The sequence below is a fragment of the Ruditapes philippinarum genome, unplaced genomic scaffold (genome assembly GCF_026571515.1).
Source record: "Ruditapes philippinarum isolate M1 unplaced genomic scaffold, ASM2657151v2 ctg9596_1_1_1_1, whole genome shotgun sequence".
Lineage (NCBI taxonomy): Eukaryota > Metazoa > Mollusca > Bivalvia > Venerida > Veneridae > Ruditapes > Ruditapes philippinarum.
This window is the reverse complement of record NW_026866198.1, coordinates 1-64334: the sequence shown is the minus strand read 5'-3', so window position 1 is coordinate 64334 and position 64334 is coordinate 1. Positions and strand designations below refer to the sequence as shown.

Here is a 64334-nt window from a genome sequence, read left to right as displayed (position 1 = left end):
TTCTAAGTCAAGATTGCAACATAGGTCTCTTGGATGAAAACTAGGTCACACGCGCCAAAATATGGAAAAGCCTTGTTAACATTCTAGTGGTCACATTTTCGACTCAATTATCATCAAACTTGGTCAGGATGCTTGTCTAGGTAATTGCTTGGATGAGTTCGAAATCGCATGTGAAACTAGGTCACCGGAGCTAAAAATAGAAAAATCTTGTTAACACTCTAGTTGCTACTGTTTTTATCCAAGTATCCTGGAAATTGGTCTGACAGTTTGTTTTGATGATTTCTAGGTCAAGTTTGAATATGTGTCACCTGGGTAAAAAACTAGGTCGCACTGCTCAAATATGGATAATCCTTGTTAACACTGTAGTGGTCACATTTTTGACTCACCTGTCATTAGACTTGGTCAGAATGCTTGTCTAGGTAATTGTTTGGATTATTGGAATAAATACAGTTAAAGTACACTGATTTTCTTGTTATACACTACAATCCATTGTAACATCTTGACATGTTTTCCATGATATATACATATATATTTATATATGGAATAACTATATGGTGTCATCCATGACTTGGTAGTTTTTAGCTCGACTATTTGAAAAATATGAGAGCTATTGTAGTAACCCAGCGTCCGCGTCTGCGTTGGTTTAAGTTTATTTTAAAGTCAAATATCTCAATTATTGCTTGAGATATTCAATTGAAACTTACAATAGTTATTTATCGTAACAATGTACATCAGATTGACAAGTTGGATAACTCTGCCTACAAAATTAAACCTTCACATGCATTTTAAGGTCATAATTGTACATGTAGGTTACTGACCAAAAGATCCATAAGTTTTATCGAGCATTTAGGCTGATTTTTCTCCCCTTTTTCAACTTAGAATTTAATGGTAAAGTTTTTTGCTTGGTAAGCATTTATCTCCATAGCTACTGAAGGGTTTGTGCCTTTTTTGGGACAATTTTATGCATTCATGATAATTAAAGCAGTGATTTACTTGATAAACATCTTAATCCAAGCCTTTGTACCTTTTCGGTCAGTTTTATGTATTCATTGGTAAGCATTTTTATACTCGATAAACACCCTTGTGACAACTTTTTCGAATAGTCGAGCCTTACTGTCCTCAGACAGTTCTTGTGTTTGTATAATAATAACTGAACAAAAGTTTGAAGGAGTTACATTTCACAAGGTATGCAAACAATAGCTGTTGGTAGGACAGCACACTCAACTATATGCTTAGTGCTTGACAATAGAAGAACCTTGGTTATTTAAAATATTTTAAGTTCACAAAAGGACCAAAAATTTCTTTAAACCCAATATTCTACAGATATAAGCATTGGAGAGAGTCCTAGCTAGTATGCTCGCAAAGAAATGTATAAAATTTCAATTTATTTCAAAGCCAGATGTCTATGGAATACGAAAATATCTTGAAGCCATAGGCAATCTTTAACAAATGGGTGCCTGATCGGGATCAAGTGTGCAAAGTTTCAATGCCATATGTCAATGGACTTCGGGAAAAATTGAGGTGATAGACGCCAATGTTCAGATGACTAGGATAATTCTACTTATTCTTATCGAATAATCGAGTAAAAATGTGACATCTGCTTTGAAAGTAGGAATGGCATCTGCTTGTAACAATAGACCACTATACAATCAACATAATGCGCCCCCCAGCAGTGCTTTCAGCGCTTTGATTTTTTCTCGCTAGCAATTGTTTATAGTTTTGATCACTTGAAATTAAAACTAGATTGCACTGTATTTTTAATATAGTTTCATTTTCATAACCTTCGTTTATTTGCATCCATTTAAATAGTTCATACCAACACATTTTCCTATATTTGTTTATTGCATATCATCTCTACTTACTCTTGTTGTATGAATTCGATCGATGATATATCGTTAATTACATCTGAAGACATGAAGATACAATTAAACCGCGTTATCAATTTTCCATGATTTATTTGTTTTCATTGCGAGCATATTGGCCCATATAAAGTAAAAGAAATTAGATTAAGAATTATTGTAGGAATGTCATCAAATTTCAGATCATAAACATTTTAACGAGAATCTCGTGCAGTATACACACAAATTTTCAAACTTCCCACAATCTGAACGTTTTTCTTAGACAAGATAAATCGTACTGACAATTTTTCTCTAAAACTTTATTTCATTATGTGCAAAATAGTAGTAAAAAATCCTGTATGTTGTATTTGAGGTTGCATCCCACACTCTATTGAATTTATATATATGTATATAATTACGCTTAATAAACAATTTTCAAAACACCGAAGAATATGTAAAATATGTACTGCAAATATTTGTACATATTATATGTAATCATTAAAATATATGCATTAATTTCTTATTGAAAAATTTGACTTAGACTTTATAGAATATTAATTTTTTATTACCTCCCTTTATTTACATAAAATGTAAAATGTAATATCTTTATAAATAATTCTTTTTTGGAATTTAAAAAATCGATAAATCTTAATTTGAGCATTATATTTATGATATAAAACCATAAAAAATTGTGTTACAGAATCTCTAAATGTATTTACTCTCGAAAATGCTTTACAATAAAAGCATTATGCCAATTTCAATTCAATTCAAAACTTTATTGTCAGAGTCACAGTTTACAATATGCAAAAACATGTGAACATATACATTCATTAAGTTAGCAGCAGTAGTACACGTAACAAAAATATAATCTTGTCAAAAACATTTTTACAAAAAACTAATGCTCTAAGTATGGAGGGGAAGTGATTGGACTACATTTTTTTTACTATTTAAAATGTAAAGCAAATTAACAGGTTTGTAACAGGTACAATAATACGAACAGCAGAGAAAGAAACAAAATTAATTACGGATTTCTTAAGCTGACACATATAATGAATATTAGTTTAATGCTTGTTTATATATGTAAAAAACAAAACAAAACAAAAAACAATAAAGAACGAGGGCACAATTTAAAAAAGATTTATAAGATGCGCTTATGACTACACGCCCCTATAGTAAAATAATCAGTAGACTGACGTTATTTTACCTGGCAGATCTATAATTAGACTGGTGTAGACCAGTCATCCAGGTATAGGTGTGACGCATTTCTTAACTCTATATTTGATTGGACATTGCTATACTCATGTGGAGACATTGTAATCTAACGGGACTTGCAGTCGAGCAGCACTTTTAAAACGTGCGAGACAGGCGAACCTGAAAACACGACGAAAAGGTAACCTACTTTATTATAAAGATGTAAACATAAATATTTTTATTTGGATAGTAACCTAGTTTCATATTGTGTAAACACGAATTTAAACATTTTACAATATGCGGTTACACCCGTATATTTTAAAGATTGAAATTTTTTAGCTAAACTTTTTCATGATATGCTGAATAAAATAACATAAATTATATAGACGTGTTAAATCGTTACATGTCATTAACTCTTTATATTCAGTATATTAGGGTGATGGAATAGATGACGTGGAATGTACTTATGTCTATCCTCATTTGAAATATGGACATTTTAAAGGTAGTGCAGTTCATCACCAATTTCCTGGAGCGAACACAGATGGCAAATGCGCTGCTCGTGGACAACATAAGACTGTCTCCAGCGTCCTACCTCTACTGGAAGCCTATGGTTCCCTGTTCTGAAGAGGAAGAGGCTAGTCCTTAAAGTACACGGTAATGACAACAAGATAATTTTCTATATTTTAGATTATCTTTAAATAAGTAATACCCCAAACCTTTAGATGAGTTTCTTAAAGAAGCTGACCATTGTTGGAAGAATTGGTCTATTAAAGTGCGCTTAATTATTTGACCTACATCGTTTTTTAGTTATTGTTGACTGATTTAACCAATAAAAGGAGTGTCCAGTACTATCTAAGATATTCTTTATATAATTTGACCATTTAGAAAAAAACGAGATGACTGCACAATGTTTTGATAACATATATAAACCAATTTAGAGTGCTTTGATGTTATAATTCTATTCCAGAATGTGACCATTCTTGATTTGACAGTAACCTCTATTGGATACCTCCCAAATTCGGCATACAACATGTATCTTGGTGTACTTTTCTTACACATTTACCAATTTTTCGCAGAAAAGAGCAATGGACATTTTCAATAAGGTCTAAATTACTGAAACCCACACCTCACACCCGTAGATTAGAATAGGTAGGATAGTGTTGTCAAACAACTTTAACTTAAGATCCACGGGAAGGTCAAGGTTATTAATTCTTGAAAAAAGAGCAAACATTGCCCGATTAGCTTGGGAAACTAAATATTTAATACATTGAACAAAACTGCCAGAAGATGAAAAAGTAACACCTAAATATTTGTATACTTTAACAATTTCGATATTATGATCATTTAGAGTAAAATGGTAATTTTGAGGTTTATTTGTTCCGAAAACAATAACTTTCGTCTTAGAATAATTAACTTTAAGTTTCCATTTTTTACAGTAAGCAGCAAAATTGTCGAGACATTCCTGGAAGTCCTGTTCATTATCACTAACAATTACAGTGTCATCAGCGTATAAAAGTGTAAGTATCTTAATAAACATAATGTCATCATCTATATCTGCACTTATATCGCAATTCCGTTATTACTCCTACACAAAAAATCTTCCAAATCATTAAGATAAAGAGAAAATAAAATTGGTGATAAATTTTCTCCCTGACGGACACCACATAGGCTTTGAAAAATTTCAGAGATGCGACCTTTAGATGAAACACAAGATTTAACATTTTTATACATATTATTAATAACATTAAATATTTTGCCACGAATTCCAGTTTTGAATAATTTACTCCATAATCCTGATCTCCAGACTAAGTCAAATGCTGAACTAAAATCAATAAAACAACAGAACAATTTCTTTTTACTTGATCTAAGCTTTTCAATCAAAAAATTAAGTGTAAAAATATGATCATTTGTGGAGTAACTAGATCTAAATCCTGCTTGATTTTCATTAAGCAAATTATTATTGTTTAAAAATTGCTTTGATTCTATTATCTAAAATTGATGTAAAAATCTTACCCAAGCAACTCAAAAATAGTAATTGGCCGATAATTATTAGGTTCAAGGGGGCTACCTTTATTTTTAAAAATTGGCTGGATAGTGCCTATTAACCAGGAGTCGGGTAAAATACCTGTATCCAAAATTTTATTAAAAAGTTTGACAATAGATAGGTGTCATAACATTTCTTGTACTTTTAATATATTCATTCGAAATTCTATCAAAATAAGACGTTGCTTTGTTATTTTTGCTATTTTGTATTACTTTATTTATTTCCTCTTCTGCGATAGGTCTGTTTAATGAGTCAATATCTAGTGTATTTATAAAAGATGTATCATCATAAGGCTCGCTGTAATCATCATGTCGAGTTTCATTTATTGATTTAAAATAGTCAAAAAAAGTTTCAATATCCGGAGACTGCTCTGTTTTATTATTATTGATACTATTTAATAAACGCCAGTAGTCTTTAGGCTTATGTGAATTCATGTACCGTAATTTTTTCTCATGACGTAGGTTGTGCGCGGATACATGTGTATTGATTATTTTTCTGTATTTTCGGCTCGCCACGAAAAGTTTGTGTTTGTTTAACCTTGACCTATTTAATTGATATACTTTTCTCGCGTTATTATAAATATTTCGTGCACGATTGCACTGTGGCCCGAACCAAGGTTTACATTCGGACTTCTTTTTATTAAAAGCTGGGCTTGAGGTTTTAAATGTTAATTTCGCTGTGTTTTGAAAAAGACGTTATTTTATAAGTAATTTTGGATCATCACAGATATTTTCTCTTGCAGTAACACCGTAATTTCAGCAATAGATGAAGTATTTAGATTTTTTATAAAATCATCTTTTTTATTTTCTTTCCATTTTGGTGGCCGATCTACACCATCGTTGAAAACAGTATTATTAGCACGTGCGGTATTTTCGTAATTAATATTCAAGCAGGTTTCAAGCAAATTGTGACCGTCCGAGAGTAACGGGTCTGTTTCTACTATTTTAAAGTCGGTAATATATTGCAACACCGGAAGTGACGACATTGAGTAGTCAATAACGGAAATATTACGGAACGTATAGGAGCCATCCTGGTCTGAACCTAGCCTACCGTTATGAATAAAAAGACCATTATTTTTGCAAATATCTAACAATTTCTGGCCGAGCCTATCGACCTTATTACATTTTGAAGACCTATTAATTTCAATATTTAAATATGATTTTGTTGAGCTATTTTACATTTTTGATGTACATAAGTATGAAGTATTTTCATTGGGCATATGAAAATCTTGATATCTTACATAGACAATTTTGTAACACACCCCTGGATCACTTTTAATGTCAGCGATTGGTACCCATTCGGATGTTGACACCACCCTTTGAGGTAGGGGTCTCTCTGAAAATTCTTGAAAAAATTGCTGTTGTACGGATACTTTACATTAAAGAACAAAAAAACAGCTTCTTTTTTACATGCTTTTCCTTACAAAGTACTGACGATACAATATGAAACATGGGACGCATATACCTAATACTAATTACTTATTATCAAGTTATAACAAAGATTTATTTCACTCTAGTGTTTATTGTCTGTAATAAATTCAAGGTAAGAATAATTAAGTGCTATAGTGTTGTTATATTATAGGTTATAAAGGTTCTGTAGAATGACATATATAATTTCCTGCAGCTTTATTATATTTCATAACAGATGTGTGACTTGTTGTTATTTGTAATGTAAAATATTAAAAGACGCTTAATTTAGATGAAAACAATAAATATGCAACTAAATGATAAACTATTCACATAAAATATTATGAATAACAAATGAGCACTTTTATTTAAAGCCCTGTCTGTATTGAGATAAAAATAAACGAATACTGTTTATGAGCATTCATATGTAGATGCACATACATTGTATTATACGAAAGACCGGTAGTGCCATTTCGACTTCATGAATTCCCGATTTCATCTTCATGAATTCACATATTTTACTTCGTGAATTCACGTTTCAACATACGGAATTCATGAATTCACGATTTCAGCTTCATGAATTCACGATTTCAACTTCACGAATTCACGATTTCAACTTCATGAATTCACGATTTCAACTTCACGAATTCACGATTTCAACTTCATGAATTCACGATTTCAACTTCACGAATTCAACTTCGTGAATTCACGATTTCAACTTCGTGAATTCACGATTTCAACTTCATGAATTCACGATTTCAACTTCGTGAACTCGTGAATTCACGATTTCAACTTCACGAATTCACGATTTCAACTTCACGAATTCACGATTTCAACTTCATGAATTCACAATTTCAACTTCAAGAATTCACGATTTCAGCTTCATGAATTCACGATCTTAACTTCAAGGTATATGCCACGTGATCGTGACGTCATTTGTTGCCATATTGGATAGCTAAGAAGTTGCGTGAAAAAAATGGTCAGTGATCTTTTACTTTTATAAGTTTTAAATATATCATTATTTTCCATTATAAATCGGTTAAAAGTATTAATAGGAAAATTATTCATATTAGTTGGTTTAAAAAGAAAATATATAGGGATTTAGAACACATAAATTTAGCTTTATCCTGAATAGGACACCGGGGTCTAAACCAAAAGTTTTTATATCAAAATACTCTTTAAACTATACATCAGGGTTCAATCTGCGCACCTGTTTGTCAGAATTGCATTTGCGTGTACAAGATATAATATAGTATGTAATTGTATTGTTTCATCTAATTGCAGATGCTGGTGTTATCTTTCATCATTATTTCATATCGTTTCGACATTTTCAACTGGGAAACATATATACAAGTAATATATACTGAATTAATATTGTTTAGTATAAATATATATATAAAAGCAGAAGGAGTTACAATTGGTTCTTGACCCGTGCAAAAGTAAATTGAATTTAACAAAAAGGAGTTTTTAATACCAACAACTGCATATGACAATCTATAATAGTACTATTTAAAACTAATATAATTTGCTCTGTGTTTGTATGTGTGTATATTTAAAAATAATATAATTTAGGATAGTTTATTGGAAGTATAGGTTAAGTATAGGCCAGTACAATGTAATAAACAAATATATATACCCTATAACATCCGGGTCCAAACTGCGTATGTCACATCGATGGATACAATTAAAACCTTTTGGGTTTGCAATTTATGGGGCCGTAGAAAAATACAGCCGTTCAACTCTATGTCTTGAAGTTGCAACCAGTAATAATGATCCACAGGTTAATACAAAAATGCTACTTGGACACCATAACCAGCTTATGCGGGATCGTTCAAACAATAACGAGTGATCGAGAAACTTATAATGTGACTGTCATGGATAAGGACATGACGTGGACCATGCAGCGGAGAAAATTTATGTCACCACTCTGCTGGTTCAACGTCAAGTTTACAATTTGAGATCAAACAAGTTTAATGCTCTTCAGTACTTCTTTTAAAATTCGAAAATTTTCTTCAACCATGAGCATAAATGCTCAAACTTATAAGATGTGATACAAAACTCATACCACTTTGTGCTGACTTTGGGTCGTGGTCATCCTTAACGGTCAAAGGTCAAATATCATCCAATTTTGTGTTTGCTCTGAAAGTATTTTGCCCAATCATGGGTTTCCATAAAATTTGGATCATACCAATGCATTGCAATGGGTAGAACCTATGTCACGGCCTTGCAGACTCAATGTTAACGCAAAGTTTAACTATCACACAATTACTGTAGAAATCCTTTTATACTGAAGATTTTTTTACTTGATTTTAATGTTTACGTTAATAAGGCAATGTGCAGATACCATTTAATTTCTGTGCAAAATTAAGGTCACCTTTGAGGTAAATGATTTCATTTAAAAATATTTATAAATCATTCTACCAAATAGGCTGTGTCAAAAAGATCATATGGGGGTGGGAATTCGTCACTCCTGTGCCAGCTCCAGTTTATAAATGGACTGTCTTCATATTTAGACTAAACATCTTTTAGGACAAAACATTTATGAAGATCAAACTAGCTTTCACTTGACATTCTCACTTTTGCGGTAATTGACAATAAAACTATGTAATTAGTATATGGAAATTATAAATACCTAGACAAAAATAGCATTTCAATATAAAATTGCAATGCATCTATGTGTGTGCGTGTGCGTGCGTATGCGTGTGTGCGTATACGTCTAAAGTCTTAACTCTGACAGTTTAAGTAAGTAAAATAGTCAATCATATGAATTTTATAGGTTAGAAAATATCACAAAAAATGTACCCAAGTGACTATAGCTAAGTTATCTATAAATGAATTTGTCTATATACATGGACATAACATTTTTTGAGGATAAACTTTCAAGTTGACTTACAATGACCCTGCTTCATAAATGACTTTTTGTATGTCAAGTCATCTTTTTTCTCGAAATATTGATGTGACTTTTGGGATCACTTTATTTCCAAATTGCTACAAGTTTATTATTGTATGTCCTATCAAATCTCATTCCGATTCAGGAACCGGTAGATAAAATTTTCATGAACTTGAAATATCAATGCAATGTAACGATGTACTTTTTAAAGTTCTGTAACTCTGATAGGTAGGTTAAGTCTCTTTGGTCTTTTTATTCAATTTAACGTCAGAATATTATTGTTTTCTTAGTTATCTGCCCTTTTGTTTTTACCAAATTCATGTTTGGCATATTATTATACTCTTCTATTTTCAAGGCAATTAATTGTAATTATTATTGGTTCAATGATAGAACACAATGAAATATAGGTTTAGATCAATTTTGACATTAGAAAACTCCATTTTCAAATAGTTGAAAGTGGTGTGTGAGAATATGAATCACCTTCAGTGGAAATTTTGAATATGACTTATATTAATTATGTCACATGAATGATTTGATACGTAAGAAATTATACTTTATTATAGACGCATGAACAAAAGTGCATCCTATTGTACAAGATACTTATCTTTTAACAATTATTGACTACTTACAAAATTAGAATTTAGAAAAGGACAAAGACTTTCGATTTAGACATGTATATTATACTCCTAATACAGATAGGGTGTACATACTGGTCACCTTGTCCATTCATCTTTCACTCATATTCCGAGACAAAGGGATATTTTGAGACAAAGGGGAAATAATTTAATTTAACTGACAAAAGATGTAAAGATCACTCAGAGGAATTGCAGTAACCGAGAACCATAATTCTGCTTTGTTTAATTTTTCAAATTGTTTCCCCCCTTGTAATGGATTTTTTTTCAATTTTGTTCAAAGATTTTATTTAATGTTGATGTAAATCAAACATTGAACATATACCTCGTTGATCGTCCTTAAATTATGCCTCTCTGAGTGGGGGCATTTATATTAGCACTTGTTCGTCCAGCTGTCTGTCCGTCCGTTCAAAAATATTGTGTCGCCTGTATCTGAAGTATTGAAGCTAAAGTCAAGAAACTTCACAGGAATGTTGATCAGCGTGTGGTGTTGTGCACCCGGGGTTTCAAATGTGGATTAGTTTGGAATTGGTCGAGTAATGGTCCCTCACTTACTCAAAATTTGCAATTTTCAACTTGTGTCGCCTTGATATTTAAAACTGCTGGAGCTAGAGTAAAAAAAACTTGAATGTTGACCAGCATGTTAAGCTAAATATCTGAGCTTTCACGTGTAGATTTATATAGACTTGTTAGAGTTATGGTCCTTGAATTGTGTCAATTTTTTCAATTTCATAATTGTATTGCATGTTACTCAAAAAACCCTGGAGCTAGTCAAAAAACTTCATAGGAATGTTGATGAGCATGTACACCTAGGTAATACATCAGATTTTTATCAACCATTCTGTATTTCTATTTTTACCTTCACTCTGGTATTACAAAGTATATTTTCTGAAATCATTATTTTATCTAATAATTTCTTTTTACACACTTGGCGTCTTTGATTAACTTTAATCCTTCTCCATTGGTTCATTTTGTTTTTATCCTCTCTTTTAGCTCATGCCTGTACAATTGAACTATTTAAGCGTTTATTTATTATTGGGTTTGTCATTTTTATAACAAAATAAAAGAGAGATACATGGAAACAATTCAGCACTTCAGAAATGAAGTGTCTAGACATATAATTGTATCTAGAAGCATTGGATGAATGGAGGCAACTGTGTCCTATAGACACATTTCTAGGTTTTGTCTTACATTTGATGGGTCAATTTGGTTGAACCTGTACTACTAATATCTAATATAGATTGTAACACTTTATCACACAATCTTAACTTATTCATCTCCATGCAATGAAATAAATGACAGATGTTGAACGATTATTTCATCAAGCCGTGTTTTTTCCTTAGTTCCTTAATTTGTTATGTTTGTTTTTATTTTCAGGATTTGTTCAAATTAAAGTAAATTTCACGAACATTGTTTATATTGTTTATCTACATCCAGCAAAGTGACATTTTGTTTATCAATAGATTAAAATACGACTATATCCTCAGCAGAACTATTAAAAATTGTCTTCTTACGTTTGTGAATAACTGTTACCTTCCATGTAGATTTAGTGCCGCTGCATTATACAGTGTCCTGTTTTGTGCCAGTTATATGACATCTATTGAAATGCAAAACATTTGTCTCCGGAAGCCTTGTATTGCCCTTCTGTATTTTTATAGATAAAAAGAGCGAGATTTTTGCATTATCGAATGAAAGTTTAAGCGCCATTCAACGTTAAATTTGTCGCATGCTTAACTAAATCCTTGTGATAATCAAAATGTAAAAAAACATTCGCGATGATAAACGTTTATTCTCGTGTTTCATGTTTACAGCACCAGTGACTACAATAAATGTTTTTTTTTAAAGAGAATGTATTATATGTAGCTACTTATTAGCTATTAACAAGAGCAGTGCACTCGACTTTTCTTAGTGCTTGGTAGGAAAATAAGAGTCTGGATAATGTGGAATTTTCTAAGGTCAAATAGGGCCATATTTCTTTCAAAATCCATATTAGAGTAACGGGTCTTAGATATAGCACATTATGCTTCCGATTACGTTTCAATCCTTCCTCTAAGTAGTTTTAGAGAAACCAGCTTGGACGCAAATACTTAACCAAAGTGTGACGTCTACACTGACATCTGAGTGAGTATTAAATCGCTACCTAGTCTTCCAGTCGACCAATTACAACAGATTTAGTCAATCGTAAAACTTAACAGGCGATATTATAAATGCCTCAAACAGGACACCATAGAAACGGATTGAAATTTGTAGCGAGCTTGATAGCGTAATTCGGGAGGTTTAGTTTATCGAAGATAGAATTAAATGAATAAATTTGATAGCCAATTCCAGGAACAAAGCTACTGTTGACTATCGATGAAACAGTTGTTCGTTGGATGAAGCTTGTTTACCGTCTGTTATTCTATTAGGATAAAACAACAATGATATGACATTTACTGTCAACGCCCGCCCTACCACTGAAAAAAAAGATATAAATCAACGGCCATTGTGTTAAGAATGTAAATTAGAAAACTTAACAACTTAGTGGTCCACAACATTTATCCCTATAAGATTGACGCAATACATGTTGATCGACATAATCAATTTTAGTAAATTGACTCTCTTTTGAATGCATCCATAAAACATTATAATGAATGAAAGTCCATTTTGTCTGATTGAAATATAGTTATCAGTTAAAGTATTTATTAATTTATCTGTTCTTTACACTTAATCGTCGTATAAATCGGTTCCTTTTCTTTTCTTCAAAAGTGTATTTACAAACATGAAAAAGGCGGTTTGCTTAGAAAAGCAATTTATCAACGGCTTCGCCTCGAACAATATGTTGTTTATCCTAGCAAACTGTCTTACGTGTGTAAGAAGACACTTTAGAAGAAAAACTCTTACTGTATCCATTACGTAATTGAGGAAATTGTGTAAAGTTCTGAAGGAATGAACTGACCGTTAAAGCAACCATCTCGCCCAAAACGGGTCTAAAACATCAACAGTTATAAAATATGCATAGGAGAAAAAATACAGTTTCCACGAGGTTCTATAATTGATATTTTTGTAAGCAGCGGCTCTAAAAGAAATAAAAAAGAAATTAAAAATATTTTGGCAATCGGCTGAAGATTCAAAAATCACAATTTGAAAAAAAGTAAATACAAATAAAGCTTTTATTTACCATTCAAATGACCTACTATATAATAAGTAACACTTTTACAGTTTCAGTTTGATTAAACACATGCACGTAGATCACGCGTAACAACGCGTTCTTATCAATCATTATTCGTACAATAACAGTAAAATCACAGTAAATATTAAATCATATGAAAAAAACATCAATTAGAAAATCATATTCTGAATACTTAACATACATGCTTTTTTTTCTTTAAAAACGTATGGCTTGCAAATTTATGAATTCCAGTTGAATTAAGAGGAAAATATATTTCACTGGTTCTTGTTCAAGTTGTTTTCATAATGACTAATTAAATTGAACCAATTGTATAATTAAGTGAAATATACAGTTTGGAAACTAATGTGTACCATCAACATCGTCTTATGAGCACAAGTAGCTTCAAATTATTAAAGTGACCTTGACCTTGGAGGTAGGAACATGTGTCTTACAAAAACACGTCATCTTGATGTGGTAGACTTTTGTGCCAAGTGCTTTTAAAACTCTTCAAAAATGCATGACAAACTTATTGTCCGGATACGAATGTGTGTACCTATAATCTCTAATTGTGATAGCGCGAACCTTCAAAATATAAGTGTGACATTGCCCTTTGAAGAAGGGACCTGGTTCTTGAACGCGTCACAACGTTGTAATATGAAAAACATTTGTGCCCAAATTATGTCAAAATCCCTCAGTACATGACAAAGTTACAGTCTGAACATGATTGTTGTGAAAGTGGGGACGGGACGCAAAAACGGACATGAGCCTTAGAAGTAACACATCGTCTTGATGTTGTTAACATTTGTGCCAAGTTATTTTAAAATTCTACCATGCAGGATAAAGTTACAGTCGGACATGAATGTTAATCTGCAAACTCTTCTCAAGAAAATGAGTACCTTCAAACGATTTGACTATAAGTGTGGCCTTGACCTTGAAGGTAGGGACATGAGTCTTAGACGCGACATGTCGTCTTGATGTGGTTAACATTTATGCCTAGTTACTTTAAAATCCTTAGATGCATCGCAAATGTACAGTCCAGACACTGATGTGTGTACCTTAAAACACTAATTGTGATAAATTGAAACTTCAAAATGTTTGTGTGACATTAACCTTACAGGTAGGGCCGTGATTCTTGGACGCGACCCATCGTCTGATGGATGCGGTAGACATTTGTGCCAAGTTATTTCAAAATCTCTCAATGTAAGACAAAGATACAGACCGGACATGATTGTGTGTACTTATTAACTCTAATGTGTGTACATGTACCAATTACCTCTAATTGTGATAATTCGAAATTTCAAAATGTAAGTGACATTGACTTTTAAGGTAGGGACGTGATTCTTAGACGCGACACATCATTTTAATGTGGAAGACATTTGTGCCGAGTTATTTCAAAATCCCACAATGGTAGACAAGGTTACAGATCGGACAGGAATGTAGGAGGGACGCACAGGCAGACAAAAGATGCTATTTTAATATGCACCCTTCGGGAGCATAAAAACTTGCATTTTCTTTTACCGTTCAAGAACAGGCTCTTGCATTTTTTTTTAAATTGTGCTGTCTATATCAACATTGATACAGTTACTGGAAAATTTACCAATTGTAGACCAATCAACTTTAAAGAAAATAAAAACCATTTAACCAGGTAATAATAAATTAATGTTCACCATTTTATGCTTCTTAATTAAAAGGACAAATTGGCAAGACGCAAAAGTCAAATTTCCTAAAATGTTAAAATTGATTATGAAATATGAACCGAAATAAATGAATAATAAAAGAAAATTTCCATACAAGCAACATAACGAACAATTATTCTATTACGATGAAATATACATATACGGATTAAAGGCATCCTCTGAACTCCAAACTTCTCTTTCGCTTGAAGTAATCAGATCAATCAACTTCATGAACTCTGGAAGGCAACCCCGTCTGTTCAAATTACTTAAATACAATCAAGCAAACACTGTCTTTGAAAAATATTTCCATCATTGTATAAGTCTGTTTGATTTGAACAAATTTATAAAGAAGACTACGCATTGACGTCGAAGCATACTCCACAATGATTCGATCCGTTGATTAGACGATAAAACTTCAGTCCGCTACATGGTCGTCCGTATATTCTAAGCTTTGGGTCATTATTACTGGTTCCAACTTCAAGCCACCCAATTTTACGACTGTATCCGGCCCCATGAATTGCAAACCCAAAATGTTTTAGTTTATCGTATCCATCGATGTGCCAAACGGAGTTTGGACAAGGACACGAATTCTTCCTCCGAAGAAGCCGCTTGTTTTTTTTCTTTCCATGCCATTTTAATCTGCTATCCATATGAATCTTATCACTGTTGACCGATGTGCATTCAGGCCATATTTAAGTTTAATTCTTTTCCACATTTCTTTATAACCAAAATATTTACCACTCCCAGATAGTTCACTAAGAATTGCACGAAAAATATCTTCATTATTCGATCTTACTGATCGCCTATATAAATTTATTCTCTTTATGATTTTCATGTGACGATAACTAACTTTCATTCCATGAATCAACAGAAGACTAGCTAATATCTCTTTGTATTTAGCATTTATATACCACCGAGAAATACTGAACTATCAAATCCATCATCGCTTCTTTATACACAATACATTCTCCTGTTGCCAATGCAAGAAATGCCATAGAAATAATGATGAAAGATAACACCAGCATCTGCATTTAGAAGAGAAAAATACAATTATTTAAAATATTATATCTTGAACACGACCAACTCCAATTCTGACAAACAGATGCACATAGATTGAACCCTGATATATATTTTATACAGTATTTTAAAATATAAAGCTTTGGTTTAGACTCGGGGTCTAATTCAGGATATAGACGAATTTATGTGTTCTACATCACCATATATGTTCTTTTTTAAACAAACTTATATGATTTATTTTCCTACAAATACTTTAAAGTATTTAAAATGAAAATAATGATATATTTAAAACTTATATAAGTAAAAGAGCACTTACCATTTTTTCACGCAATTTCATTATCCATTCAATATGGCGGCAAATGACGTCACGGCCACGTGGCATATACGTTGAAGTTGAAATCGTTAGTTCGTAAAGTTGAAATCATGAATTCGTGAAGTTGAAATCGCAAGTTCATGAAGTTGAAAACGTAAATTCGTGAAGTTGAAATCGTGAATTAATGAAGATGAAATCGTGAATTCGTGAAGTTGAAATCGTAAATTCACAAAGTTGAATTCATGATGTTGAAATCGTGAATTCGTGAAGTTGAAATCGTAAATTCGTGAAGTTGAAATCGTGAATTCATGAAGTTGAAATCGTGAATTCATGAAGTTGAAATCGTGAATTCGTGAAGTTGAAATCGTGAATTCGTGAAGGTGAAATCGTGAATTCATGAAGTTGAAATCGTGAATTCATGAAGTTGAATTCGTGAATTCGTGAAGTTGAACTCGCGAATTCATGAAGCTGAAATCGTGAATTCGCGAATTCGGTATGTTGAAAACGTGAATTCACGAAGTTAAAAATGTGAATTCTTGAAGATGAAGTCAGGAAATCATGAAGTTGAAATGGCACTACCGGTCTTTCGTAGTATTAACATTCTATTGACTGTAATAATTTATCATCTGGAATGAATTTTCGGAACAGCTGCAAAATATGCTTAACTTAGGGACTTACTGTACATAATCAGGTCCTACATTATCGTTTTGGTTAAATGTATTGTTGCATAAAACCTGCGCACCTAAGTATACATGTATATAAAAAGATGCATTAGCGGATAGCTTCTCGTGATCACGCGCCGTTGTTGCACTTCTGTTAATGCGTGACTCAGGCCAAAATACAGCTGAATTAAATGACGGCCGCGGGAGTTTAATAAACAACAAAATAAATGTCAAATTAAATCGCATAAACACTTGAAAAGCATGGCAAAAAGGTTCCTTTATACGAAACACAGATAGCGGAAGATAAAACCTTCTATTTCATGCATTTTTCTTTCTTCTGCAGATGTTATTGCACGAAAAAGGTAAATTTACCCTTTATTGTTTAAAGATAATGCTTTGTTGAAATATTATGTTGCGATTAATAAAATTATATATGACAGGCACATCATTAATCATCTCGGCAACTGATTAAAACGTTCACCCTCAATCAGTACTAGGGTTTTATTTCACTAGAGTTTCATCTGTCCTTTTTGCTCTTTTTTTGCTTGAATATACATGATTGTGTAAATAATATTGTTTTTGGTTACAAAATTATGTAAATTTGGCATTTCATCCCACAACCATTGTTCATGTGAGGAAGCTATCCAGCTAGCTTACGGAACGTCGGTGGTTCTACTCAGGTGCCCGTTCGTGCCTGAAATAATGCACGGAAGGGAACCTGAGGTCTTCCTCCACCAGTAAAGCTGGAATGTCGCGATATGACCTATACTGTGTCGATGTGACGTAAAACCCAAAACAAACAAACCCACAACCATTGTCCCAGTACATGTGTTTGTAACATACATATGTATCATGTCACACGTATAAACAAATACACAATACAGCCTTTCTTCTGATACAATAATTTACAATAATACTTTATTGCAAATCATATAATCATGTAAACTAAAAAGTGACATTCGGTAGACTCAGAAATCTTTTTTGTTCGCTTTTTAAGTGCATGTCAAACATTTAGTTGATTAAATTGACGTTTTTCGCAGAATTATTGACACTATTTTTTATACTTTTTTAATTTTATAAACATCATTTATTATAACGCTATCTTTCTGCGTTTACAATTTTCAATCACGTGCAAAATGTTCACCCAGTTTCGCAGTATTGGCTCTTCATTCACATAAACTAGTGTGTTTATCCAATAACATCATTTTCGTAAAATCATCTGTGTATGAACTGGGTCGGTGGTACTATATTCAATTAAACAATTTTCAATGATTAATTTATTTTCATTTCGATCTAGTTTTCCCTGAGTTTCCAAATTGTCTCATATAAAGTTAGAAATTAGATTAAGAAACATATTAGGAATGTCATTAAGATTCAAGTCATAAACATTTTAATGAGAATCTTCTGAAACATACACATTAATTTCAAACATATTTTTTCAAACCTTAACATATAAAAAAACATCATTTATTCATCCAACATATTTTTTGTACCATCCATTAAAAGACACAATCAAAACCAGTTGGAAACAATTCCTTTTTTGCTGGGTTAAGCGACCTTTAGTATTTTTTTTTTATTTTGGCTTTGTTAATGTTATGTTAAAGTCGTGATTAACCAAATGAACTTCCCATATCGTACGTTTCCTTGACATTTTGAATACCGAAATAATTTATTAGCCGAAATGTAACACTAATATCTTGAACGCTAATTGCGTAATAAACATTTAAAGACAGTCATTTTCAAAGTTAACGATAAAATAGGCAATGCAAATTGTTAAACAAGGAAGATTATTTTCTAACAAATGAGGAATTAGGCAAATTTTTATATCAACAAATAATTTAAATGCACCACTAAAGAAATATTGCCATTACATCAATATCTGTATGATATCATTGTACCGCACACGGTTAAATATATGAATAATTGTTATACATGGACCGTACAGATGTTGAAGCAACAGTTAACAAGAGGTTTCAACGAAGTCTGACTTTCAGAAATACTTTTAAACTTCCAAAATTGCTTACAGTGCAACAAGCTTGTCTTAAAAAAATTTCATTATTCATATAGACAGAAAGCAAAGCTAATTTTATACAAAGTAAAATGAACTACACTATATAATCATTCTGAAACTTTCTTTTCTCAGATAATGTTTCTGACGGTAATTTCATTTGTTTGTTTGTTTTGGTTTAACGTCACACCGACACAGTGTAGGTCATATTGGGACATTCCAGCTTAACTTATGAAGGAATACCTCGGGTGCTCTTCGTGCATTATTTCAGGCACAAACGGACACCTGAGTAGAGACACCGACGTTCCGTAAGCTAACTGGATAGCTTACTCGCATGAATGAATCCAAAGTCCCTGTCGGGACTCGAACCCATGGTAATTCCGTATGAAAGCAATGATAAACCGTATGATGCATACACGTAGATGTCACAATATTTAACAAATTACGTCATGTTATTAACCAGAAGTATTTTAATTTTACTATCTGATGCTCACTTACAAGTTACATTCAACAGCAATCAAATTTTGTGCGGTCCCGTTATGAATTATTAAATCGATAATTTATATATAAGACAGGCAAACCTTAATTTATTATTGCAATTTTTTATTTGTAGCTTTGGTAACAAAAATACAAAGTTTTATGGAATTCTACTCAGTATTTGTGTTCCCGTCTTTCCATTTAAGTATGTAGACTTATTTGTTTTTGTAATTAAGCTTATAACAGAATCATTCTTAAAAAAACCTTAACCCCTAAAGAACGCTGAAAGCGGCAATTGAAAATTTAGCAGGTTCGTTTCAATATGAAAATCAACATTTTTATTAATTAAAATAAATATGAAATAAGATTTTTACAGAAGATAACATTATGACAAAGTTAAATTATTATGCGAACGTGAAACATGAAACAACTTGTATATATACAATATTACATACTGGGTATAACAATACAAGGTATTAAAAATATGTTGAGATGAATTGGTCCATCTCTAATGAATGCAGCATTTACTATTTATGCTGAAAACAGTATTACGGAAGCTTAAATTTAACTTATTTCGCATACCACATTATAGATACATTTTATTCAAGAACAAATGACCTGACAAATTAATGATAGAACTCATGACAATAAACACTTATTGAGCAGACACAGCTACAAGTATGTAAATGTTATATTATATCAATTGTTGAATGAATGATACCACTTGCTGTCAAAGACAAGTAATATCAAAGTACTTTTAAAAACCTCAACCAATAAGTTTATTTTTCAATGCAATTGAGGACTTGTGATTATGACTAAACAATCTAAAGCTTTCACTCCTACATAATGACTCATCTTTTAACTCTGTTTGAATTCGTTGACAAGGTTAATACCACAAACAACAGCATGATGTCCCCACTAATCACATTGTGTTTAAACAAATGTATAAACTCAATTATTATTCAGGACACAGCGTGTTCTCCGATTGACTCACATTTATCAAGATTTATAACGCATGTTTGGGCAATGAAATGTTTGTTCATGTATGACTTACACATATTACATAGTGTTTATAAACATTGCCAATTATAACCAATATTTAAACCATTTAACGCTTACGTTCATATTTGATTCATTCTCAATCATGATTTTATTTTTATACATATGACGATTATAACTATTAAATGTTTGCATATGTATTAGCATTCCCTAACAATTACAATTTTCAAAGATTTTTTTTTTTTTTAAACAACATTTAAATATTTTTCAGTTCTTAAACAAAAGTAAAGAACTTCGATTGATTATATCGTTTTAAAACAGACAATATGTATATCAATATTCCAAAAAAGATTCACTGGTTGTTTTCGTTCATTTTTGTTTCCTTTTTATTTAGGATGATGTTTAATTTGTTTAAGAAATTTTATATTTAATTTGTAGAAAATCTATTTATTATTGGCGATGGTATTTTATTATAACACGAATTCACTTTCAGTGTGTTTATTTTTATGTGAAACATGTTCAATATTTAACGATATGATGTCATTATCCAAAGTGGTGTCATTTTCAAAATGTGAATAATAATTTTTTCTTTATTATCCTGTGATGAAAATAATCTTAAGAAGTTCTCTTTATTAATGTATGCCATGCCAACTAGAGAGAAGTCTAATATTAATCTGTATGTTTCAAGAATTTACAAATCTGCCTCTTCTTTATTTTAGTTCGACCATCAGAAAATAAAAACAACGGTTGTAGTCACCGCGGCGTCGCCGTCGGTGTCACAATTTGGTTAAGTTTTTCGTGCATGTTATTAATGTCTCCAAAACTACTTACGGGGATGGGTTGAAACTTCACACACTTGTTCTATTTGATTATATAAGATGTTCATAAAACTGAGAAACCTTTTACAGAGTAATGTCCTTTCTCTTACTGCCAAGCATTTAACGAACTGTCTTACAGTCAGCTCTATTATAAGCATTTGTATATTATAATTTTCATTTTCTGTTTTGCTTATTTGCTGTTTTTCTCAGTTCGAAAATTTGAAATTTGATTTCAGCATAATTTGAATCATTAAGTTATATTGTTTCATTTTAAAAGTATTAGAAATCAAGCTTTAATTAACCTCAAATATTTAAATGTTTTGTGACATATGTTTAATGGCACTGAAATAATCAAGTTCACTTTCAATCTCACATGTTTGTGTTGTTTTTTCTATTCAAGCAATAAAATACCAAAATTACAGAAATATTGAAGAATCAGTTGCCTGTTTCCTTCTTGTTCAAAAGTAATGTTGAGTTTTCTATGAGAAATTTGAATTTTATGTTTATATTGCACGAAATCCTTGTTGAAATGTTTATTACTTTAAGCTTTACGACATTTCCAATCTGCCTCCTAATTTGATTTTAAGGAATATATTAGGCATTATGAAATCCAGGGAACTTGCATGTTGCATGTTTTATATGTTTTCCTGTTGAATACAAATAGGATCTTGTGGTGCAAATTGAATTAGATGTTTTAATACAAAAATAACAACAGAACAATAATAATTTTAGAGTTATCAAATTTTCTTTGCATTTGCATTATTTACCAAAACATGTTGTGTGGGAAAGATGACACGACGCTACAAAATAAAAGATATTATATTAGAAACAAAGCTCGTATTTTATAATTAATAAATATTTCTTAAATAATGTATTTTAAGGTAGAGTGAGAAGTATTTACAAGTATTGGTAATATGAAATCTAACATTTCGAAGTAGGAATGAGATAGATGAATTAACATTATATTTGGGAATTTGATTCAACTTTTTTCAGACAATTTAATAGCTTCACCAAGAAAACAAGACGGTATTGCCATATAAATTGAATTGTGTACTATACTTATGGCTTATACTAAAACAAATATGATTGTATGGACAAAATAAAGTTCATCGCAATAAAGTGAACAATCCGTGTATATCTACATGAGTAAAGAATAATTAACAAGGAAGGGCGACATTTAATGAACGTGTCCCTCAACATTTTAACTGCTGTTTGTGACAGGCAATGGTAAAATTTCAAACTAGTTGACTTATATATTAATTTGAAGTGACAATGAAGTTTGCATGTCAAAGGAAATATATAAGTTCACTTCGTCAATGCCATGACAAAATGACAAATTGATTACAGTACGATTTTTGTTTAAAAACATTTCTGACAGTTCCTGTAAAGTTGCGTCGTTGAATATCAATTATTTGTCATTAATGCAAGGTGACATAATGTTCACTTTGAATGTGTTGACATAAACAACAGTTGCATTATATTCGTTTCATGGCTATCTAAATAATATTCACACTAACATTATGATAATTGCTGTAAGTTACTTGACTGCATTAGAATTCCCAATAAAATACTTACCTCGATATCAGATTTAGAGATAAAACATTTGAGCCGCGTCACGACAATACCAACTGAATGCGTTTGCTACCAGCATGGATCCAGACAAGCCTGCGTATCCGCGAAGTCTGATGAGGATCCATGCTGTTTGCTATCAGTTTCTCTACTTGTAATAGTGTTTGTAAGCGAACAGCATGGATCGTGATCAGACTGCGCGGTAGCGCAGGCTGGTCTCGATCCATGCTGGTCGCAAACGCATTACGTTGGTTTTGTCGTGTCGCGGCTTATATGTGTATATAAAAATGAAGTAAATAGATAGAGGTATGTTTAATTTTTAATTTTTTTTTCCACAGAAACAATTCAAATAAGTAATCATGTCATGCAAAATGCAAAAGTGGTGATCACGGCACTTTCAATGTAATGTTATACGTTCGTGCCATGCATGAAAAGCGATGTATGGTCTTCCAGAAAAGTGTTATAGTCATTACGGTCAAAGCTAATTGATGGAAAACTCATCGTTTCGTACAATACTTATTTTAAAAGCCCAGATTTTAAATGAATCTCCTTTAGAATAATACACTATTTTGAAACAATAAATAACATACATCACAATTCTGCCCAGTTTAATGATGTTTGGTTATTTTACCTGAAATCCAAGTGATAATGGACAAGAATCATATGCAGTTTTAAGACAACAGTTCCGCTCATCACTCGGCTTATTTCTGTTAAAATAAGGAAATCAGTAAAGATGTTTTATACATTCATCTTTGAATTTGCATGTTACATAATAAATTTATTACAGAAATGCTGACAGTTCTGTTGTTTGTTGACTTCATTTTAAAGCAAATCATTCAGATTGTAAGAAACTTTGAACATTTATGTTCTCGTAGCACGAGATAATGTTGAAATCTTTATTACTTAAAGTTTAACGACATTCAGTATGTTTCTCTTTTCTGTGAAAAGTTAAGCATTCATAGAAAAAAAAGAATATGCTTGTTTTTCCTCGTCTAGAGATAAAGGACAGGAACGATAGCTAACATTGCCATTTCCGAAAGGCTAAACCAAACCGAAGCTACATCACATTTCTTAGAGATTTAATTTTATCTCTATTTTAGCAGTATAATTCTGATGTTGTTTGTGTCGTGTCAAGAAAGCACATGTTTTTAATGGATTTCGCTGAAAAGTCACGCAATCATTATCGTAATATATGTAGGTAAAAGAAGTAATTTTCCTATCGTCATTTTGTTTATTAATGTCATATGAGACGTCATATGACTTGTAAGCAATCCTTTGTTATGATGTGCATATATCGTGTAATATAATGCACTTCATTGTTCATAGGGGAATAGTGTGAAGCGTAAGATAAAATGTTAATCTTGTTTAACTACTTCTGAATACAATAATTATGCTTAATTATCATTAGATTAATATTGTACAATTATTCAAAGCCAACTGTCAGCAATATCATAAAATTTAATGAAACGTAAATATCTATGAAGAAGTGCGTGAAACTGTTATGTTGATTTTAAAGTCATGTTGTTCTTTTGTTTGCATTTTAGCCTAACTTGTTTGAGAATGAATTAATTCAAATGTCCACGTGATATATAACTTAATCGGTTCATTAGACATGAAGAATTTGTTAAATAAAAAAATGATAGAATTACTTAGAGTTTAAATAAACTCTTTTCTATTGAGAACACGGATAAAACATAAATATTTGAATTGTTATAATAGCTAAAAAACATTTGGTTAAAATAGGAATGCCAACTTCTATGGACAACCATTATCATAAACAACATTTATTTATGATTGAATTATTATGAAATTTGTGTTGGTGAAACAAACAACAAATGAATTTAACAAAAAATTGACAAACCTTTAACTATTTAATGTTTATAAGGATTGTTTCTTAAATTGCAAAATTTCAAAATCTGAAATCATTTTGAAATCATGTCTGCATCAATTAAAAGTTAAATTTCTTTATATCTAAAATCTGTCTCTATACTTATTTCAACATAAACACTGACTACGTATACAAAGACGTATTTTAGAATTGAACCGTTTATCTTCATAGAACTTATTTAAAGAAAGAATTAACAAATCTATTACATTTACTTATTTGTGATAACTTATAAAAAAAACTGTCAATTAATGTATCCGTTCTTTGGTATTTAAACGCGTCTGTATTGTGACACTTACAGGGCATCTTAGAACGTCATTGACTTTGAATGGTCTAGCCAGCAGATATAATGTATAAATGATTGGATGTTACGGACACAAATATTTCATTACGTTATGCCTCTGAATAGCTGTGGCAGATACAAATGTCAAGACAATTTGCAAACATATTAATTTCAGACCAGTAATAGACCATATTTCTTAAAAGAAATTCCATTTCTTTGTCACAAACATTAATGTATTTTAAAAGGATATGTGTAATTATGTTTTTCATAATGTAATTTAATCATAGATTTATAGCTTTTTCTTAAAAATATAAAAATACTCATATAGTTACGGTTTTATCACGATACATTAAGAGCCAAAGACATCACACATAAATATCCGCTAACAGAAGTTAATTCAGAACAAAAATAATTAGATATGCGTTTGCAAGGAACTAGATGTGGACATCCAAAAAATAGAATTCTTTGGATGTCCAATTGACCTTTAATCAAGGCTATGAATGGCCAGTTTTATAATCCTGGTTTCAGAAATCTGTCCAATCCATTGAGAATGTGTTTTTACAAAAAGTGCTTTTCGTTACATTATTGATCATTGTACAGTATAAATAATTACGTTCCTTTTGAGACTGAAGGATGTCTACTAACTTGATTGAATACGTTAAATGGTGATGGTAAGCGATTTTTTGCAGGATTTCAACATGCGAAGAATCCTTTTTGTTTGTTCAGTGCACATTTAATTTTCATCGCAAACTACGGGTTGCTTTGTTTCTATTACAAAGTCAAGATTATCATCTTTTCTCTATTCGTTTGACAGTACGTCCATTCATTTCCATATAATTCTTAAGTAAACAGGTTGAAAACAAATTATTACAATTACCGGTTATTCTGATTTCTCTTACAACTGCAATAACCATTTACATTTACATAAAGAATATTGTTATAAATAAAGTGTAAGAGGCAGTGACATATTTTAAGTTCTATATATAGGTTAAAAGAAATCATTGTTGCCCTAACGTATTTTTCTATAATATCAATTTCTGGGAAGGGCTTAATCTAATGTTGCTAGAATTTTTTGCCCAACGCATTTGCTTTTTTACGTTCTTATTTATCATTTTAAAATAATATGTATTTGATGCAATAAATATGTTTATAAAAAAAGAAAATTATTCATTTTCGTTTCGATATTAATTGAAATATTGAATCCTCAACCAGAAACGTAACGTCTGTCACGCGTTCTTGTGCATGATTTGAACCCGCGTATCAAATTGGTTGATTATAATACGAGATATCATATTCGATTGATACTGGTTCCCTCAGAAATTGACATTAAGCATTCCGTTGAAATCGATATAATAACGGATTGCCAAATTCGTTGTAAAGGTGGATCATTTAAATGAGATATTAAACATGAAACAAATATTGTACCAAATGCATGATGACAGACACAGATTATCCTGGTCAATTCAAAAACCAATCAAGTCTCAATCAAGTGTTTCAAATAAAGTTATTTAAACATAAGGCTTGCTCTTTCATTGTTTTAAATTTTGATGAAACTGATAAACACTGCGTTCTCGTTGCAATTTTTTGATATGATTTGTAACGTTTTCATGTCGAAATAATCTTAAATTGAAAAGAGATATTAAAATATAACAAAAGGCCTAGATTAAATAACGGGGTATTATCAGTCAAAAATATAAAAATGTCTTCATATCAATAAGATTTAGCAACTACATATTAATTTGAATCGGTCGAGGAGAAATATTTGTTTAGAATTTACTAGAATTTTTTTAATAAATCATCCAATTGAAAGCTCATTATTCTGAGGAGTTATAAAACGATGAATTTGTGTCGTACACAGCCGGTCATTTATTTCACATACTGGCTGGTAATCAATAAGACATTTTCTTGTTCGTTTAACATTTAGCCAAGAATTACAAGTAATTTCAAGGATAATAGATTTATCTAAGTGAATAGGAATTTTTAATACGACATCACGTTTATAACAATAAAAATGTACTTTAAAGACAGTCACACTAAAGTGCCATTGACTTTATGTAATCTTCTCATTCTCATTAAGCATATCATTAGTCAAAAACTCTAATTCTTTTTTTATATTGCATAAATGCATTAATTCTAATTTCTATTAATCATCGGGTTTCTCTCCAAAACGTTTCCTTTCAAAGTGATCCCTTGTAAAATAACACACTATTATTACTGGGATATAGGTAAATATAAGTGAAAATGTAAAATCAAAAAGTTCAGCCGTGGGTAACATCCTGGGATCATTTAGGAAATTACCATGTCCTGGAATGAATGGAATAACTGACCATCTTTAAGCATGTTCTGGATTTTTGTCTTATGGTGAAGAATAATATTTAATTCATGAGCAAAGATAACTTAAGTCTTAATCAATTCATAACTGTTTCAGCGTTAAATTGACGTATAAATTAACTTAGTTAATCTAACATTCGGTTTTATAAATGCATGCCGATACTAATTCCTCATTAGGACAGACAGCATGGACATTTTCATAGCCCTAAAACACTTATAGTTCTAATGTATTACATTTTCTTGACGATTTCAGCGGTTGTTGTTGATCAGAAATTTATTTGGCAATGACTTTCCAGATAATCCGTTTATTTAAGAATAAAGATATTTTAAAAAAAAACGTAACCAGAAACCTAAGACCATACTATCAGCCTACGCATCTGTAAATATTTCCAATTAGCTAACTTTTACAGATCTGCTCCGCAAACATGCGTATTGCAAATAATGCTGACCTTTTAAATGTAAATAATTTTCTGCCCAAAAAGCATTTATCACCGTTTTTCATTTGTTGCTTACAACATGTTTATATTAAACATAACATAAACATTTGATTTATGTCAATAAAATGTCTTCATACTCGTAGTCCTGTTGAAACTTTGAATTCGTTTTCAGTCATAAACATATACGTTTTTTATGTTGTTGTACGGAGTGACCTTAAGCTCATACAAAGCAAACAAAACAGCTTTGAAACTTTCCTAGTATGCCAAGCTTTGAGTGGTAGATATTCCTTATCCTGTCCATTTTAACACTTTTACACGAAACAAAAACAAGAAAGATCAATAAAAGTACACTTTAAATGAATTATATGGACATGACTTGCAATACAAATTCTTATGATACTAATTGGATTTCAGATGGCACTGACAAAACGGTGCATTTATAAAAATGCCTAGCGGTCATTTGTCTTCCTAAATTACAGTGATTAAACATAGCCCCAGCATGCTTCCTCAGAGTGTTTTTATGTTTCGTATGGCACGTGATAAGACAAAGACCAGTTGAATAAATGATTTTTTAAGACAAAGATGTCATTTGGCTGAAAGAAATATAGAATAACTTGTGAAGAAGTCTAACCATAATTCCCAAGAAAACTACAGACAGTTCATATAATGATTGGTTTAAACATATTTGTGTTTTTCATGGTCCATTTATAAGATATTATACAGAAGTTTTATTAACTGATTGAACTGAAAGCTAAAAGCTAAAATAATTAGCTTTAAATTCAATCAGTCAATAGTCTCTACTTTACTAGTTTCATTTTATTATCTATTTTTCCAAGATAACAAATATAATAAAAAAACATCAAAGAAGATGAAAAATACTCACCATCATTATTCCGATACTATATCATTTATGATTATTGTATTTAAATATTTACTAAAAATAAAACTGGAAGAAATGGACATGGTATGTGTGCTATGCAACATGCAGTTATCAATGACATTGAGCAACTATTGATTGCGAAAAAATAGTCTTCTAAAATTCTAAAATGGATATTAATCATACTTAAACAAGAATAATCACACCTGACAGGCACATTATGCCTCAGAAGTCCATATTTCTTTCATTCTTTAGAAATGTGAAACTCATATCTAATAATGTTTTAATTTTTAATAATGAATTAACAGCATATTATATGTTTAACAACTAAAATAGCGCTGAATATGCAGTAATGTGTCCTTAATTAAGCAAAACGTAAACAAAGTAACTTTATGACTTCCATAGAAATACTAATTCAATATAATAATACCACTTTCAAATAGAGCATAATAATTAAAATATAGTTCATCTATATGGCAAGTGCGTATTATTTGAAACTGTAAAAGATACCGAAATTAAGTTTTTTTAGATATTAAAATGATAGCTTTCACAGTATAATTGGCCTTTAAAAATTGAAAACATTTTAGTTTTAAAAAAAATTCTCAGTGTAAAAATTGAAAATTTGTCAGCCATGTTTGTTTTCTGACATCCAAAGTGAAAGTAGGCCAAAATTCATATAATTATAAAGCTCACAATGCAAAATGATGAGCCATTTGCAAGTACTTTTCCAGTTCTTATTTTAAGGACTATTTTAAACAAAAATAAAAATGGTAACAATAAGAAAATTTACCTTGTGCTAAATTTCTGAAAGCAAGAACATTCTGTTGTAAATGTTGTAAATGGCAAAATCCAGATTAAAGTCTGTTTTAGTGCAGACAAATGCTATTTTTTGCAGAAAACACCAAAAACTGCAAACACTTAAATCTTAGGAAAGTAGTTTATTTGGCCTTGAAAAAAAACATGGCCTCCATGCCATGTGTAAAAAAGTAGTACCATGAAAATAAACATCATTTACCTATTTCTTGTGTACATGACAAACAGATACTCTTCATTGTTACACAATATAAAGGTTAGATTTTAAAGCCTGATTGTGTATTCATTTTAATTGTAGTTCACAACGCTATAAATGGTGACTGTCTTCTAGCACTACTTTTTTACAAAAAATAATGAAGGCCATGAACTTAGAAGGACATGAGATACTGATTTATTTGGAATTAAGTTTTGAAAGATTTTTGTATTTGCTGCAAAAAATAACATTTGTTGGCACTAAAACAGACTTTAAAGTGGATTTTGCCATTCATGAAATGTGTATAAAACTTTGAAACAGAATGTTCTAGGTATTCAGAAATTTAGCACATTCGAGGTAAATATTCTTATTGACATCATTTTTATTTTGGTTTATAATTGTCCTTAAAACATAAACCTGGAAGTGCACTTTCAAATGGTTTATCATTTTGCATTGTGAGCTTTGTTGTTCGGGTCGCCCGAATCTCAATCTCAGAAACAAGTAAATGTTTACTTCCTTTAGAAAGGGCAAACATGAGTTTTATAATGTTTGACTAATGGTTTTATGTATGTGAAAAGCTTATAGTCCGAAAAATAACGGTGACTGTGAAATCGTTTGATACAAAAGCATCAAAATGTAAACAATGAAGTATTTGACTTGCACACAAAATACTTGATCACTAGTCTATATCTGTAGTTATTGCCAAAAAGCAACAAACACGACAGATAGTTCAGGTAATTGGCCAATTTATATCTTTTTTGGAAATTATTACAGGATAACAATTTTTTTTAAAAATTAGGAAATAACAATAAAGGCATTTCTGTGACATTTATAATGGGCTTTTAAAGGCTGATGCTACTTATAGAGCTAAGCGGACATTAAATATCTGTCATGTTTTACATATGTTATAAGTTATGCGTTTCTAAATCTTATACAAATTTTAGAACGCGGAGTATTTTTACAATGTCAAAGAAATTATCAAGAATGTAAGTAAATCGAACGCGATCTCATATTATTCCAAAGCGAATTCGCTTTTCTCGAAGGGAATCGGCAGATCTTTCGTCTTAACTGTATGGTACCCTCCCGGCGTAGCTTACTGTGTATTTGATATAATTTACAATACCCCCTTTTCAAGTTTTAATTTTACAACAAATATCTTAAAACATTGAATAACAAGAATTTCAATTAAATTCGAGTACATGTTTGACGTCATTCCTTTGTTCTGATCGTACTGTATTTTAATACAGTACAGGTAGGTATCCGATATTAATGTGTATGTGTAACACATTAATATTAAACAGCGTGTCGTCTTGTATAACCACAGGACTTTGTGGAAAATTATCAAAAAAAAATTATTAGGTTAAATGTAACCGGTTATATCAGAATTTAACACGAGGAATGCAACGTTTTTATTTCGTCCATTAGGTATTTTACAGTCTTTTACAAAAAGAACAATAATTGTTATCTTGTGATGATTTCTTTGCTAATTTCACGAATTTTATCTTCAAGCCTATTGGTTTCGATTTCCAAGCTTTTAAAATCATATCAGTTAGTATATGAAATAAATGGTATTGTTTAAATTTTTGCCTATTGTCCGTTTTTTTTTTCTTTTTTAAAAACATTTAGTTGACATTAAGTTGCTTCATTGCATGTACGTTATGTTTCAGTTAGGTCAACTTTTCAAATAAGTGTAAAAGAGAAAATAAATTCATCTATTCAAAACAAAAACGGTTATATTTGACTACATATATATTTGGCTGATTCCAGACTCCTTTGGTATGACAAATATCAATTCAAATACATGTATAAGAAAAAAAATTCTGAAAACAAAGTGATCCCTCGGAAGCATTAATCACAACAAAATAACATAAGAATTGCAGACTCGGTTTGATTGAGTCTGTACATGAGGGATAATGAATAAGTGCAACATCCCTCACGCCCCCTAGCACCGGCTTGAGCGGTACTCAATTCTCAACACTTTATAGTGTTGGCATCAATGATCCCGAAGGACCAGAAAATATAACAACACTGAAGTGAAGTACGGGGCAACTTTTACGGCTGCCACACGGGCACTTGACACACCTGCTGTTGTGAAGTACAAAATTCTGAAAACAAAGTGATCCCTCGGAAAGCATTAATCACAAAAAATAACATAAGAATTGCAGACTCGGTTTGATTGAGTCTGTACATAGGGATAATGAATAAGTGCAACATCCCTCACGCCCCTAGCACCGGCTGAGCTGGTACTCAATCTCAACACTTTATAGTGTTGGCATCAATGATCCCGAAGGACCAGAAAATATAACAACACTGAAGTGAAGTACGGGGCAACTTTTTACGGCTGCCACACGGCACTTGACACCAAGAAATTATCATTTTGTTGCGTAAATATCCAAAATTCACACTAATGGCCATTTTTACACAATATTTTACATCCGTGATAGTTGTAGTAAAGTAAAAAAAATCAGTTTAACACTAAATGGCCAGTATAAATCCATCTTAAAAGTCGTTTCAGTCAATCATTCCAAATATCCGAGATTTGAAATTAGAAAATATTTTATTTTTCCTATTTCTTGTAAAAATCCCAAATATAAATTGTTGTATACTGTGTAATTGGTAGATCAAAATTTTGTGCATATCATTGAGTTCATGTACATACTTGGTCATATTCTGAAAAACACGAAAATTTCATGCTACGGGCATCTTATCATTCAAGAGGCTACTTATAGGGTTTTGCAAGTAAGATAAAAAAAATAGTTGCTAAAACATTAAAATTGTTCATTTCTTGCTCACAAATACATTATTTTTAATATTTAGATAGATAACAGGATATTTGATACTAAAAGTAGTATTTTAAGTAAGATATAAGCCTCAAACTGACTGAAAAGTAAAATATTGGATTCCCTTCGGCGCTACGCGCCTCAAGAAATTCAATATTTTACATATTGGACAGTTTTCAGCTTATATCTACTACCAACATCATGTTTAAAATATTATTAAACGAAACGTTTAGATGGCGAAGAATGTCTATAAAACACAACCTTATTTCATTAAGGCATATACACCTACCGGGGGACTCGAACCCACGACCCTTATATATAAGAGGTTGTTCAGCCTTAAAAGACTGATGCTTTACCGACTGAGCTAGCCGGGCGCTTGATATCAGTCATGTTTATCATTTCTTCGGTTTAACGCCATTTAACTAAAGTTATGTTATGCGTTTATCAAATTTCTAAATAAAACGTTTTCAAACTTTTCAACACGATATATATGTTTTCCAAAATAAAACAAACACTTCAAATAACAACTAACAACAATTGGAGAATGTTACTAAAGTTGATGATGTGAGATATTCATCAAAAGTCATGTGCTCATGACCCGAGGACCTTGAGCCAACTACCCTAAGATATCAAAGAATTTAGCCTTCAAAGTATGATACCCTATCGAAAGGAAAATGGACATATTAAGATTTCGCTTCTGAACGTCCATCTTTTGCAAAGTAACTTGAATATTGAAAACAGACAATTTTATCGCGACCAATATCAAACGCAGTTATTCGTTACAATTTTTATCAAAACTGTTGAGTGAAAGAATTCATCTGGGCACGGTAATTGAAAAAAATTTACTTCAGTTGAAGGACTGCAAACGTTAGTTATTTATTAAAAATGTCTTTAAAAAGCAACATTTAATTTATCAGAACATATACGCCCAACGGGAAACTCGAACCCACTCAGATATCAGAAGCTAGACGGGCGCTTGATATCAGTCACGTTTTACATTTCTTTGCTTTAAAAAAGTCATTTAACTAAAGTTAATTAAAAACATTTAAAAATTACGTTGCTCATCACCCAAGATCTCCATCCCACGACCTTCAGATATCACAGAATATTTAACCTTCCAAGTATGATATCCTTTCGAACAAGCTGAACGGATATTTGATATCATTAACATTTCACTTTGAAAAGTTCATCATTTGCAATAAAAGTATCTGGGATATCGAAACATAACAATTTCATTGTGGCCAATATCAAATGCAGCTCTACGTAACAATTTTGTATTATCGAAGAACTTATCCGGGCACTGTGATTGAACCAAATAATATTTCAGTGGTTTGACAGCAAAAGAGGGTAATGAATGAATGGATGACTAAAAAAACCAAAACTTTTATTTCATTAAAACATATACGCCTAACGGGGGACTCGAACCCACGACCCTCAGATATAAGAGGTTCTTCAGCCTTAAAAGTCTGATGCTCTACCGACTGAGCTAGCCGGGTGCTTGATATCAGTCACGTTTTACATTTCTTTGCTTTAGAAATATCATTTAACTAAAGTTATGCGTTCATCAAATATTTAAAAATTACGTTTAGAAAATTTTCAACGCAATTAATAGTTTTTTTCCAAAATAAAAAAAACACTTTAAAATAGCTAACCAGAACTGGAGAATGTTACCAAAGGTAACTATGTGAGATATTCATCAAAAGCGTATGTGCTCATCACCCAAGATCTCCATCCCACGACCATCAGATATCACAGAATATTTAACCTTCCAAGTATGATACCCTTTCGAATAAGCTGAACGGATATTTGATATCATTAACATTTCACTTTGAAAAGTTCATCATTTGCAATAAAAGTATCTGGGATATCGAAACATAACAATTTCATCGTGGCCAATATCAAATGCAGTTCTACGTAACAATTTTGTATTATCGAAGAACTTATCCGGGCACTGTGATTGAACCAAATAATATTTCAGTGGGTTGACAGCAAAAGAGGGTTATAAATGAAAAGATGACTAAAAAAACCAAACCTTTATTTCATTAAAACATATACGCCCAACGGGGGACTCGAACCCACGACCCTCAGATATCAGAGGTTCTTCAGCCTTAAAAGTCTGATGCTCTACCGACTGAGCTAGCCGGGCGCTTGATATCAGTCACGTTTTACATTTATTTGCTTTAAAAAAGTCATTTAACTAAAGTTATGCGTTCATCAAATATTTAAAAATTACGTTTACAAATTTTTCAACGCAATTAATATTTTTTTCCAAAATAAAAAAAAAACAATTTGACATAGCTAACAAGAACTGGAGAATGTTACCAAAGGTAACTATGTGAGATATTCATCAAAAGCGTATGTGCTTATCACCCAAGATCTCCATCCCACGACCATCAGATATCACAGAATATTTAGCCTTCCATAATGATACCCTTTCGAATAAGCTGAACGGATATTTGATATCATTAACATTTCACTTTGAAAAGGTCATCATTTGCAATAAAATTATCTGGGATATCGAAACATAACAATTTCATCGTGGCCAATATCAAATGCAGCACTGTGATTGAACCAAATAATATTTCAGTGGGTTGACAGCAAAAGGTGGTTATAAATGAAAAGATGACTAGAAAAACCAATCCTTTATTTCATTAAAACATATACGCCCAACGGGGGACTCGAACCCACGACCCTCAGATATCAGAGGTTCTTCAGCTTAAAAGTCTGATGCTCTACCGACTGAGCTAGCCGGGCGCTTGATATCAGTCAAGTTTTACATTTCTTTGCTTTACAAAAGTCATTTAACTAAAGTTATGCGTTTATCAAATATTTAAAAATTACGTTTACAAATTTTTCAACGCAATTAATATTTTTTTCCAAAATAAAAAACAACACTTCTTTAAAATAGCTAACCAGAACTGGAGAATGTTACCAAAGGTAACTATGTGAGATATTCATCAAAAGCGTATGTGCTCATCACCCAAGATCTCCATCCCACGACCTTCAGATATCACAGAATATTTAACCTTCCAAGTATGATACCCTTTCGAATAAGCTGAACGGATATTTGATATCATTAACATTTCACTTTGAAAAGTTCATCATTTGCAATAAAAGTATCTGGGATATCGAAACATAACAATTTCATCGTGGCCAATATCAAATGCAGTTCTAAGTAACAATTTTGTATCATCGAAGAACTTATCCGGGCACTGTGATTGAACCAAATAATATTTCAGTGGGTTGACAGCAAAAGAGGGTTATAAATGAAAAGATGACTAAAAAAACCAAACCTTTATTTCATTAAAACATATACGCCCAACGGGGGACTCGAACCCACGACCCTCAGATATCAGAGGTTCTTCAGCCTTAAAAGTCTGATGCTCTACCGACTGAGCTAGCCGGGCGCTTGATATCAGTCACGTTTTACATTTCTTTGCTTTAAAAATGTCATTTAACTAAAGTTATGCGTTCATCAAATATTTAAAAATTACGTTTACAAATTTTTCAACGCAATTAATATTTTTTTCCAAAATAAAAAAAAACACTTTAAAATAGCTAACCAGAACTGGAGAATGTTACCAAAGGTAACTATGTGAGATATTCATCAAAAGCGTATGTGCTCATCACCCAAGATCTCCATCCCACGACCATCAGATATCACAGAATATTTAACCTTCCAAGTATGATACCCTTTCGAATAAGCTGAACGGATATTTGATATCATTAACATTTCACTTTGAAAAGTTCATCATTTGCAATAAAAGTATCTGGGATATCGAAACATAACAATTTCATCATGGCCAATATCAAATGCAGTTCTACGTAACAATTTTGTATTATCGAAGAACTTATCTGGGCACTGTGATTGAACCAAATAATATTTCAGTGGGTTGACAGCAAAAGAGGGTTATAAATGAAAAGATGACTAAAAAAACCAAACCTTTATTTCATTAAAACATATACGCCCAACGGGGGACTCGAACCCACGACCCTCAGATATCAGAGGTTCTTCAGCCTTAAAAGTCTGATGCTCTACCGACTGAGCTAGCCGGGCGCTTGATATCAGTCACGTTTTACATTTATTTGCTTTAAAAAAGTCATTTAACTAAAGTTATGCGTTTATCAAATATTTAAAAATTACGTTTACAAATTTTTCAACGCAATTAATATTTTTTTCCAAAATAAAAAAAAACACTTTAAAATAGCTAACCAGAACTGGAGAATGTTACCAAAGGTAACTATGTGAGACATTCATCAAAAGCGTATGTGCTCATCACCCAAGATCTCCATCCCACGACCATCAGATATCACAGAATATTTAACCTTCCAAGTATGATACCCTTTCGAATAAGCTGAACGGATATTTGATATCATTAACATTTCACTTTGAAAAGTTCATCATTTGCAATAAAAGTATCTGGGATATCGAAACATAACAATTTCATCGTGGCCAATATCAAATGCAGCTCTACGTAACAATTTTGTATTATCGAAGAACTTATCCGGGCACTGTGATTGAACCAAATAATATTTCAGTGGGTTGACAGCAAAAGAGGGTAATAAATGAAAAGATGACTAAAAAAACCAAACCTTTATTTCATTAAAACATATACGCCCAACGGGGGACTCGAACCCACGACCCTCAGATATCAGAGGTTCTTCAGCCTTAAAAGTCTGATGCTCTACCGACTGAGCTAGCCGGGCGCTTGATATCAGTCACGTTTTACATTTCTTTGCTTTAAAAATGTCATTTAACTAAAGTTATGCGTTCATCAAATATTTAAAAATTACGTTTACAAATTTTTCAACGCAATTAATATTTTTTTCCAAAATAAAAAAAAAATACTTTAAAATAGCTAACCAGAACTGTAGAATGTTACCAAAGGAACTATGTGAGACATTCATCAAAAGCGTATGTGCTCATCACCCAAGATCTCCATCCCACGACCTTCAGATATCACAGAATATTTAACCTTCCAAGTATGATATCCTTTCGAATAAGCTGAACGGATATTTGATATCATTAACATTTCACTTTGAAAAGTTCATCATTTGCAATAAAAGTATCTGGGATATCGAAACATAACAATTTCATCGTGGCCAATATCAAATGCAGTTCTACGTAACAATTTTGTATTATCGAAGAACTTATCCGGGCACTGTGATTGAACCAAATAATATTTCAGTGGGTTGACAGCAAAAGAGGGTTATAAATGAAAAGATGACTAAAAAAACCAAACCTTTATTTCATTAAAACATATACGCCCAACGGGGGACTCGAACCCACGACCCTCAGATATCAGAGGTTCTTCAGCCTTAAAAGTCTGATGCTCTACCGACTGAGCTAGCCGGGCGCTTGATATCAGTCACGTTTTACATTTATTTGCTTTAAAAAAGTCATTTAACTAAAGTTATGCGTTTATCAAATATTTAAAAATTACGTTTACAAATTTTTCAACGCAATTAATATTTTTTTCCAAAATAAAAAAAAAACACTTTAAAATAGCTAACCAGAACTGGAGAATGTTACCAAAGGTAACTATGTGAGACATTCATCAAAAGCGTATGTGCTCATCACCCAAGATCTCCATCCCACGACCTTCAGATATCACAGAATATTTAACCTTCCAAGTATGATATCCTTTCGAATAAGCTGAACGGATATTTGATATCATTAACATTTCACTTTGAAAAGTTCATCATTTGCAATAAAAGTATCTGGGATATCGAAACATAACAATTTCATCGTGGCCAATATCAAATGCAGTTCTACGTAACAATTTTGTATTATCGAAGAACTTATCCGGGCACTGTGATTGAACCAAATAATATTTCAGTGGGTTGACAGCAAAAGAGGGTTATCAATGAAAAGATGACTAGAAAAACCAAAACTTTATGTCATTAAAACATATACGCCCAACGGGGGACTCGAACCCACGACCCTCAGATATCAGAGGTTCTTCAGCCTTAAAAGTCTGATGCTCTACCGACTGAGCTAGCCGGGCGCTTGATATCAGTCACGTTTTACATTTCTTTGCTTTAAAAATGTCATTTAACTAAAGTTATGCGTTCATCAAATATTTAAAAATTACGTTTACAAATTTTTAAACGCAATTAATAGTTTTTTTCCAAAATAAAAAAACACTTTAAAATAGCTAACCAGAACTGGAGAATGTTACCAAAGGAACTATGTGAGACATTCATCAAAAGCGTATGTGCTCATCACCCAAGATCTCCATCCCACGACCATCAGATATCACAGAATATTTAACCTTCCAAGTATGATACCCTTTCGAATAAGCTGAACGGATATTTGATATCATTAACATTTCACTTTGAAAAGTTCATCATTTGCAATAAAAGTATCTGGGATATCGAAACATAACAATTTCATCGTGGCCAATATCAAATGCAGTTCTACGTAACAATTTTGTATTATCGAAGAACTTATCCGGGCACTGTGATTGAACCAAATAATATTTCAGTGGGTTGACAGCAAAAGAGGGTTATAAATGAAAAGATGACTAAAAAAACCAAACCTTTATTTCATTAAAACATATACGCCCAACGGGGGACTCGAACCCACGACCCTCAGATATCAGAGGTTCTTCAGCCTTAAAAGTCTGATGCTCTACCGACTGAGCTAGCCGGGCGCTTGATATCAGTCACGTTTTACATTTCTTTGCTTTACAAAAGTCATTTAACTAAAGTTATGCGTTTATCAAATATTTAAAAATAACGTTTACAAATTTTTCATCGCAATTAATATTTTTTTCCAAAATAAAAAAAAAACACTTTTTAAAATAGCTAACCAGAACTGGAGAATGTTACCAAAGGTAACTATGTGAGACATTCATCAAAAGCGTATGTGCTCATCACCCAAGATCTCCATCCCATGACCTTCAGATATCACAGAATATTTAACCTTCCAAGTATGATATCCTTTCGAATAAGCTGAACGGATATTTGATATCATTAACATTTCACTTTGAAAAGTTCATCATTTGCAATAAAAGTATCTGGGATATCGAAACATAACAATTTCATCGTGGCCAATATCAAATGCAGTTCTACGTAACAATTTTGTATTATCGAAGAACTTATCCGGGCACTGTGATTGAACCAAATAATATTTCAGTGGGTTGACAGCAAAAGAGGGTTATAAATGAAAAGATGACTAAAAAAACCAAACCTTTATTTCATTAAAACATATACGCCCAACGGGGGACTCGAACCCACGACCCTCAGATATCAGAGGTTCTTCAGCCTTAAAAGTCTGATGCTCTACCGACTGAGCTAGCCGGGCGCTTGATATCAGTCACGTTTTACATTTCTTTGCTTTAAAAAGTCATTTAACTAAAGTTATGCGTTTATCAAATATTTAAAAATTACGTTTTACAAATTTTTCAACGCAATTAATATTTTTTTTCCAAAATAAAAAAAAACACTTTAAAATAGCTAACCAGAACTGGAGAATGTTACCAAAGGTAACTATGTGAGACATTCATCAAAAGCGTATGTGCTCATCACCCAAGATCTCCATCCCACGACCTTCAGATATCACAGAATATTTAACCTTCCAAGTATGATATCCTTTCGAATAAGCTGAACGAATATTTGATATCATTATTATTTCACTTTGAAAAGTTCATCGTTTGCAATAAAAGTATCTGGGATATCGAAACATAACAATTTCATCATGGCCAATATCAAATACAGTTCTACGTAACAATTTTGTATTATCGAAGAACTTATCCGGGAACTGTGATTGAACCAAATAATATTTCAGTGGGTTGACAGCAAAAAAGGGTTATAAATGAAAAGATGACTAAAAAACCAAACCTTTATTTCATTAAAAATATGTACGCCAAACGGGGGACTCGAACCCACGACCCTCAGATATCAGAGGTTCTTCAGCCTTAAAAGTCTGATGCTCTACCGACTGAGCTAGCCGGGCGCTTGATATCAGTCACGTTTTACATTTCTTTGCTTTAAAAATGTCATTTAACTAAAGTTATGCGTTCATCAAATATTTAAAAATTACGTTTACAAATTTTTCAACGCAATTTATATTTTTCCAAAATAAAAAAACACACTTTAAAATAGCTAACCAGAACTGGAGAATGTTACTAAAGGTAACTATATGTGTGAGATATTCATCAAAAGCGTATGTGCTCATCACCCAAGTTCTCCATCCCACGACCATCTGATATCACAGAATATTTAACCTTCCAAGTATGATATCCTTTCGAATAAGCTGAACGAATATTTGATATCATTAACATTTCACTTTGAAAAGTTCATCATTTGTAATAAAAGTATCTGGGATATCGAAACATAACAATTTCATCATGGTCAATATCAAATGCAGTTCTACGTAACAATTTTGTATTATCGAAGAACTTATCTGGGCTCTGTGATTGAACCAAATAATATTTCAGTGGGTTGACAGCAAAAAGGGTTATAAATGAAAAGATGACTAAAAAAACCAAACCTTTATTTCATTAAAACATATACATGTACGCCAAACGGGGGACTCGAACCCACGACCTTCAGATATCAGAGGTTCTTCAGCCTTAAAAGTCTGATGCTCTACCGACTGAGCTAGCCGGGCGCTTGATATCAGTCACGTTTTACATTTATTTGCTTTAAAAATGTCATTTAACTAAAGTTATGCATTTATCAAATATTTAAAAAATACGTTTACAAATTTTTCAACGCAATTAATATTTTTTTCCAAAATAAAAAAAAACACTTTAAAATAGCTAACCAGAACTGGAGAATGTTTCAAAAGGTAACTATGTGAGACATTCATCAAAAGCGTATGTGCTCATCACCCAAGATCTCCATCCCATGACCTTCAGATATCACAGAATATTTAACCTTCCAAGTATGATATCCTTTCGAATAAGCTGAACAATCCGAATTTTGAATTTAAATTTAAAATTTATATCTTTGATAAATATGTGAATTTTCATCTATATATTTCAATTTCTTAAGTCGTTAAATGAGTTATTCACATGTGCAAAGACATAACAGTGAAGTTTCGCAAAATATAATTTAAAATAATAAAGAAAAATCATGTTGTATTATGTATCTGACCTACAACCTTCAGTTTGAAACTAAAAGTCTGACACCTGGTCACCGAGACTAGTTAGGCTTTTAGTTTCTGCTATTAATTGCAAGTAATCCATATTTTTAATACATATTCAATATCTATCATTGTATTGTATTGTCTTGCATTGTATTAAGAAGTGTTAGTTATATTTTCTGTCAGGTCAATGGCCTGTTAGCCTAATCCAGACTGTTGCTGTTCATATGTGGGTTATCTTGAGAATATTTACTGAATCCTACTCTACACTTTGTGTAACCAAGATGATATAATAAATTAGAAAGAAATCATTATTTAACATATACGCCCAACGGGAAACTAGAACCCATGTCCTTCAGATATAAGACATTCTTCCGCATTTTTCTTCTATTAAAGTATGAAAGGCTAAACAATTATTTCATATTTGATAAAATCTATAACCATTTAGAAACACATATATCCATATAAAGTTACCTGAGCTGGCCAATAGCCAACAATCAAAAAAGAAAGATAATTAGTGCGTACTTTATAGATTTAACCTAAAACGGGATACTTCTTTTAGTACTAATGAATATCATTTATGAAATTACTATTTACTCTATAAGGAAGACACCTGTGTTACATGTGCTCTATCCGAACATTATTCTTATTTTCTACATAACAATTCATTGGAAAATAGGCGCACAATGGTTGCCGTTTTTGCGGATATCAAACAGGTTGTCGCTTACATATAAGCATATAAAATATAGACTTATAAAAGCGATATTACATTGGTAGAGCATTTGGTCTCTTGTATAGAAGCTCAGACAGAATAAATAATCAGTCGAATTGTTTTTTATCTATCAATAATTCTTCAATTTACATAAAGTGAAAAAAGGTTAAACAGATTATTGTACTTGTAGATAACTCATTCATTGTCAAGTGATTCCTTGTGATTCCTTTTCAAACAAATTCGTCCTTCTTACAACAGTATAACAAGAGAAGCTTTTATATTTTTCCATGCGTTAATTGAGCAATTTTACCGGTTCCTTAACTTGTGTTAAAATGTCGTTGTAATGATTATATTGGGATTGAATAATTCCAATTGTATCGATTGTTAAGCTCTCGGAACATCGCTCAACACACTATAACAATTTTCAATATTATCCACGTCCATGTGTGGTATATCCTTTCAATTTATATCTTATGGATATTAAGACGAAAATTTAAAGTAAGTCAGCCAAAGGTTGGTCCATATATATTTTCGGACGACAATAATAAACAAGAGCTGTCCGTAAGACAGCGCGCTCGACTTTTTTAGTGCTTGCCTATAATACAAAACATTGACAGTTAAGGGCCATAATTCAAATAAAATCTTTGACAGAATTACCTTCTCCTGGACATGTTTGGGAATCATGATTGTAAACAAGTATTCCAACTTTCAAATTAATATCTCAAACAGTTCAGTCAAAAAGTGGACTGGTACTAAAAACTTAACCAAGATTCTAAGTCGATAAAAGGCCTTAATTTTTAAAACAAATCCTTGACAGAGTTACCTTCTCTTGCGTACAGATGGGGGTAATGATGTGAAATAGCATTAAAAGTTTCAAAGCAATATCTCAAAGGGTTAAGGCAATAAGTGGATTTTACCCATATTCAATGTATTTTCTAAGTCAAAAAGGGGCATAATTCTGTCAAAAACCTTGACAGAGTTATGTCCTCTTGTCTGTTGATGAAGGTCGTGATGGTAAACAAGTATGGTCAGTTTCAAAGCAATACCTCCAATGGTTTTGAAATAAAGTGAGGTGGTACAAAAAAACTTAACCAAGATTCTAAGTCGATAAAAGGCCTTAATTTTTAAAACAAATCCTTGACAGAGTTACCTTCTCTTGCGTACAGATGGGGGTAATGATGTGAAATAGCATTAAAAGTTTCAAAGCAATATCTCAAAGGGTTAAGGCAATAAGTGGATTTTACCCATATTCAATGTATTTTCTAAGTCAAAAAGGGGCATAATTCTGTCAAAAACCTTGACAGAGTTATGTCCTCTTGTCTGTTGATGAAGGTCGTGATGGTAAACAAGTATGGTCAGTTTCAAAGCAATACCTCCAATGGTTTTGAAATAAAGTGAGGTGGTACAAAAAACTTAACCAAGCTCAATACACTTTCTAAGTCAAAAAAGGGCCATAATTCTGTCAAAAACCTTGACAGAGTTATGTACTCTTGTCTGTAGATGGAGGTTATGATGGTGAACAAGTATGGTAAGTTTCAAAGCCATACTTGTAATACTTCTGAAATAAAGTGGGGTGGTACGAAAAACTTAACCAAGGTGTGACGCCAACGCTAACGCTAACGCTAACGCTAACGCCGACGCCGACGCCGGGGCGAGTAGGATAGCTCCCCTTTTCATAGAAAAGTCGAGCTAAAAACTGAATGAGTGTCTTAATCATTTAGAAAGAGTAACTGTGATTTATCAGGGATAATGAATCAATAGTTATACTTCATATATTTTTCGAATTTATCATATAAATTCATTCAAAATATTGCATTCCTCGTAATTAAGTATCAAATAAATCACGGCGCAGGAGTGTAATTAACCCGTTTAATAAAAGTGACCTGTCGTCATTTGCAAATATGCAAAAGTATACAACAATTTCGATAAAGCATTGTTTGCATTTCACTATTTATATCAGCTGTCAACAAATTATGAATCTAATATGTACACCGTTTATATTTTAGAATTTGTGATAAAAAGAATATTATGTTCGTGTAGAGACAATACTTAATTTATTATGAAAGAATATTATCCTCGCCAAATTCAAATTAGATAATTAGAATCATATACCCTTTTAAATAGGTAAAATACTTTAACTTCTCAAATATTTTTAATAAGAATATTTTACACCTACATAGTATATATCGAGTCTTCTGGGAAATAATTACAAAAGTAAAAGAATCATTGTATTTTTTTTATATAACTGATTAATCAAAATACACAATGTTAGGAACCCCACTTTATTTTGATATTATAAGAATCTTACACTGGCTGCCGGTTCAGACCGGAATATCTAGCCCGGGAGTTACTGTTTACGGCGGTAACGAGGCTCTGTCGGGTATCCGCTAAACACTTACCCGAGAGATGTTCCGACAGCTGGTGTTTGATTCTTTTTCTTGCATAATACATATCAATTATTTTCAGAACAGAAATTATGAAAACTGATATTCTCATTGCGTACTTGTTTTCTTATAGAAGCGTATGAACTTGACAGGGTTTCCATCACCGGTGTAAACGGTAGATCATCCTGTCTGACATGCAAGAAAAGAATGTCTAGCTTTTATATCTCGTTATTTTTCTTACATTCTATCCTTATCAGTATTCAGTTGGACATTGTCTTGGTTGACAACATTGTCTTGTGCTTCAGAAACGAATAATGTTTTACATCTTTGTGAAGGGCAAGCACAACGTTTACAACGTTTAAATTATGGTTTTAGAACATGTTAGATGCTTCATACCCAACGAAAGTAGTGCTAAATGTGACAAATATCAGGAAGGAAACCAAATGTGAACAAAGTAGTATTTTGACTTCCATGCAAGATACTTAATCACTATAACTGTTCTAATTTTTACAAAAACAACAGAACAAAATATGTATCAGGTAAATGACCAAGGAGTAAACTTTGGGAAACCAAAAATGTACACCGAAAATAAAACAAGTCTTTTGGGAAATGAAAGTAAAAACATGACTGGTGCATAATGGGCATATAAAATATAACAAAATGAGATTCGAAATTAATAATGGTGACATGTTTTAAAATCAATGATATATTAAAAATTTCATTTACATCCGGCCAAATGGTCTGGTAATCACATTATATTGATAAATATCAAACTATTGTACACAGAGATGTAAAATTATAATGATAATAATGAATTATATTCCTTAAATGTATATAATTAAGAGAAATATATATTTCACAATACACATGAACATATGAAATATTTATATAACTAACAGCCCATGGAAGCATATTTAAAAAAAGAAATTACAACATTTTTGCTACAGTATTTAGAAAAACAAACAAAAACTACGAAATCACCAAAACAGGATCTTATCAAATCATAAATTGAATCTTCTCACATATTTTTTTCTGTCCGTTGCCTGTCATGATTGACACATGTGCATTACTATTTCTTGAAGCATGTCTACAGAAATTTGTACTTTAGAGTGGATCATTTTCTTTCTACTTATTCCATTGGCCTACAGTTTGCAGAGGATAAATCAAATATCACACACTGTCTGGACTGTCATTAATACATTTTATTTACAGACAAAAGACGTCGTCTTACATTTCTCAGTATATGTAATTTTGTCATTATTGATCAATTTGTTGTAAAATATTGTGTTGTAACAAGGTTAGTATGTTGGTTTGACTTGACAGTGTTAATAACTGGTTACAATTCTTCAGTTATTGTTACAGTTTGTCAAAAAAACCAGACATATTAATCAAAACATGGTGATTATTTTCAACAAACATTTTCCTCTTTTTATTAAGCATATTCATCTTTTTCATTCAGTTCATTAGCCTTTTTAATTGGTTTATCCGTACCTATTCATTTATGACAATGACATTGTGTTTATTCGTAATATAAGGCCTTCAGTCCAAAAGACAATCAGATTTTCAATTTATCCAAGAGTGAGATATAAATATATATAATAGACATATGAGTATATTTACAAGTAAGTAGTATAATGGTAATATTGAATATTTAAGTTGAAAAAAAGGTAATACTATTAAACATTTAATGTACAAATGCCAATATATTTAATATCAATATTGAAGAGGTAACTATTAATCTAGATATATTATTTAAACATAAAGGTATGGTTACATAGAGAAACGTTCGTTTCAACAAATTGAGTGACTGAAATACATGACACATAAAAATAAATTAAAAACATTACAATATACATCTTTAAATTTGTTCAGTTATTTGAAGTTTTCTTAAAGTATTTGCTTAGATAAATTTTGCCATTTTTAAATATTGTCTTTCGTTGTTTCTGACATTATAGCATTAAAGCGTTCATTACTGTTTACAATCACATTCCAGTTACAAAAGTTTTAGTGTTTGTGTCTAAGGTCTTTGTATGCATACGGCATACTCAGTGACAAATAACATTCGTCAGAAGTAGATGTTTTATAAATTCTGTAACTGATCGCTTTTGGCGATGAATTAATGTCAGAAATTATCTCTTGTCTACAGCAGTCTGAGACTCGGGTCCTAAATACTTGCATGAATGTATTCACATTTCCGACTCTGGCCTAATTGAAATAACATACGTTTAACATGAGTTGCCCATGTGATTCGTCCTTGTTCATCTAAGTTTCTAAGCATAATATAGCATTGTCTAGCCTGGGATTCAGGCGTTGATATTTTTTGCTTATTTATAACATATGCGCTATTTCATACTCGATCGTCATAGATAACGCACAGCATCTCTGGTTTTGATAGTATCAACGCCTGGGGAAACCTGCGGGGTTTCCCATGTAATTATCGACTAATGATAATCCTATTAATAGACCGATTAGCAAGTGACCAACAAATTACATGACTAAATCGAAATCGAGGCGAAGATGATGAATGTTGAAAATTTGACGCTATTCACTATTATTAATTGCGTCCAGCACAATTCTCTGATGCTCACAAACTTTATCCAATTTAACTTATCAAACCTGTTGGTCGAATTAACTCATCATGCAATAAACTTTGTCAACGAGTGTTATTTAAATAGGAAATGGTGTTTTGAAAGCGAGGCTCCGTAACTGTTCGTTGAGCTTCGGGTCACTTCGTGGAAATTCCGTTTCTATTTTTAGCAACTAGTTTGTCGTTGCATGAGTTATCGTTCCGTAATTTTCGGGATGTATACTAGGTGGCGCTTCGATCGAAAATCGTATTTCCCCAGGCTGTCGATTTGCCGAACAGAAGCACATAAAAATCGACAGACTGGAACCCAGGCTAAGCATTGTCTTCGTAACCGATATTGTGGCATTTCCGTTAATTTCAACCAGTACTTGACATTCAGACATATATGTTACACTAATTGGAAGGCGTCCGCATTCACTAAGGGCGAAGAAACTTGCAACGTTTTGATTTCAACATGCTATCCTTTTGCAAAATGATATATGAACATTTTCGATCTGTCGACATGTGTTATAGCCCCAATTCTCTGATGAGTATGTCAAAATGGGTTTATCCATAGCATCGAATAGTTTGAAAGCATCATTAACACTAAAATAACCAAAATGATTCTGGAAAGCATAAATAACATTTACAGCATTGGTCGCCTGTATGGCTTGTACATCTTTCGTTTTAGTCCAGGAGAGTTTCGGGGAAAAGTATGCTCCTAGGTATTTGTAACAACTGACACCTTCTTTTTCATTTTCATTATACATCCAATGCTCATATTGTCTTAGTAGAGCGCCATTTCTGAAAAACGATTATCTTAGATTTATCAAGGTTTATATACATCCCAGTTTCAGCACAATAATTACTTATTTCATTTAAACCTATAACATTTCAGCTATAATTCCCTTTTTAAATAATAATGACAAAGTAAACGTCTTTTGGTGTCATTCTTTTTTTAAACGTCACTAGTCCTTTTTTATAATTGCAATCATACTTCATTGGTATTATTTCATATGAAATATTTTTTATTTAAAATATTGGCTTTCTGATATGTGAACATTTGAACATTTGATTGAAACATTTAATTTTTTACAAGTTATCTTTTATCAAATAGTACATGTATTCCAAATTACTGCTACTCATTTTTGTTATTGACGGTCAATTTATATAATACTTTAGCAAATGTGAACATATTGAACTGATCGCAGACTCTATACCCAAGCGTATTTTATGATTTAACTAGAGTTAACATGGTATAACACTAATGATTTTTTATACCACAGAATATTAAAGCAATTCCTATTTGAAACAATGATATTATTTCGCATCTTGTAAACGTATTATTCAGATATAATTTCGCACCATGTAAACTTATCATTCAAGCTAAATGTCTTTAAAATATTGAAGCCTAGAGATATTTATTCGAGCACTTAGAAATAAATAAGGTTTTCATTTTGCGACTTAGCGTCTGGTTACCATATAATCACTGTTGCAAACTACAAAACTAATTGTATGACTTCATGTAAATATAATGCCACTATGAAATTTTTTCATGAAAAAAAATACTACAATGTAAACACTTCATTGAAAAAAATCAACAAAATGTTTTATAGAAATAGCTCAAATTTGTTTTGTATTTCTATTAGTCTACTTTTAAATTACTTTTGATAGCTTTCATTTCACTTGCTGAATCAAACATACTGGAAGCATATTTATAAAATAAATTATTGACTTCAAAAACGCAAACTTATTAACGTATGTGAATGGATAGACAATCAATTGCCCAAACAATTATCCCTAAAGTACGTTAAATCATTGAAAGACATGTCGAGCAAATGATAAAAGTGAAAATAATTCAATAATAAAATATAGTTTATTGGTAATTTTCACGGCCACATAAAGATTTAATGAATCCAGTCGTGTGCATGGACCTGTGTTAGCGCAGCAACCATGAAAATATGCCCTATTGCTATTTTGCAGAAAGTGTAAAATTCAATAATGGCTGTTGTGGCGATTGAATGTTTCGTCTATCAATGGATAAAATCATTCATGCATGTAAATAAACAGTTGTATATCACCACGTTATGAATGATCAAGCATTGTGATGAACATGCCTGTTTCGAACGCTAAGTTTATGTCGCATTTATGTCCGAGAATAGGTATTAACAAACAAAAATGAGGACGTAAAATGGAATGATTTAAGACATGTTTGCAAAATGCCCAAATACCCTTTAAACATTAAGTTACTATTGTGCAATACATTAATTGACCAGACGCCAGCTGGCTTCCTGGTCGAATAATAAACAAGACTCCTATCTTTAACGATCATAATGCAATTATTCTTAAGCCAGAAAATATTCAAGAACAGACTTGATACAAGTTCTAAGTTTAACCATGTCAATTCAGCAAATTGGTATGTTTTTTTTTTGTAAATAATGCATGTGTCTAATATCTCAACAGCATTTTAACTAGTACAATCAGTTTTTAATCGTTAACAGTTGCTATCCCAGACAATATTCAAAGAATAACTTAATTAAAACGTGTCAAAGTGGCAAAATGGTATTTATTTGCTGCGTCTGATTTCACTACATGAACAGCATATTAACCAGTACAATCAGTTCTTAATTGTAAGTTATGGTTCATCTTAATCAAAATACTACATTGGAGGCATGTCCGACCTACGATTTAAGGGACATGTGACATGTGGTTAATGCGATGTTTCCTACTGCGATAATTGTGAAACTAAACACCAAAGTGTTTATAACGTTTAACACAAAAACTCGCTCCGTTACAATTGAAAAGTTGCTATTGTAATAATATAATGTTTCGTACGTCATAGGGATAAATTATAGACATTATATTAGTATTGTAGTAGATCAAGATTTTAAAAAAAACGAGAAATCAACATGAAACGTTTTCATATAGACAGAACGTTTTACTGAACAAATACGTGTGTCTATTTTGTAGTTGTGGCTGTTATTGTTATTGTTGTTATACGTGTTTCCTTTGTGATCTGCACAGGAATAATATACAAAAACATTTTTAGAATGCACAAATAAAATATAAGCATTTACATAGGTCAAATAATTCATATAGCAAGGACAAAGTTGAACATAAATTAAATGCATTATGTCGCAAATCTAAAATGCAAAAATATGTCATCGCATTTCAGTGTTTATCCGTTTAATAAAGCAATAATTTGTTAATATTCAAAGATAATGACTCTCTAGACGTTTACTAATTTGACACTGATAAGATTTCTCTGTCAGATAATTTCGGTGGCTGTAGACATTATTTTATCTAAATTATACGACTGGAACTAATATAAATGTATGACAAGAAAAAGACTTGGCAAGACGCAAATTAAATTTGTTTTGTAGTTTTGATTTTTCTTGGTTTATGTTGTGTTTTTTTTAATATATTACTGAAAGACAAAAACCCTTCTGTTTTTCACGAGGTTAAAAAGTTGCTTACAATTTAAAAAGAGAAACATATTTTACTATTTTATAACAGTATCGATACTTCGATAAATAAACAGTTGTGTATACAGCAATTCTTTCTGTAAACTCAATTACATATTAAGATATATAAAGAGTTTTTAAGACACTGTAATGATGAAGGGAATTTTTGCATTGTAGACATGAAAAAAACTTTTAACAAAAAGAAAATTTATTATACAAATCACTGAAACAAACAATTTTAAACATGTTGTAAATTGTTTTCAATTCCATTTTTAAAATTTCACGCAAAATGGGAAAGTGAATATTATATAGCGAAACAGACAATCACATGTCGGTACACTCTCACCATCACCAACGTGTTCTTTACTGCTTTGGAAAGGCCGATTTCTTGAGAAGTTGAACATGTTAAAGCTATATTCATATTTTACGTGTATAATTTATTATTATGATTTACAAAATTGCCTCCTATTTCTTTTGTATATTGATATTTATAATAATGCAAATAAATATTTGGAACACTATATATACGGTGTTGTATTTACTGTTTGAAGACCGAAGCACACACAAATGACAATGTTTTCTATATCGTTAAAGGTTAATTATGCGTGTGCGAAATGAATTAATCATTGTGTTCTGTTCTTTGGTTAATACTTTGCTTATTATTTTAATATAAACCTGTGTTATTGTTTATTCTGAAAGTTTGTCTTGTGAATTTTCCTCAAAATAATTCATATTAGTATTCAATTCTAGATTATATTGGTGGTAGTAATTGACAACATTGCCTAACAAATTAAGCACATTAAGGACACTATTGTACTTCAAGGATACATTATGCCCAAATTGGATATACAAAAATACTGATAGTTGCTATACAGTCTATTTTTTTAAATAATCATCCTTGCAGTACATTCAGAGAAAATATGCTATGTTTAAAACTCATTTTACACAGAACGCGGATATAGTGTCATTCAATTAAAAAGAAAGTTAACTTAAGTAGTAATAAAGAGAATGCAGGCTCACAAAAAATAGTGTGTACATTCTTTTTTTTTTCAAATTTAATAATAATGTCTAAGATTTCAATAAATTTCTGGAATAAAAGTATTTTACAAAACTATGTGAGTTTTATTTAAAACAAACAAGAAATATAAAATCTAAAGATCCTTATTTTTATTTCGAAATTTAATTTTCAAACGTGATAACGAAATAATTAAAACACAAACGCAAAAAGCACACTTAAGACAATAAAATAAAATAGTTTTTAAATATTATATTATAACTCTCTCTGACAGCCATGATTTGCAGATGTGTATTACCCATTCCTGGACATTTGAACTTAAACGTGGACGGCTTTTTCCATTAAAAGTGGATATATTTTTTTCCACATATGTGTTCGTTTACAATTACCAGAGGATAAATCAAACATCACGCACTGTCTGGACTGTCGTTACTACACTTTATTAACAGACAATAGACGTCGTCTTACATTTCTCACAATCGGTAAATTTGTCGTTGGAAATCAATTTGTCGTTGGAAATCAATTTGTCGTTGGAAATCAATTTGTCGTAATGATTTGCGTTGATCGTATGTTGGTTTGCTTGTTAGATTAAATCACCTGTTGGTTACAATACAATCTGATATTTATCTGTAGGACTGATGCTTTAAAATGTTTTTCATTTTGTACTTCTTAAAGAGTACAACTTTTGAACAAGAGATAAAGTAATTGATTATTTGGCAAAGTTGATAAATAATAATTAACCTTATTGTCAAATCTTGTAATTTTGACTTTTGTCTATTTAAATAAAATTATCAGATTAACGAATTAAAAATAAGAATTTAACCCAACGTATTTGTCAACAAAAGTATAAGGCTAAATATATTATTATCAGAAAAAGATGAGAGTAGGCTTCTGTCAATTGTGAGCGACTTTTACACTCAATCGGGAACATACAATAAAATATATGCTGTGATACAACCAGAGCCAACAATGGCTTACATGATATAGAATATTGCCTAACAGCAGTATTTTCTGATAATTTATTATTTTTTAAAATATTTCAATTAACAATGGATGGTTTAAGAATACAATTATATATTTTGTACATCTGTTTAACTTATCAATCATGCCTAATGTCCTTAGGGTCGTGAACAAAGAAATACGAGGGTTGTCCAAACAATTCGTGCACTGCAGTTATTGTCGTCAGAGTTATTGATAGAAAAACACTAATTATATATCACTTTAAGGGGAAATATGTCTCAAATAAGAAAACAAAAGAAAAAAACGTGTAACCGGCATGTCGTGTAAAAGAATGGTCATATAGTTACCTTGGTAACGTAATACCGGCGCACAACAAAAAATTGGGTTAGTTCATTACTTTGATGCATCACAGTATTCTTTAAACACTACATATATATGTTAAAATTCAGGGAAAAGTGTGTGTACGTATTCCTAACGTCACTAGAAAATATTACGTCATGTGCCCTATTGTAACGGTTGTAAACAAACATTTGTGTGTGGTCGTCAGTACTGTAATTACGTGAAAATGTCAGTCGCTAAACGTCTGGAAATACGTACGATCATTAAATTGTTGCAAATATTGGTAAAACACCAACAAATACCTGCAAAGAACTTAAAAGGGCAAGCGGGACAAGTTCAGTGTCACGAAGGCTGGTTTTTAAATGGCACAAACGCTCTGTAGAAGGGCGAGAGTCGGTAGACGATGACAACCGGTCAGGCAGACGTCCGTCCGTAATGCCGGCGCATGTGACGAGGGTTGTCCAATATATTCGTGCACTGGTGGAATATGTTACATGTACGTTGCATAAGAACAATAAAAACTACAAAATACTTTGCATCAATCATTCCTCTATTGACAGTAAAACAAATTATAACATAAAAAGCAAATGCCACTTTACAAGCAACAAACAATTAATACAATTACAGTAATGAACTAACCCAATTTTTTGTCGTGCGCCGGTATTACGTTACTAAGGTAACTTAATGACCATTCTTTTACACGACACGCCGGTTACTCGGCTTTTTCTTTTGTTTTCTTATTTGAGACAGATTTCCCCTTCAAGTGATATATAATTCATTTGTTTTTATTAATAACTCTCACGACAGTAACTGCAGTGCACGAATTTTTTGGACAACCCTCGTATTAGTGGTTTCCTAGCACTTATTTATAAAGTGTTCCAATTTTCAGATTTTATATAATGATTTAGTTTAAACATATTTATTCTCAGAATATGTACATAATAACATTTGAAATATATACACATACAAAATTTGACAATATTCAAAGAAGAGGATTAGAATGAAAGACTAGGTCTTATAGAATTCTTCTCCGTTTAGTTGTTAAGTATATCGGTGTCGAACTGGTGATCTAAAATTTTCTGAGAAAAATATATATTACCAAACGTATAATAGAAACAAATATTTATGGAGTATGAAAGCAGTAGTAATTCAAAAGAGAAAAAGGGGAAGGAGAGTCTCATAATTATTTGTTATGTGTTAAATCGTTAAAGGAATCTTTTAGTTTTTGCTATAAAAGACTGCACGTTAGAGAATATTGTTGAATTATCATCATCTGATAGGCCAGGGTTTCCGAAGAGAAGAATATCGAGATTGATATCAAAAGCTTGAATATTAATAAATAATTCATTTCGGTACAAGTTGTAGCGATAACATTCAAAGAAGAAGTGATAGTTGCTTTCGACTTGACCACATTCACATAAAGGTGAGGGTGATATGTTTCTTAGAAAAAGATGATAATTTAAAGAACTGCATTTTGTGCGAAGACGTGTATGGAGAACCTGTAATTTTCTGTTACCAGAATAGTAGTATTTTGGTGTGCGTTTCTTGTTACGTGTTAAGAAGTTCTTGAATGATGAAAGTGTTGGTAAGTTCCGAACTTCGGTTGGTAAGTTGTTCCAATCGCGTATAGTAGAGGGAAGAAAGGAGTTGTAGTATAAAGAAGTTCGCGCATATATTCCAGCAGTATTATCAGAGTTACGTAAATTATACCTTGTATTAGTTTGATCAGGAATTAAGGAAGAGAGAAAGTCGGGAGTCAAATTGTTATGCATTTTATAAAACAAAATTAATCGGTGATTATACCGTCTTTGTTCTAATGTTTCCCAATTAAGTTCTTGAATTAGGCATTCGATAGAAACTAATCTTGTCGCACCTGAAGCAATCCTAGCACATTCATTCTGAATCTTATCTAAGCTTTCGAGTTCATATTGAAAAGCATTTCCCCAAATGACGTCTGCGTATTCAAGAATAGGACGAATGAATGAAGTGTAAATTATCTCAAGAGATTTTCTGTCCAAAGAATATTTCAACTTTCGCATTATATTGACGCGCTTCCAAGCCATTTCGGTTATATATTCAATGTGTGAATGCCAATTACAGTTATTAGAGAGAATAATTCCTAGGTGTTTATGATCGTTAACTTCTGGTATATTTTGATTGAGCATATATAAAGAAGGGTGGTTTGCGTTATGTTTTCTAGATACAATAAGTGATTCTGTCTTTGATGGTTGAATGTGACAAGCCAATTATCTGCCCATGTTGTGATTGTCTGTATATCTGTTTGTAACTGTTGAGCTGCGACTAGTGGATTTTCTATGATAATATAGAGACTTGTATCATCAGCAAAAAGTTTGACAGATGATTGGAGATCTAGAACAATATCATTTATGAAAATAAGGAATAGCAGAGGGCCAAGAATAGAACCTTGTGGTACTCCAGCTGAAAGAGTACCCCAAGATGATTTTGAATTAGATATAACTACACGTTGACGCCTATTAGTGAGATAGTTAGAAAACCATTCGAGGAGGCTGCCGGAAACACCTGCATATTTGAGTTTTGATAGCATACCTTTATGCCAGACTTTATCGAACGCTTTACCGATATCAAAGAAAATAACCCGAGCTTCTAGACCATTGTCAAGTGCTTTGCACAGTGTATCATAGATAAAAACAAGTTGATTAACAGTAGAGTCGCCAGGAATAAAGCCGGATTGAACAGGAGTAAGAAAGTTGTTAGCTTGGAGATGGTTGAAAAGATGTTTGAATATTAGCCGCTCAAAAACTTTTTCCATTGTATTAAGAAGAGAGATAGGGCGGTAATTATTTGGAAGAGAGGAGTCACCTTTTTTAAAAATTGCAGATACATGAGCTACTTTCCATGTCGATGGTACTTTACGACGAAGAAGTGAGGCATTAAACAAATCACAAAGAGGTTGAGAGAGTTCATGTGACGCTTCGCGTAGAATTCTATTACTGATACCATCAGGACCGGATGCTTTTTCAATATTTAATGATCTTAGGACATTTTCTGTTTCAGTTTCAGTTAGTGTAATTTCAGATAGTGAAGTTGTTGTCATTGATGGACCAAGATCAGGTACATGCTTATTTGAATCTTCAATGAGTGTTTGTTTAATAAAATAGTCGTTTAATAAATTTGCTTTGTTTTCATCTGTAAAGTTTAGTTCGAGTGTTTCTGGATTTTGTAATGGGGGTATTGGAGTTATTTGTTGTGATGATATAAATGATTTTAACGTTTTCCACCAGTCTTTAGACGATAATGATCCTCTTTTGAGTTTATCCGATAATTTGCAATAATAATTTGATTTAGCTTCGCGAATTAATAAAATAGTTTCATTTCTAAGTTGTCGGAATTTTTGCCAATGATGTAAAGACTGTGTTTGTTTTGCTTTTCTGTAAATGCGTTTTCGTTTTCTAATGTGGCTTCTTACTGTACTAGTCATCCATGGAGCATCTGATGGTCTAACATGTATTTGTTTATTTGGTATATTAATTTTTGCAATATTTATGATCTGATTTGTTATATTGTCCGCATATGTGTCTATATCTGCGTGAGTGCATGTATGCCAGTTATGATTTAGTAGATCTTGTCGGAGTTTATCAAAGTCACCTCGATTGTATTCCCATATAGTTCGTTGAAATCCACGTTGAGAGGGTTTTCTAAATTTGAGAAGACAAAAAACTGGGAGATGGAATCGATGTTCTTGGTTGAGAAAGTGTTCACCAACACCAGCTTTTACGATGTTATTTATATTAGTTACAAATATGAGATCTATTAATGATTGTGATGTTTCGGTGAAGTGAGTAGGTTCGTCAATAAGTTGACTCATATTAAATTGTTGTGTAATTGAATTGATTTTTCTGTTTGAAGTTATGGTTAATGCATCATAATTGAGGTCACCTGTAAGGATAATGTCAGAAATATTTGTATCGATAGCAAGAGCGATTGAGTCTTCAACCTTATTACCGTAATTTGCATCGGCATTAGGAGGTCGATAAAATAGACCGAAGAGTACATGTATATAATGATTTATAATCACGAAACAAAACATTTGCAAACTATAGATGCTTATACATTAATAGCATTGTATGACTCTTTACAGACAAAAGTTTTGAGTTTTTATAGTTTGAAAATTAACTCAAAAATGTATTAAATATTTCAGACATTACGATTAGAAGTCATATTATGCCTCAGAAACGAATAAATTATTACTTCTTTAAAAAGGGCTACCTTAAGTTTTGAAACGTTTAAATAGTGGTTTAAGTGCATGTTAATTGCTTATTACATTAACATATGAGTGCTAAATATGACATTATTTCCTATAAAAGTAGTAAAATGTAAAGAAAGTTATATTTCAACTTCCATACAAAATTCGTTATCACAATAACAGACCTATTGCCAAAAAGCAACAGAAAAAAAAGATTACTCGGGCAATTGGCTAATCAGTTCCTTTTGGAATCTATAAAATTACACCAAACATTAAAAGGCTTATGCGAAATAAAAATGAAAGCATTTATTGGGCATAATGGGGCTTTGAAGATGAAAATAACTTCTATCACTAAAATTTATTGAATAGAAAGGTACACTGGATTCAATCGTGTGGAACTGTAGTTGTGCAGCGACCGCAAAAATATGAGCCTATGTTGAATATGCTAATGTGGACAATGCAGGCACCACTTTAATGTTTCTTTTAATCCATTTAATAATCCGTTGGTAAGGTCTAGCGATCATTTAAAAGAACGGTTGCAATTAATCCTTTTTCGACTTCATATCATAGGGAAAGTCACGTTTTGACCAGCATTGTGCAAAAGTCTGTTTCAATATTTCCTGCGTGTAAACAGGAAATCGCTAAATTTTGTCGTTTGTTTTTTACCGGGATTAAGTATGAAATGAACGGAATTGAGTACGTGAAATTGAATAATTCAAGATGTGTAGATCGCAATGTTCAAGGAATCGTATAAACAATATTGTGCAATAAACATAAATATGCTTCATTAATAAAAGATTTATTCTTCGGAACGTTATCATCAATGATCAAAATAAAAAATGTTGAGCCAGAAATAACTTGATACACTTTCCAATTTAGACGCATTAATGTGGCAAACTTTAATTCATTCATAACAAATTAAACATGTGTCTAATTTCTATGCATGAGCAGCACATAAATCAGTACACTTTGGCACTCAATTGTAAGTTATGGTTACTTTAAACAATATACGAATTAGATGGCATGTCCGACATACAAGATTTAAGGGACATGTAACATGTGATTTTAATTCTCGAGTGTTCAAGATTATCACAAAACAACAACTTGTCACGTTAGAATTCAAAATAAGTACCATATAATGTTTCGCTGTAACATACAGAAAAAAGATACGATGATTTCTTTCCTTATTACGAATAATCAATATGTATATTTGTCATTAGATAAAACAGTTTATAAAGGAAACACATTAGGTTTTGTTGTTGTTTTGCAATTCTTCTGTGCAACCAATACGATTTCTTAAACAGCTTGAAAACACTCAAACATAAAATTTGTGAATCAAAAAGTATATCGACTTGGGGCTGAAATTAAGCCTAGGAAATTTAATGAATTATAGAAAATAATGTTCATGTAACGCAGTCTAAAAAGAACTTTATACAACAGGCAAGGCACAGGACAAGCCAGGAGACGGCGAATTAAGGTGCTTGCCAATTACTTCAAAAGTCAACAGTTTAATGAGAAAAAACTTTAGAAATAAAAACAAATAAGACTATTAAAAAGGCAAAGAACCAAAAAAGGCTTACACGAGAGTTACAAGTTACAGTTACGAGTCTGCAACTTTCATGGAATGCTGTTGTGATGAATGCTTTCGAGTGATAACACTTTTACAGGAATGAAGGGTGCACGGGCAAGGTACAGGAGGTGGGGTGAAAGTTGTGGAACTAAGAGAAAAAAAAGAAAATACCGCTAACGACCAACAACTATATAACAAGAAATAGCAAATAAAATATTTCGCGGAGAAGGGAAAAGTCTATCAGGTAAAATAAAACTCGAAAATTCCAAATTATGTACAGTGTGTATGTGAAGGAAACCCTAATGACCATACCAAAAGTATAAAATGCTTTTAAGAAAGGCAGAGCATATCAAATTTGTCAAACGCCAACAAAAGTTATTACAAGTTATTTTTAACTTTTATCTTCTAAAGCAAGAGATTACAAATTTAGCAATATCATTTTCCATGAAATAAATTTTTGTTCCAGTAACCAAACTTAATACAAAAAAGGTAAGAATACCAATTTTCCATTAACGTAGATTCGTTTTTAAAGTTCAGATACTTGAACTGGGGATACACTATTGTATATATGTGTTTCTTCGTTAAATAAGGTCATTATTTCTCAATATAAAGTGTTAATGACCCCACAGACACTAAATTTAACACTAACAAGTTTTCCATATCAGATATAGCAACCATTCACACCTTAGTTTTAGGTTTTATAGACAATATTTGTATCCAAATTATGGAACTGTAATGGGTATACATGTCTGACAGACAAGACGCAAAAAAATGTCTCAAACTGATGAATATATGCCAATAGCGGTTTCGATTTCACCTGTTTGTTGTTGTTGTTGTTGTTTTGTTAATTAATTTTTTTGGTGTGTGTGTTGTGTTTTTTTGCGGGGGGGGGTGGATGGTGTTTTTATTTTATTATTTTTTTGTTTGTATAGTTTACACGAGAAATCTTGTTCTCGTTTTCACTATGTCACTGATACAGCTGAGCGATCATTTTAAGAAATCGATTAGATAACAATTAGATAGGCACGTAAAACGAAAGAGATTTTGCTTTGAATAAAAGTCGTTAAAAAATTTCCCGTTTTATTTAATTTTTTTATAACCTTACACTAAATTTTTCGAACTAACATTCATATAACCTTATAAAGAAAGATTTTGTAAAATATGGGGTCAATTATTATCAAATGTACATATATTGAACGGTATTGCTGCGTAACCAAGTGGAAATTCTTGTCATTTTTTCCCATTTACTTGCATTTTCACTATGATGTTTCTCAATTTAGACAACAACAAAAATTTATCTATTACATGGCGAGGACTTCACACTTTCATAACAGAGTTGTTTCGATATTGATAGCTGTTTAGATGTATGGTCTATTTTTATTTGTACTATGCTGTTTTGGTCTACAAAAACCAATTAGGAATCGAATTTGTATAATTGTAAAAAGAAGGATTTATGCCACACTTTTCAATTTATGTTTGTATTTGTTCTATTCAGTAACCAAACATATGGTTATGGGAATTATGGGTATTTTCTTAATTTAATCACAAAGACGTTACTGGTACACACACGATAAATAAGAATCAATAAAGTGATTTTAAAAGAGTCAAATGATGATACACGTGATACACGTGCACGTTATTATTTTCGTATTTTCGTATTTTATTAATTTACCAAATCCAGAATGAGATACCGGTGATGCGTAATAAGCGTGTGCTGTTCATTTGGCATTGATCACAAGGACTTTTCATTTTCCACGCCATCTGGACGGTTCAAAACTTTAATGATGAGAACGAACATATCTATTTATCATTGATTGTCATTACGCCTTTCAAATCTACTGAGATATCTTATACTGAAAGATATAAATATTTCCTTCCTAGAATCGTGAAAAGGATAAAAACCTCATTTTTAGGGTATTCTGTACTGTCAGTATATGGTTAACTTTATGATAGCAGCACACTCACGGTTTTATATTCTGAATCTTTGTAAGGTCTTGTAAATATCTAACTGATTTCTTTGACTAATAAAATAATGTAAATAAAATAATTACCCGCCTTACAATATTCAGTTTACCAACTGCCAAAGATATATTTAATGTATATTATCCAAGGAATTTATTTTGTTATGGACAAATTTTGTACGTACATGCTTGGTCATAATGAACTCAAGCCACTAAATTCCACAGAAGAAAAACAATAGAACTACAGTATTGATATCAACAAAGAAGATCATTCTTCATGTAAAATATTATGTTTTGCTTCACTTGAATGAATAAGTACTTTAATTTTAGCCTACAGTATAATTTGAAAGGTAATAATTAATCATAAAATAAATAATACATATTATACTCTGTATTGCATGTCTGACAAATGAGTTTGGATATTTCTTGTGGCCTGTCAACTGAAATTTGTGTATTAAATTCTACTTATTTTATTCGTTTTCGTTTAACAAAGAATAATAGTCTAGGTTGTTGTTTATAAAAATCATTAACATACAAGAGACGTCGCTGTATGTTTCTCACAATGTTAAAGGTTAGTTCGTTGTAATAATTTATTCGTGTTATGCATATGGTGGGCATGCTTAACAGACTTAATCACCGGTTGGTTACAGTACTTCAGACATAACCTGGCGGACAGGTCTTGCATAGATATTAATGTATTCATTGTAGACAAGATATTCAGTTATTTGTCGATTTTTGATAAATTCAATGTCAGTTTATATCCAGCTTTTGGAAATTATATAGTGTCTGTATTTAAATGAGTCGGACAAATTATAAACAGATTGGACAAACCAGAAATACTCGGCGGTGAATCAACTATTATGTTTTTAGTGCTTAAAATAATGCTTATTTTATGCAGGCAGCAGTATTGCCCTATAATTTATAAAACCATCGGAAAGATTTGAATAATATCACTACGAGCATAATATTGTGAAACAATGATATTATTTTCTCATTGTCTAAACTCATTGACGTTCTTTAAACATATGAATAGATGAAAAGGGGCCTTACTAATTATAGGCCTTCTTATTTTATACCCGGCTACGCATAGAATTACTAGACAAATAAAATGTTCAAGGATCTTTTCAAATTAAACGCATTTTATGAGGTTTTGTAAACATTTAAAAAGTGTCACAATTTGGATGTTTTTCTTAACACGAGGTTAATTTTTTTCCTTTCAGAATTGAACATTTTCTCACAAATTGAATATTAAATTAGATTTCATAATCAATGTATCAAAAGAATAACTTTAATCGTGAAACAAAAATCTTAATCTCGAATCACAAGGTATTGTATTAAAAGTCATAAATGCATTATCAATATACAGTAACAATATGCATATACGTATTTGCCTTTTGTTATTGTTCTGCCAGTTTTCTTTCTTGAATAAAGTATAATCACACCACATATATGTTTCATGTTGTGAGCGAATTTATTCTTTTGTTGCTATTTTTTATATTTTATTTATTTATTTCTCCTTCACAACTGTCCGTGGATGTTTCTAAAGTCAAATGTTACCATAAATTGTTAAATACTATGGGAAGTTTACGGGAGCTATATTAATTGGCTTAGGCAACAAATTTTGTCGTTCTGTCGTTCTTTAGGGATTTCACTATTTTAATCTTTATAGAAATTCAAAACAGCAATTTCACAAATTTGTTTATGTTTTCCTTTGCGTCACTTACAATAGCTTTAATTTGAATGATAGCTGCAATATTATGATATCCGGAAAATATTTATAAATGTATTTTTGACTTCTAACTTTGAGTCAAGTTATTGTTATGAGAACGGATTCATCATTAATTGATCCGACTCTTTTAATTTAAAAACTCACTTAAAGCCTCGATTACATATAAATTGACATGCTGAGCAGGCATTAAAGTTGACAATGATTCCTTTCAATTAAATTAAATTAAATAAATTGGATAGGTTGAATATCACATAAAGGTTCACTCGATGCAAACGTGTGCATGAAATTGTTGTTGTGCAATGACCGTAAAAATAGATTCTCGTGCTGAAAATGCAGAATGTGCGAAATGCAAAGTAACGATGTTATTGGCCTCTTATCCCTTCCTAAACAGTTGGTTAGACCATTTATGCATTTTGTCATTCTTCTACTTCCTGTTTCATATTGTTATGAAAGTCACACGGTTTAAAAACCGAATAATTTACAAAAATGTTATCTTTAACAATCAACATAAAACATTATATGGCCAGAAAATATTCAATTATAACAACTTGATACATGGCTTTTATTTAACCGTGTCAAAGTAGCAAAATGGTATTTATTTGGCACAAATATAGCATGTGTGTGAGCAGCATTTTAACCAGTACAATCATCTCTTGGATCAACTGAAACAAGATACAAAATTTGAGGCAATCCTGACCTACATTATTTGAGAAGCGTCTGACATATAACAACAACAACAACAACATATTTATTTGATAATAAGGCCACCGGCCCATAATATACAAAGCAACATGGATAAACATTTTACGTCCCTCTAATTCATATCTTATTCATATGGTTAATGCAATCTATCCAGTGGACACAGTCAACGTCCAAACAGTACAAAATATATAAACTAAAATTACATACCTAATATTCTAACTTGTGATTATTTTAAAAAGTTCAGATATAATGTAATGGCTAATATTTCATCGCATCGTATTCAGTATTTCTTCGTTTGAAATGGCAATTATTTGTCAATATTCAATGTTAATGACACCCAGATATATTCAAATTTGACACTAACAAGATTATATTCTCGGAAATAGCAAACAATCACATCATAGTCTCAGTTGTTGTAGATAATATGTTTTATCCAAAATATAGCACTGGTATACGTTTAAATAATTATATAAAAATCACACTATTTGCGAAGACGCAAAAGGATGTCTTAGTTCGACAAATGAATTAATATATATCATCGTTTTAGTTATTACAACAATGTATGTCTGTATTGTCAGGTAACATGATTTAATTAATCCAATCCTGTGCATGGACCTATGTTTGCGCAGCAATCATAAAAATATGTCCTGCTGCTATTTTGCAGAAAGTATGAAATTCAATAATGACGTTATGGCGATGGAATGTTTCGTCTATCAATCGGTAACATCATTTATTCATATAACAAAAATTGCAATTTCCACCTAAGCGTTACGATGCGTTTAAAAATGACCAAGCATTATGAATAACATGTCTGTTTCAATATTTCCTCCCTGACAATATGTATATGTACTAAACGAACAAAAAATAAGTAAGGAAAATAGAATTATTTAAGATGCGTATTGCAAGATGTTTAAAGACTCGTTAACATTTTAGATGTTCAATACATGGATTGGCTTCCTAGTCGAATAATAAACATTTACATCTTTAACGATTAAAATGCGACTATTCGTAAGCCAGAAAATATTCAAGAACAAACTTGATACAAGATTTAAATTTAAACGTGTTAATTATGCAAAATGGTATATTATATATTTTTGGTAATTTAAACATGTGTCTATTTCTTCAGCAGCATTTTAACTTAGTCTAGTACAATCAGTTTATAATCTTTAACTGTTGTTAAGCCAGACAATTTTTCAAGAAATAACTTTGATACAAGTCCTAAATTGAACGTGTTCAATGTGGCTAAACGGTATTTATTTGCTACGTCTAATTTCTCTGCATGAAACAGCATATATAACCAGTACAATGCAATGCGTTTTAAGCGTA

The 64334-nt window shown here is 31.6% G+C and overlaps 12 non-coding genes across 12 annotated transcripts; all 12 read right to left on the bottom strand.

The window, feature by feature from the left end:
- Nucleotides 1-33691: 33691 nt before the first annotated feature.
- Nucleotides 33692-33783, bottom strand: Trnak-uuu (transfer RNA lysine (anticodon UUU)). The gene is given in 2 exon segments: nt 33692-33727; nt 33747-33783. It is a non-coding gene; the product is annotated as a tRNA-Lys (tRNA).
- Nucleotides 33784-34341: 558 nt separating this feature from the next.
- Trnak-uuu (transfer RNA lysine (anticodon UUU)) lies at nt 34342-34433 on the bottom strand. The gene is given in 2 exon segments: nt 34342-34377; nt 34397-34433. It is a non-coding gene; the product is annotated as a tRNA-Lys (tRNA).
- A 517-nt stretch (nt 34434-34950) lies between these two features.
- Trnak-uuu (transfer RNA lysine (anticodon UUU)) lies at nt 34951-35041 on the bottom strand. The gene is given in 2 exon segments: nt 34951-34986; nt 35005-35041. It is a non-coding gene; the product is annotated as a tRNA-Lys (tRNA).
- A 561-nt stretch (nt 35042-35602) lies between these two features.
- On the bottom strand, nt 35603-35694 carry Trnak-uuu (transfer RNA lysine (anticodon UUU)). Its single transcript is given in 2 exon segments — nt 35603-35638; nt 35658-35694. It is a non-coding gene; the product is annotated as a tRNA-Lys (tRNA).
- A 558-nt stretch (nt 35695-36252) lies between these two features.
- Nucleotides 36253-36344, bottom strand: Trnak-uuu (transfer RNA lysine (anticodon UUU)). The gene is given in 2 exon segments: nt 36253-36288; nt 36308-36344. It is a non-coding gene; the product is annotated as a tRNA-Lys (tRNA).
- A 558-nt stretch (nt 36345-36902) lies between these two features.
- On the bottom strand, nt 36903-36994 carry Trnak-uuu (transfer RNA lysine (anticodon UUU)). Its single transcript is given in 2 exon segments — nt 36903-36938; nt 36958-36994. It is a non-coding gene; the product is annotated as a tRNA-Lys (tRNA).
- A 558-nt stretch (nt 36995-37552) lies between these two features.
- Trnak-uuu (transfer RNA lysine (anticodon UUU)) lies at nt 37553-37644 on the bottom strand. Its single transcript is given in 2 exon segments — nt 37553-37588; nt 37608-37644. It is a non-coding gene; the product is annotated as a tRNA-Lys (tRNA).
- Nucleotides 37645-38203: 559 nt separating this feature from the next.
- Nucleotides 38204-38295, bottom strand: Trnak-uuu (transfer RNA lysine (anticodon UUU)). The gene is given in 2 exon segments: nt 38204-38239; nt 38259-38295. It is a non-coding gene; the product is annotated as a tRNA-Lys (tRNA).
- A 556-nt stretch (nt 38296-38851) lies between these two features.
- Trnak-uuu (transfer RNA lysine (anticodon UUU)) lies at nt 38852-38943 on the bottom strand. The gene is given in 2 exon segments: nt 38852-38887; nt 38907-38943. It is a non-coding gene; the product is annotated as a tRNA-Lys (tRNA).
- A 561-nt stretch (nt 38944-39504) lies between these two features.
- Nucleotides 39505-39596, bottom strand: Trnak-uuu (transfer RNA lysine (anticodon UUU)). Its single transcript is given in 2 exon segments — nt 39505-39540; nt 39560-39596. It is a non-coding gene; the product is annotated as a tRNA-Lys (tRNA).
- A 559-nt stretch (nt 39597-40155) lies between these two features.
- Nucleotides 40156-40247, bottom strand: Trnak-uuu (transfer RNA lysine (anticodon UUU)). The gene is given in 2 exon segments: nt 40156-40191; nt 40211-40247. It is a non-coding gene; the product is annotated as a tRNA-Lys (tRNA).
- A 565-nt stretch (nt 40248-40812) lies between these two features.
- Trnak-uuu (transfer RNA lysine (anticodon UUU)) lies at nt 40813-40904 on the bottom strand. The gene is given in 2 exon segments: nt 40813-40848; nt 40868-40904. It is a non-coding gene; the product is annotated as a tRNA-Lys (tRNA).
- Between the last annotated feature and the right edge of the window lie 23430 nt (nt 40905-64334).